At 36.9% G+C, this 72,089-nt stretch overlaps 1 protein-coding gene across 8 annotated transcripts; it reads right to left on the bottom strand.

Annotated features, from left to right (window-relative positions):
- Positions 1–35,463: 35,463 nt before the first annotated feature.
- On the bottom strand, positions 35,464–62,573 carry Manea (mannosidase endo-alpha). 8 transcript variants are annotated; one of them, XM_048420200.3, is made up of 5 exons: positions 62,433–62,573; positions 54,951–55,532; positions 51,490–51,599; positions 41,810–41,886; positions 35,464–41,088 (listed from the first exon to the last, which is right to left on the bottom strand). In XM_048420200.3, exons 2-5 carry the CDS (start codon positions 55,492–55,494, stop codon positions 40,431–40,433), a joined length of 1,389 nt encoding a protein of 462 aa, XP_048276157.1. In that variant the 5' UTR covers positions 55,495–55,532; positions 62,433–62,573; the 3' UTR covers positions 35,464–40,430. The 8 variants fall into 8 exon arrangements, with proteins under 8 accessions (XP_048276157.1, XP_085533400.1, XP_048276162.1 ...); XM_085677274.2 differs by having other exon boundaries at positions 54,951–55,168; positions 62,433–62,572; XM_048420205.3 differs by having other exon boundaries at positions 54,951–55,413; positions 62,433–62,550.
- Positions 62,574–72,089: the final 9,516 nt, after the last annotated feature.

Below are 72,089 nucleotides of genomic sequence, written 5' to 3'. Positions count from 1 at the left end.
GAATATTAAAAGTAATTTTCATTGAAAGTGTAAACCATATGTTCCCTCTTTTTCAACATTTATTTCTTTTTTTCTTTTTTCTATGTATGAGTGTGTCTGAATTCTCATGCATTCAGTGTCAGCAGAGGAGAGGTAAGGTATTGGATCCCTTTGAAGTGGAGATAAAGACAGCTGTGAGGCCACACATGAGTGCTCAGAATTGAACCACAGACCTTCTGGAAGAGTCACCGATGTTCTTAACCACTGAGCCTCTTTTTAGCTCATCATCCTTTGCTTTTTTTCTATTTTTTCTTAATGTTGATGGAAATAGTTCATAAAATTCATGGTTATTTGAATTTGTTGTCAAGAGACATAATTCCTAACTGGCATTCTGATCATGAACAGTCTATTTATTTCTTTTAAATTCAGTTCAAAATATGAGAATTCAGTGAAATAACTTCCAGGATGTGGTATTATCTTAAACTTCTGAAATTCTTGGAAATGAAATTTCAGTATCACAATGCTATTATCTAAATCCCAAACACATTCAGATTAGTACTCTCAAATAACCAATTACATCTTTAGAGTTAAATTTTTCATGTATGAAATAAAAGATTATTTGAACCTTTATCAGTCTTTCTAGTATAACCCAGAGGAATTATAAGTTGTAAGATTTGTAAATAGCCCTGAACAAAATGAAGAATAACACCTACAGTGATTATGTAGTGAAAAATAACTATACATGTGTGCATGTATGTATGCATAATGGTTTGAAATCTTCTAGAAGCTCAATAAATAATGCATAATATGACATTACGAGGGTGAAGGATGAAAGTAGCAGATAAAATAAAATTTGAAAGCTGAAAAGTGAAAGTACAGGTGTTACTAATTTGGTACATTAAAAGAAAAAAAACTCTAATCAATAATAGGTAAAGCAGAGAAACACTTTATACAACAAGCCTTGCCAGATTGTCTGTTAACAGCTATTCTTGGAGATGTAGATCAACATCAAATTGCATGGTTCTAGTAAAAGTCATAGGTGGCTTCCTGTACATATACTTCTTCTACTTATGCAGCTGGTTGAAAGTTCTATCTCCAGCCAGACAATGAATAAGATTCTAAATTTGTGGATTAACTAAAACTATAGTGTATGCTCTAGGGTAAAACAGGCCGAGGTCAAAGACAGATGAAAAGTCAATAATAAAAGCATTCGCACTGATTGACAACACACCAAACCTTCTCACCTGGCATTAAGGAATTCTTAGTTCTTTCCATGCTACCCTGATTTCTGAAAGATGTGTTTAAAATGAGAAACAGAGTAAGAATTAACTTATAGGAAATTGATGAGAAAAATTCAAAATGGCTAGGATGAACTTTGTCAACTTTGTCAAAACTCTCTGGAGACAGAGAGAGAGAGAGAGAGAGAGAGAGAGAGAGAGAGAGAGAGAGAGAGAGAGAGAATAAGAGAATAAAGCGAAGAAACAATAGAGCAAGACATCCAATGTCCTCCTGTGACCTCTGGGCATATGTACAGCACACACCAGAGCAAAGTGACTAAGCTACCAAAAAGATTAAAAATATGAGAGGAAATGGAGCGATTGAGGAGTGTGAAGGGTGAAAAATAATAAAGTATCACTGCAAGGGAAGGAGCTTGTGGCCATCCTTCTGGTAAATAATAAATAATCTGGGGCCCATTTCCGGCAATTAATGGCCTCAAAAGAAAATTGTTCTATATTTTCTTGAGTTCTGGAAACTATTTCATTTGTTTCATGTGGAGAAATCAATTGATACATGTAATGCAAGTGGTAAATTTCAGATGGAAGGGAGATGTAGTGAAACCCTAACCAAAGACTTTGCCTTTTACTGGAAAGACCCTTTTTGACTCTACAGCCTCATTTGGTTGCTCAAAATTCCAATTACAGTGACTCAAATATACTGAAATCTTTCATCTTTTCTTGTTTGTTGACTAATGCCAATAAAATTCTTTCTAATGTTATTATTTTGTTTTTCTTTTATATTTTTTATTTTATGTGCATGATTATCTTGTCTGCATGTATGTGTGTCTTCTTGTGTCATGCCAATAGAGGCCAGAAGAGGGAGTCAAATTCCACACATAAAGTTACAGGGAGTCATGTCATGAGCTGGTGTGGTGTGGTGTGTGTGTGTGTGTGTGTGTGTGTGTGTTGGGAGTGAATCAAGGTGTTTGGAAGAGTAGCCAATACTGCTCACTACTGGGCCATCTCCCCAACCCCTTGCAAAAAAATTAAGCAACTTTGCATCAAGAATATTCCAGAAGGCTTTGCAGACTGTTTCCCAAGAGACCCCACATCTGTATTTAAGGACACCTTATTTTTTCTTTGTCATTCACTAATGCTATGGTGAGGAGAAAACCTGAAAGTTGGAAATGTGAAGTTAGTAGTGATCATACTACATGAGTGGTAATACCACAACTCTCAGTTGGCAACACTGAGGGCAGCCACATTCTGTCTGTGCTCTGGTACCCAAGCAAAAAGCAACTAACGGAGCTCATGAAAAGGAGCACATACATACACATAGCATGGAAGGCTCTCTTCCAGGCTTTACAAAACAGCCCTATGCTTGATCTCATGTACCATGGAGTGTAGAGCCATGAAAACAAGGCACAGGTCTAGCTTATTACTTTCGATCCTACCTCCAACAGAAGCCCTGTACAAGTTAAGACATGTAGGCACATATCTGTGGCCAATTTATTTACATAATGCTACTTCCCAACTTGACATAAGGTCTTATGGAAGTGCTAGAATATACCTCCCTGGCCATGGTGAGAGAGGCTAACAGAAGAGGAAGGTGACACATATTAAAATATTCTAAAGAACATTGTGAAAAGGGAATCACTTTGTGTTCTTCATAAGTCTCCCTGACACTGCATTTTTATTCACATGCAGGAGGGTGATGAATCTACTGTAATCAATGGGCTTCTTGTTTCAGAGTTTTAAAGGGAGAAATGTGATTTAACCATACAGTTAGCTATGATGATGTTTCTCCTTGCTCTAACATTTTCTACTTTGCAGTGGTTGAGATGATTGTCACAGTTCAGTGAAGGATCCTTCAAAAATTGCAAGAGCTCGTTTGAGAAAGCTGACATTTGAGGATCCATGCTGCGTTTCCATGGAAACCACTTGCAGTTATAAGAACAAATCTTAGTGCCAGATTTTAATCTGAGATGCAGGAAGCACAGAACTTCACTTTCTAAATGAAGACTAGGAATGGGGTACTGGAGCACATGCTAAGAGGTAGGCAGAGAGTGGGTTTCTAAAGTTCTGTGCATTTTCATTTACAGGTGTGCACAACTTAGGCATAACATTCATGATTGATCTTGTTATGTGCCCAGGTGTTTTGGAAAAGCTGTTTATAATGACTTACTGACTTTTATTTCTTAGAGGGAATCCAACAAAGCCATTTACAAGCAGGACAATTTTATTTTCAGTACAAATTGTGAGGCTATGATAGATTGAATTAGACTCAAAGACTCATTCTTTTGAAAGCATGACAGCATTTCCAAGACAAAATGAAGTACTGGCTGTGTTTACGATTATGTGCAAGCTGCAGGTATTTGAGAAATATGTTAAAGACTCAGAGTAAATACATAGACTTATTCTGTAATAATTGTATGTTAATGTATGTAACATATAGTTAATATGTAATTAATTATATGTTAAATATAAAAAACAATGGAAGACAAAGAAAAACTTTTGTGATTGTCTTAAAATCATTTATGGTAAGGTCAAAGGAAGTAGAAGGCATTGCCATTTCAACAAAGTCAAGTGCTTTTAAAAAGGTATGAAAAATCTTTTCTATGTATCTCTATCTTGTAAATATTAAGGCTAATCAAAGGATTACTGATGAGGTAACAAATTTTGCAAAATTTTCTAACAAATTATTTTTTCTTATTGAAAGTCCTGGAATACAAAAGAATCATTTGATAATTTGAGACAGATATAGAGTGGGGGAGGGGGAGGAATCCAGGGCATAGACCATTGTGATAGATCCAAGAGATAGAGGATAAATTATTTTAAGCAAGTCATGGCAATTAGAAATAAACTATTTGAATAGAAAAAAAAGCACTAAAATTCTATTTTTAAATTTTATAATTTTAGGTGCTATAGATAGAGCTGGAGGCCTTGTGTATGATGGACAAGTGCTATATCATTGTACCATTACAATGTTCAGCTCACTCAATTCCAAGACAGGGTCCCCTAATTGTCTGGAATGGCCTTGAACTCACTTAGAAGTCAAGGCAAGTTTTACTCATAAGTTTTCTGCCTCAACTGCATGAGACGTGTTGGCTGTAGTCAAAATTATTCTAAATAATGATGTGAGGAAGTTTCACATTTTGAGCACAATTGGGAAGTAGAATTACAAAATTTTAAACATAAGAATGGAAGAGGGATGTGGAATCAAGATGAATTATAAAGATTTTGCCACGAGGAACAGAAAATATACTGATCTACTCCTTAGTGGGGAGGTAGTGAAGAAATGTAGCTGATTATTTTTCTCCTATTAACAGGTTCTCAAAATAACCACTCTGAGGCTTAATATTAATTACAAGCTGTTTGGACTCTTAGCTTGGGCTTATTATTAACTGGTTCTTACAATTGAAATTTAGCTCATTCCTATTATTCTATATTTTACTAGGAGGGTCCTGATTTCTTCCCCACATCTTACTTTCATGGCAGCTGCTAGTATCTCCCAGACTCTGCCTTCTTTTTCCCTGTATCTTTGCTTTGATTATCCGATTGGCTCTATTCTGCCCAGTTATTGGTGAAATCAGCCTCTTTGTTAACCAATGGTGATAAAATATATTCACAACATTCAGATGGGCATCCCACATCATCTTTCCTTTTCTATCTAAATAAAAAGGAAAATTTTAACTACAACATAGCAAAATTACATATAACAAAACAGTCATCAAATAAGAAATACATTTACAAATATTAGTCTACTTGCATTTGTCAAAATTAAAGGAAATAGTCTATCATCTATTTTATCTTTGTGAGTCTAAGGTTTCATATCTAATTTATTGATTTTTCATCACTAAGGAAAACTATAACTAACTATTCTTCAACTCTATCAAAGACCACAGAGGATATATTATTACCTAATTAACTGGGAGGTCCATTGTAAGCAACTTCCAAGACTCTAGAGATCACAGAGATATTTAGTTGCCTAGATAGTCTCCCCATGTTCTTCTGTAATGTTGGAGCATCCATCTTCAGCCTACAGGCCCACAATATCTAACAGATATTTCAGTGAAGCAGGAAATTTGAAGGATTTTCCCACCCTTTTTAGCAAAATTCATCAGTTCCTTTTTTTTCTGTGTACTGAAAAATGTCTGGCAGGCTCTTTCATGAAGTAGGAACCTAAAGGATGGTCTCACCTCGTTATATAAAGTTCAGCAGTCATTTCCCTGTCAGTCTTGCATGTCCAGTTCAAACAGCATACTGTCAAAAAGCAAGAGTAGCTTCTTACTCAAATGGCTAGCCTTGCCACACTAAAAGCAAACTCTATAAGGAACTTCTTTGATACCCATAATTCTCTTGAAGAAATTGGTACTGCCAGGAGCAGACAAGTCTCACTGTTGAGAAATGTCTAAGTTCTTAAAACATTTTAGATGCCATATTCTTTAGGTCTTAGAAGTGTTTGAAGATTACCTATCCATCTGAAATGTATCTTTGCAGTTCCATAAAACCTAACATGTCTATAAGTTTGACTATTATAAATAACTATTAATTTGTATTTCTTAACTACACATTACATTACATTTTTAAATGAGCTGCATAAACATAATACCTTAAACAAGAGTAGAAGTATTAAAAAACTCGACCTTAAATTTGTATCAATATACAAAAGTTCTTTAAACAAGAATAGAAAAATATAAAGTGTAACAAAATTAAATTTGTATCACCATATCAAAATTCATGTAATGTGAAATATCTGAGATTAATAATTGCCTTTTATCCTATATTCCTATATTTTTCTAAATATAACAAACATTCATAACCTACCAAATACCCAAAGACCATCTATATCCCCCAAAACTCTTGGAAATATGGATGTCATTTTCTTCATTCTGCTTCCTGATGTCTGTGGGCTAAGTATCTTTAGAGTCACTGATAAAATTTTTATATAATGACCACATCCTGGGAGGGCCAATGGTAACCTTTATTGATAGATATCACCTGTCAAGTTTCAGGAATTGTCCCTTAATCAATGCTTGGTTCATATTAACCTGGAATGAATCTCTATAAAGAAGAACACTTAAAAGAAATCCCACATGAGCTCAGAATTGAGTATAATAAAGGGTTATGTATTTAGGTATAGACTCACAGATCACAATCTTCTGCTAGAATGTCAAACAGCAACCATATTCCACAGCAGGAAAAGAAAGACCGTATGTGCACTTTATATTAGCATATATAGTATAAGAGGCCACACCAAAGTGGGCAGGTAACTAAAAGGTTACTGGCAGTAGGAATTCCTATAGCAACTCCACCTTTTGTTTCAATAGGAAAGATCTTTTTTTTGTTGTTGTTTTGTTTTTTTTTTAAAGTAAATTTTATTAAATTATAAAAGTTTCCATTTCTGCTTATGAGTGAATACATACTGTGTTCCTCTTTTTGGGTCTGGCTTACCTCACTCAGTAAAGCGTTTTCTATGTCCATCCATTTGCATGCAAAATTCAAGATGTCATTATTTTTTACCGCTGAGTAAAACTCTAATGTGTATATGTTCCACACCTTTTTTAACCATTCTTCTATTGAGGGGCACCTAGGCTGTTTCCAGGTTCTGGCTATTACAAATAGTGCTGCTATGAACATAGTTGAACAAACGCTTTTGTAGTATGTTCATGAATCTCTAGGGTATATTCCCAAGAGAGGAATTGCTGGGTCCTGAGGGAGGTTGACTCCCAGTTTCCTGAGAAACCGCCACACTGATTTCCACAGTGGCTGCACGAGTTTGCATTCCCACCAACAATGGATGAGTGTTCCCCTCACCCCACATTCTCTCCAGCATAGGCTATCATTGGTGTTTTTGACTTTAGCTATTCTGACAGGTGTAAGATGGTATCTCAAAGTGGTTTTGATTTGCATTTCCCTGATCGCTAAGGAGGTTGAGCATGGCCTTGAGTGTCTTCTGGCCATTCGAAGTTCATCTGTTGTGAATTCTCTGTTAAGTTCAGTACCCCATTTTTTAATTGGGTTAATTAGAGTTTTAGTGCCTAGTTTCTTGAGTTCTTTGTATATTTTGGAGATCAGACCTTTGTCTGATGAGGGGTTGGTGAAGATCTTCTCCCAGTCAGAAGGCAGCCTTTTTGTCCTACTGACAGTGTCCTTTGCTTTACAGAAGCTTCTCAGTTTCAGTAGATCCCATTTTTTCATTGTTTCTCTTATTGTCTGTGCTGCTGGGGTCCTACTTAGGAAGAGGCCTCCTGTGCCTATATCTTGTAGACTACTTCCCACTTTCTCTTCTATCAGGTTCAAAGTGGACGGATTAATGTTGATGTCTTTAATCCATTTGGACTTGATTTTTGTGCATGGTGATAGATATGGATCTACTTTCATTTTTTTACAGGTTGACATCCAGTTATGCCAGCACCATTTGTTAAAGATGCTTTCCTTCTTCCATTGTATACCTTTAGCTCCCTTGTCGAAAATTTGGTGTTCATAAGTTTGTGGGTTAATATCTGGGTCTTCTATTCGATTCCATAGGTCGACTTCTCTGTTCTTATGCCAATACCAAGCTGTTTTCAATACTGTAGCTCTATAATAGAGTTTGAAGTCAGGGATGGTAATGCCTCCAGATGTTCTTTTATTGTATAAGATTGTTTTGGCTATCCTGGGTTTTTTGTTTTGCCATATAAACTTGATTATTGTTCTCTCAAGGTCTGTGAAGAAGTTTGATGGGATTTTGATGGGGATTGCATTGAATCTATAGATTGCTTTTGGTAGAATTGCCATTTTTACTATGTTGATTCTCCCAATCCAAGAGCAGGGGAGGTCTTTCCATTTTCTGGTATCCTTCTCAATTTCTTTCTTCAAAGACTTAAAGTTTTTGTCAAATAGGTCTTTCACTTCCTTGGTTAGAGTAACCCCAAGATATTTTATGCTATTTGTGGCTATGGTGAAAGGTGATGTTTCTCTGATTTCCCTCTCTGCTTCTTTATCCTTTGTGTATAGGAGGGCCACTGATTTTTTTGAGTTGATCTTGTATCCTGCCACGTTACTAAAGGTGTTTATCAGCTGTAGGAGATCTTTGGTAGAGTTTTTGGGGTCACTTATGTAAACTATCATATCGTCAGCAAATAATGAAAGTTTAACTTCATCCTTTCCAATACAAATCCCCTTGATCTCCTTATGTTGTCTTATTGCTATTGCTAGAACTTCAAGCACTATATTGAAGAGGTATGGAGAGAGTGGACAGCCTTGTCGCGTTCCTGATTTTAGTGGAAAGGCTTTGAGTTTCTCTCCATTCAGTTTGATGTTAGCTGTCTGCTTGCTGTATATTGCTTTTATTATATTTAGGTATGATCCTTGTATCCCCAGTCTCTCCAACACCTTTATCATAAATGGGTGTTGAATTTTGTCAAATGCTTTTTCAGCATCTAGTGAGATGATCATATGGTTTTTTTTCTTTCAGTTTATTTATATGATGGATTACATTGATAGATTTGTGTATGTTGAACCAGCCCTGCATCTCTGGAATGAAGCCGACTTGATCATAATGGATAATTTTTCTAATGTGCTCTTGGATTCGGTTTGCCAGTATTTTATTGAGAATTTTCGCGTCGATGTTCATGAGTGAGATTGGCCTGTAATTCTCTTTCTTGGTTGTGTCCTTGTGTGGTTTTGGTATTAGGGCAACTGTAGCTTCATAAAAGGAGTTTGGCAATGACTCTTCTGTTTCTATATTGTGGAATACGTTAAGGAGTATAGGTATTAGGTCTTCCTGGAAGTTCTGGTAGAATTCTGCATTGAAACCATCTGGTCCTGGGATTTTTTTGGTAGGGGGATTTTTGATAACAGCTTCTAATTCTTCGCGACTAACAGGTCTATTTAGATTGTTCACCTGTTCTTGGTTAAACTTTGGTATATGGTACTTATCTAAAAAAATGTCCATTTCTTTTACATTTTCCAACTTTGTGGCATATAACCTTTCATAGTAAGATCTAATGATTCTCTGAATTTCTTCTGTGTCTGTGGTTATGTCCCCCTTTTTATTTCTGATCTTATTAATTTGCATGTTCTCTCTCTGCCGTTTGATTAATTTGGATAGGGGTTTGTCAATCTTGTTGATTTTCTCCAAGAACCAGCTTTTTGATTCATTGATTCTTTGGATTGTTTCTCTATTTCTATTTTGTTGATATCAGCCCTCAGTTTGATTATTTCCAGTCTTCTAGACCTCCTGGGTGAATCAGCTTCATTTTTTTCTAGATCTTTCAAGTGTGCTGTTAAGTCTCCAATGTGTGCTTTCTCTGCTTTCTTTAATTGGGCACTTAGTGCTATGAACTTTCCTCTTAGCACTGCTTTCATAGTGTCCCATAGGTTTGAGTATGTTGTGTCTTTGTTTTCATTAAATTCAAGGAAGACTTTAATTTCTTTCTTTATTTCTTCCTTGACCCAGGGGTGATTTAGTAGTTGACTGTTCAGTTTCCATTAGTTTGTTGGCTTCCTGGGGGGAACATTGTTGTTGAATTCTAATTTTAGTCCATGGTGATCTGACAAGACACAGGTAGTTACTAATATTTTTTTGTATCTGTGGAAGTTTGCTTTGTTACCGAGTATGTGGTCAATTTTCGAGAAGGTTCCATGAGCTGCAGAGAAAAAGGTATATTCTTTCCTATTTGGGTGGAGTGTTCTATAGATGTCTGTTAAGTCCATTTGATTCAATACCTCCAATAAATCTCTCAATTCTCTGTTTGGTTTCTGTCTGATTGACCTGTCCATTGGTGAGAGAGGAGTGTTGAAGTCTCCTACTATTAGTGTGTGTGGTTTGATGACCGCCTTGAGTTCTAGAAGAGTTTCTTTTACATATGTGGGTGCCTTTATATTAGGAGCATAGATATTCAGGATTGAGACTTCCTCCTGATGAATTGTTCCAGTTATGAGTATGAAACGTCCATCTCCATTTCTTCTGATTGATTTTAGTTTGAAGTCGATTTTGTTAGATATTAGAATGGCCACGCCCGCTTGTTTCTTAGGTCCATTTGCTTGGAAAACCCTTTCCCAACCCTTTACTCTGAGTAGGTGTCTGTCTTTGTGGTTGAGGTGTGTTTCTTGTAAACAGCAGAATCTTGGGTCCTGTTTTCGTATCCAATCTCTAAGTCTGTGCCTCTTTATAGGTGAATTGAGTCCATTGATATTAAGTGATATTAATGACCAGTGGTTGTTGACTCCGGTCATTTTTTTTTTTTAGGTAGTAGAGTGTATGTGTTTTTCTTCTTTGATTTGTGCTTGTGAATGGTCGCTAGATGTTCGAGTTATTGTAGGCCGTGTTGGGAATGTTGGATTCCTTCGGTAGTGATTTTCCTTCTAATATTCTCTGTAAGGCTGGATTAGTAGCTACGTATTGTTTAAATTTGTTTTTATCCTGGAATATTTTGTTTTCTCCGTTGATAGTGAACAATAGCTTGGCTGGGTATAGTAGTCTGGGTTTGCATCCATGGTCTCTTAGTTTCTGCAGTACCTCTATCCAGGATCTTCTGGCTTTCATGGTTTCCATAGAGAAATCCGGTGTAAGCCTGATAAGTTTACCTTTATAAGTTACTTGACCTTTTTCCTTTGCAGCTCTTAAAATTTTTTCTTTAATATTTATGTTTTGTGTTTTGATTATTATATGGCGAGGGGATGTTTTTTTCTGATCCAGTCTATTCGGTGTTCTGTATGCTTCTTGAACCTTCATAGGAATATCGTTCTTTAGGTTGGGAAAGTTTTCTTCTATAATTTTGTTGAATATATTTTCTGGGCCTTTGATCTGCAGTTCTTCTCCTTCTTCAATCCCTATTATTCTTAGATTTGGTTTTTTTTATTGTGTCCCAGATTTCCTGAATGTTTTGTGAAGAGAATTTGTTGGATTTGCGTTTTCTTTGACCAGAGCATTTATTTTCTCTATGGTATCTTCAGATTCTGAGATTCGTTCTTCTATCTCTTGTATTCTATTGGTTATGCTTGATTCTGTAGTCTCCGCTCGTTTACCTAGGTTTTCCATATCCAGCCGGTTCTCCGTTTGTGTTTTCTTCATTGCCTCCATTTCAGTTTTCAATTCTTGCACTGTTTCCTTTACTTGTTTGATTGTTTTTTCTTGGTTTCTCAGGGCCTCATTCACGGATTTACTTATTTCTTCAAACTTTTTGTTATATTTCTCATCTATTTCTATACTCATTTCTTCAAACTTTTTGTTATATTTCTCATCCAATTCTTTAAGGGAGTTATTCATATCCTGTTTAAGGGACTCTATTGCTTTCATAATGGCACTTTTTTCCACTTCTTCTGGGTTAAGGTGTTCAAGCCCTTCTGTTGTAGGGTCCTTGTGATCTGGTGTTTTCATGTTGTTTTTCAGATTGTTGGATGAGGTCTTGCCTTGGCGTCTGCCCATCTCTTACTTCAAATGTTCTCTATTGGAACTTCTGTTACCGGGTCAGGTTCCCTTCTTGGGCAGGGACTTCACTGACAGAATGCCCACCTTTCCTCAGGCAGGCTATTGAAGCACAGGCACTCCCTCTTTCCTGGATGCGCTTACAATGCAGGCTCAGCTTGCAAGGCAGCTGAGCTGGGGAAAATTTTATGGCCCCAGGGGGAAGGGAGAAATATAGGAATTCGTACCTGGATGGGAGCTGGGATGGCAGGCGGGAGGGGGTAGCCAGCACTGCAGGGCGACCTGGGCGACTGTGGGGTCGGGGAACGCCCAAGCTCCTCCTCGCTGGGACCCTGCCAGGGTCCGAAGCAAACTCACCCCTCCGATGGCCCTCTGCTAGAAGTCAGGGCCCCTGCTGGTCAGGAATGTGGCTGAGCTGGCACCTGGTCCACCTGTCCTCAGGGAGGCATTTAAGACCCATGAACTGCCTCAAGCTGGGCTGCACCTACAGCCCAGGCCCAGCTTGCAAGGCAGCTGAGCTGGGGAAATTTTATGGCCCCAGGGGGAAGGGAGAAATATAGGAATTCGTACCTGGATGGGAGCTGGGATGGCAGGCGGGAGGGGGTAGCCAGCACTGCAGGGTGACCTGGGCGTCTATGGGGTCGGGGAACACCCAAGATCCTCCTCACTGGGACCCTGCCACGGCCCGAAGCAAACTCACCCCACCGATGGTCCTCTGCTAGAAGTCAGGGCCCCTGCTGGGTGGGAGCCGGGATGGCAGGCGGGAGGGGGTAGCCAGCACTGCAGGGCGACCTGGGCATCTATGGGGTCGGGGAACACCCAAGCTCCTCCTCACCGGGACCCAGCCACGGCCCGAAGCAAACTCACCCCACCGATGGTCCTCTGCTCAATAGGAAAGTTCTAAGCCTAATACAAAGTTATATACAATAGGAACAAATATATCAAGCAAGAAACGTAATAAATGTTTCAAGAATTATCCTATCTTAACAAGTTTACGTCTTGTATAATAAATAACTTGGCCAAGTCATGAAAGGAAATTAACTACAACAATCTAGTCTTCAACCCCATCAAAGGTCCGAGGTTCCTTGCTGCCAACGAACTTAGACCTGAAATAATCACACAGAAACTGTTTTAATTAAATCACTACTTAGCCCATTAGCTCTAGCTTCTAACTGGCTAACACTTATATTAATTTAACTCATTTCTGTTAATCTTTACATTGCTACATGACTGTGGCTTACCAGGTAAAGTTCCCAGCATCTGTATCCAATGACTCTATGGCTTCTCTCTGATTCTTCCCTTTTTTCTACCAGCATTCAGGTTAGTTTTAGCCACCTACCTAAGTTCTGCCCTGCTATAGGTCCATAGCAGTTTCTTTAATCATTAACAGTAACCATAGCATACAGAGGGAAATCCCACATCACTTCCTCTTTTCTGTTTAAATAAAAGGAATGTTTTAATTTAGCATAGTAAAATTACATATAACAAAACAGTTATCAAGCAAGAACTACAGTTACAACATTTATAGCTACTTTATCTTTTATCATAACTAAGAAAAACTATAATAATGACTATCCATTCTTCAACTCCATCAAAGACTCCAGAAGGATATAATATTACCTAAGTAAACAGGAAGTGCATTATGAGCAACTTCCAAAACTCTAGAATTGACAGAGACATCTCACTGCCTGAACAGTCACCCAAAGCTCTTCTGTACCCATCTTCAGCCTATGGGCCCATAGTATCCTGCAGACTTTTCCATGAAGCAGGAAATTTCAAAGAGAGTTCTGCCTATATTGGCAATTTGTCAGTCACACTTTACTGTGTCATGCAGAATTTCTGGCATCTCTTTCATGAAGCAGGAACCCTGAAGGATCATCTAAATTTTAGACAAGTTCAGCAGTCATTTCTCTGTGGGTTCTGCATGTCCAATTCATCAAGCTGTCCAGGCAAGAACAGTTTCTTATTCAAACAGTTAACCAACTCCTAAGTGGCCTCTTCAAGGCCCATTTTCTTCTTGAAGTAGATTGGTGCTGCGAAGAGCAGATGTATCTCACTGTCATGAAAAGTCGTAAGTTCTTAAAATATTTTAAATGCCAAATTCTGTAGTCTTTGAAAGGTTTGAAAAATGCATATTCACCTGAGATATATCTCTGTATATCTACAAAATCTAACTAACATGACTACAAACTTGACTAATATAGATGACTATTTATTAAAATATATTTTTATCCAGGTCTTCTATTCAATTCCATAGGTCGACTTCTCTGTAACCAGCCATGTTACTAAGTTCATGGCAGCTGGTGACTGACTCCATCTTGCAGGCAGCTGCTGAGAGTCATGTCTCTGTGCTATGATAATTTGAGACTAGGAAGCCCAGGATGTTTCATTTCTGTGTGCTCAGACTCTTTCTTAAGCTTTTTCAGGTTTTATGTGGATTCATGCCAGACACTGCGTGCCACTTGTAGCTTGATGTTTCTGACCCACACACCAGTTCCAGAACAACCACTCTGAGGCTTAATAATAATTACAATATATTTGGTCTTTTAGCTCAAGTTTATTATTAGCCAGCTCTTACAATTTAAATTAACCCATTTCTATTATTAACTATTTTACCAGGAGACTCTTGGCTTGTTGCCTCACATCTTGCTTCCCTGACAACTGCTGGCATTTCCCAGACTCTACCTTCTTTTTACCTGTATCTTTGCTTATTTTCCTCCCCTGGTATTATGCTCCCTGACTATTGGCCAAATCATCTTCTTTATTAATCAAATGTAATAAATCATATTCATAGCATAGAGAAGGGCCTCCTGCATCAGTAAATGTTTATGAGTTAGTGAAATTGATAGCTCAATTTTAAATACTTAAATTTGAGCTTATGGTTCAAGATTCAAGTGCTGATTAGACATATGAATCTGGAATACTGGAGAAAAGTCACAGTGAGGAAATAGTTTGGAAGTGATGGGCATATTTGTGATTGTTAAAGCCATGGGGCTAGAAAAGGCAGTGATGAAAAGAATCTTGCTATATATGAGAAGATGCACAGGAAGAGAGCCCAGAAGCATTGCCAGTGTCAGTGACTAAGATAGGAAAGAGTGTGCCTAAGAGAGAGAACAATAGTGGTTACTGTTAGAAGGAAAACATGGCATGGTTCATTTCAACAATACTGCAGAGAAGACTGCTTCAAGGTGCATCAGATCAGCTTTTTGCCTGCTGGGAATTTGAATACAACAAGAATTGAAATACCTGTTGAATTCAGTAGTTCACTGGTCATTAGGAGTGGCTCTGTATCTATAGCCTCTGCATTACATAGAATGAGGAAGGAATGTATTATCTAGAGTACAAGTTCAGTCTGGGCCACAGAAGGCAATTCTGTTTCCAAATAAACAATCAAACAACTCAAGGGCTAAATATTTTAGCAAAAGAAATGTTATGAAGTTAATTTTTATAATCATAAAGGTGACAAGCATCTACTTTCTCAGCATTATATTGGAAACAGGTCATGGGTTTCACTACCCCTGAACCCACAGAAAGGTAAGTGATTATAGAACTTTAATTCACAGGGTTGAAGAGATAGGCCTTCAATACAGGGCAGAACATAAGATCTAGGGAGGTATGTATGTAGCACCATGCCTATAATCTCATCATTATGCAATGTCAGTCAGGAGAATCTAGAGTATGAGAACATCTTGGATTACTTATCAAAAGTCTTTTACAAGACAAATCAAAACAAAATGAAAGGGGGAATGGGTTGTTCAATATCCTTAAAGACAGTTGAGGAAAGCAGTAGGAGTTCAGGTATCATTTAAGGGGACAGAGACAAACAAGATTATAAGAGCTCTTCCCATCAGCACCTGACTTTTATTACATCATCACCCACAGCAGATAATATCAACATTCAAGCAAAGCATATATGGAGATCCTGAGTTAGCTAGCTCTGCAGCCTTAAATGGGTTACCATAGAGGTTTTAGTTCAATAAATATCACATAATCCCATTTATTTCCCCTTAACAGATAAAAGAATGAAAATAATCTTAAAGATTATTCCCCAGCTCTGCAAGGAGAGTTTGAAGGCATAGTTGGCAGGCAGTGAAAATATACTAGCAATACATTCATCTTCATCCATGGTTAGTAACCAATCCACGTGTAACCAAAGTCAAATGAGCTCTTATTTCATTGATGTTTTCTAATTTGTGAGAACAGGGTAATGCATTTCAGCTCAAGTCACTTTTCAAAATTCACAGCTCAGGATAGACTAAATCCTATATAGTAAAATATAGTTTGATAGTGTATATAAGAATTGAGCAGAAAATTTGAAAGATATGACATGTTTCTTGTATTTCACTTGTTCCCCCTGTAACATATATTTTGTCTGGAGAAAGATTGTTTGTAGCAATGAATTCTTTTTGGGAAAAGAGGAAAGAACTTAAAAGAAAGAAATATAGGTAAAGGGAAGAATGAGAAAGTAAAGTCCATGAATGAGGGGGAAATAAAGAAAGCGTATAAGAAAAATAATAGAATTTATAATGAAAAATTTAAAACCTGATACAAACAAAAATACATACTAAATTCTTAGCAAATTGCTACTCAAGAATGATAAACTCTCATGCAGCTAGTTGTATCTATAAGTTTATCCAATTTATGGTTGGAAAGATTCTAGCCTTGAACATCAATTACCTGTCAGGGTACACAATGTTTCCAAATGGTAAATGCAAACTCTATAATTCTCAGAAAGCAGGGTGCAGTAAAGAAGAAATGTTTAAGTTGATATATGATTGGATTTGTGGTTATACAAGTAAAGGTTGGTAAAAGTAAAAAATTTTGCAGGGCATCATTAGAGATGATCAAGGATTTCTGTGTTATGTTAATAATGTATGATGTCAGAATGCTGAACACAAAGGAGAATCTTCCAATTAATGAGAGATGCCTTAAATAAAGAAAATAGACCGCCAGGCATTTCTCTAATGATAAAAAGATGACCGAGCAACCTATGGAATTATAACCACAGTGCAGAAATCAGATATTTAAATAAAAGTAATGACTTACTCTATAGGCAGGATATTTATTGCAGTAAAAGATATTTAGCACATTGGAAAAATCTGCATCAACTGGTATGAAGTGCTATCAGTGTTTGGAAGCAAGAAAACATGTTCTAAAATTCTCTCAGTGTTGTTAGCTTTTACAGAAGTACATCAACATTTGCTGTATGATCTTATAAACATTAACATAGCATTTGTAAAATAAACTCCTTATTACTCAAAACCAAACTACTGAAGAAACATCACTTAAAATGTTTCTCTATTATTTTTTCCTTGTTTAAGCTGAAATTCTGGAAATATCCCAGTTTTGACTTCATATTTCAGAAACTACAGAAGAAATACTAATTTCCATAAGTATTTGTACATTCTTGTACTGCTCCATTCAGGAGTTACAGCCCACTGAATCTGGTTAGAGTTTTCAAGACATGTTTATATCTGACCTCTTGGGATTGGATAACAAGCCAGGTGTTTTGTCAATGGAGAAAGCTAATTCTTCCTTTTGGCAGCTATTGACAAATTCCTATTTAGTACTGACTGTCTCTTAAGTGTGTATCCTAGTCTCCATACACAGGGTCTATAATAAAATCCAAGACATCATATTATTTCTCTTTACCCACTATAAAAAATCAATAATTTCATATTACCTACATTATTGCCTAACTCAAAGAGATCTCTAACTCAGAATCAATGTCAATATCCTTTAGTGACCTACAGAATAAAGCAAGTAGCTTCAGAAGATATGATATTACATATGGTAGTACACATATGTCAATCTTCTTCCTTTTCAACATTTACACAACAATAGTATCTGATTCTGCATGATTCACCCATGTTCATGTCACAACACTATGAAGATGTCATGTGTAGCCTCACTGTATCTTTCCCACTGCTTGCTGCCTTATTTCTGTTACAAAGATAAAATCTGTGAGATATGAGTGAAGGGAAAAGATGAAATAAGAATTTTAACACATACAGTTCATACATATCCAACAGTCCATTAGGTGTCATGCATATTGTTTCACTATGGAGGCCTTTTTGTTTGTTGTACAGCCAAGGAAATCATACATAGTTACATCAAAGTACCATGGCTCAGACAGGAAGTATTCAAACAAACTATCTTTTTTTCCACCACAGGATTAGTTTATTAAGAACTGCGTTTCTACAGGTACCCTCGTCTGATGCCCTTACAGACATGCAGAGTAAACCATGTTCTAAAGCTCAGTACTTTGCCGAGATAGGCATTATTTATGGGCATAGCTATCTCAACTCTAAACAATAAGATCATTCATTTTGGTCCACACTTTTTGTGTTAGAAGAGGGTTAAAGTGTGTGTGTGTGTGTGTGTGTGTGTGTGTGTGTGTGTGTGTGTGTGAAGACACAAAGGTGTGGCAGTGCTCTTGTGGAAATCAGAAAACAACTTGTGGAAGTTAGTTCTCTTCTTTCTACCATATGGGTCCCAGTAATCAAACTCAGGTCATTTGGTTTGTAAGCAAGTGGTTTTACCCATACCCATGGCACCATCTTCTGAGCCTATACATTTATAAAAAGATGTGTACCCAACAACAATTTTAATGGACTACACTTTGAAAACCTGTCTCCAACTAGTGACTGTCTTCTCCACCTGGTATTCTCAGTGCATGAGGCAAAAGAAATTACAGATTAAATGAAGCTGAACTGAAGGAGTCATAAAATACTTTACCTATATAAAAATACGCAATACAAAAGATTATCAATACTTTTCTGTTATCTACTTAAAATTTTAAGCTAATTTTAAGTGTATTCTGTATGTATTCCATGATGTAATATTTCTAGTCAGCTATTACACTGTCTAGACATTTTATTTTTATATCTGTTTAGTAAAATATTAAAAATAAAACAGTCCTATTTCATGAATTTTCTTAATGAGCCTCTTACATAAAGTCAATACCAAGAAAGTAAAGTTCTGTAAATGAAATAAACAGACAAATGCAAAGCACAAATGTCATTGCATACTTAAAAATAAGTCAATTATGTGAATTTAGGATAAAGTAATGTAAATTCTGGAAGCAGTCCATTATTTAAGCTACTTTCATCAGTCATATATTCTGAGTTACTTACATAGCTCCTGTGTTCTCTGGACACACTCTTTTGGTAACTTTAATAAAGCTATTAAAATAGCATGTGCCAGAAACTTTTTTTAAAAAGACTATTACAGTTATTTTATATGTATGGGTGTTTTTCCTGCATATATTCTATGTGCCATGTATGTGTCTGGTGTTCAGGGAGTACAAAAGAGGGGATCAGATCTCCTGGAATTGAAGTTATAGACAGCTATTCGCTGCCATGTAGGTGCTGGTAATGAAGTTGGGCCCTTTGGAAGCATAGCCAGGGCTCTTTACTGCTGAGCCATCTCTCCAGTCAACCAGAAACTTTAAAAAGTCAATATATGTGTTTTAGTCAACCATGTGTTGAATATTAGCTTCACTTCTCCATAATTACCATTTGAATAGAAGAGAAAATCCTCTCTTGTTGATGACAGACTCCATAAACACCACTCAGAATATCTATAATTGACAAAAAGATGGCAATGGGTTGGCTAAGCCAATTTTAAGAACTTACTTAATGTAAAAATGTGTACTTTTTTCTCATCTGTCTGGAACCTTTTCCCATTTGCTGAAATCTGAACACCTTTGTTCCTCCATCCTCTCGTTCCGCTGGTAATCTCGCTGCCTACTTAACTGAGAAAGGTGCAATCACGGAAGTGGGCACACTTCAAGCCAGACCTTTATATACTCCTATCACATGCTAGGCAAGATAATCTTTAAAAAGGAGTTAAGTTGAAAAAAAAAATTGAGTATGTCATTGAAAACTCTAAGCAAAAGGTGAGTAAGTCAGGAAGGTGAGCTCTGTAAAAGCCTCGTAGGCATTAAAGTCTGAAAATAAATCTATCCTTCTGGCTTTAAAGGAGTGGGTTACCAATACTTCTGAAGGTTTAGGGGAAAGAGTTCTATGAGCACCCGCATAGGCTTGGAAGAGGACTGCACCAGTCACTATGAGCCAAAAACTACTGAGAAAAGCAATTCAGAAAGTAGAAAATTAGTAATGTGGTTCATTGTTTTCGAGCGACTGGTTTTACAAATTGTAAAAAAGGGTATCACGAAAGAATTATGTGATATAGCCAGGAAGCAGAAAGGGGCTACAGACAAAATACGTCTTTTCAGGACCTTACCTCAGTGACCTACTTCCTCCATCCAGGCTTGACCTACTAATTTCTAACACTTCTTAATAATTACATTAAGTCACAAATGCATATATGGATAAATTTGTTGTTTAAATAAGACCTCTTCTCACATGATCTAATCCCTTCCCTCAAACTCTGCCTATCGCTTATGAATATTGCTCCATTGGGAACTCGCGCCTTCAATGTATATAATCTTTGGGGGGAGAATTCATATGGAAACTATGCACTTCTCAGAAGTTCTTAGCACTTGCTGACATCAAGAAGAATTGACATGTAAGATCCCCGCAGAAGATTCCGTTAAGCCATACCTGGCTACATGAAAACTCGGAAAAGATAAACATACATTACTTAAAGCTGTTTAAACTGTAATAAAGCTAAAATAAGAAAAACAACTCTCCTTATTCTTTCTTCCACACTGTGTATTCACATGCTCTGACAGCCTTCCTTCTCTGTGAATGAACAGTCTATTTTCCTCCAGAAGCAAGATTTCCCCCTGGGTTCTAAATCCCATTTCCTCTTTTCTGCTTGAAAGCATTCTGTTCTCTCTTGCTCCATCATTAATTTACCCTTTCTCTGGTGAACAGTTATTACCTGAAAACAAGATTTGTTTTCTCCTGACTTCATATAACCTAGCCAAGTTTCCTTTTCTTTCCCTGTTCTTAATCATCTATCATGATAAATCTTCACTTTCCCCACATATTTATTCAATTTCCTATAACCTTTCGTGGTCACTGGATTTGCATTAGTTAGTTAGTTAGCTAGTTAGTTAGTTAGTTAGTTAGTGTTTCTGTTTCTGGGAATAAAACATCATTGGCCAATGAAACCTGGGAAGGAAATGGCTTATTATATCTACTATAGTTTGTACTCCGTCATCCAAGGGAGTCAGGGCAGGGTATAAGACAGGAATCTGAAGACAATGGATAAGAAGAGTGCTATTTACTGGTTTGTAACCTATGGCTTAATAAGCCTGCTTTCTTATACTGTCCAGTACTATCATTACCCTTGGTCGGCTGGGCCCACCCACATCAGTCATTAATTAAGAAAATTCCCTGAGGGGTTGCCCACTTGGAAGTCTAGCAGGAGTATTTTCCCAATTAACATTTTCTCTTCCCAAGTGACTATACTTGTCCTGTGTTTACTTGAAACTAAGAAGCGCAACTGATGCCTTGTCAACTTGACACACAAACGCATTACTATTCAATTATAACTTTTCTTTTCTCAGTTGTTCCCACTGTGATATGTTTATATTTTTATCACAATAAAAAAGCATTCCAATGTTCACAAGTTATGGATTTCTAAAAATTCAAGTATATATAAAGTTCAGTCTTTTTAAAATATTCAAATTCTCTTTAAAGGTTAAAATTCTCTCTAAAATATACAAATTCTCTCTAAAATCAAAAAATTACCTAAAATTTCAAGGTCTTTTTTTAAAGTTCAAAGTCACTCAACTGTGGGCATTTATAAAATACAAATAAAGAAATTAGATACTTTCTTATTTCAAGAAGGAATAACTAGGGCACAGTCACAATCAAATCAAAGAAGTAACAAAGTTCAGTGGTGTAAATAACTCAGTGTACAGCATTCATGAAAGGACTTGGGAATCTCAGTTCTCCGACTCTGCCATTTATAGAGTAAAAACATGGTTTATTCCATAGACTCAGGCCAGCTCCACTCCACAGTGGCTTCTGTACTTGAAGGTCATTTTACCATACTGGCATCTCCAAAGTGCTTGAGGTCTCTACTGTAACTGAGTGGAAACTTCACCAATGGCCTCTCCTGGGCTCCCTCTGAAACTCTAATCCTGCCACATGGTGCCAGGTTTCAATATCTTTCCATCATCTCTTCAATGTGGGGCTTGCACTGCAACCGAAGCTTCCCCTTCACCAATGAACTCTCCTGGTCTCTCATGCCGCCAGGCCTCATCTGGTTTCCAAGTTGGGCTGCTAGTATGATGTACAATCTTAGCCACTTGTGGAAGAAAGTTGGGTGTTGATCCGCAAGAAATTCTTGCCAAAAATATTTCCCTCAATGCTGCTCTCAACCTACTCACAGCTGATTATTCAGTCCCAGCTGTCAAGAAATGCAGATTACTCAAAATATTAAATGATCCCCACAGAACCTTTATGGAAATCTCATAATTTCCCCTGAAGTTGTGTTCAAGCCATGTCTCAATCTTTGTTGCTCCTGTTATTAACTTTTAAGTTCCCACAAAAGCTCATTAATCTCTGACCACTCAATAGCTTTTCTGGCCAATAGTTCCAAATTCCTTCCACAATCACCCCCCTCCCCAAATAACATGGCACCTTTATTTTCATTTAACAAATAAATTAAACACAATGTGTTCATTTCTAAGAGTTTTAAGTTTAAACACATTATTATTTTCTGGAAGTTATCTGTTGGTGGTGTTTACCAAATGTTTCCTAAAACTTTCACACACACACACACACACACACACACACATCTCTTTTAATTCTTAAGGATTCACATTTCCCAATTCAGTGAGATAGTTAGGTTTGTTCAATCTGTGTCCTTGGGCTTGGTGCACAACTCTGGCAAATTGACCCACTTCCTTTGCTGTGAAATGGAATCATGGTTCAGCCTTTAAATCAAGCTTCACTTGAAGCATTTCGCAAACACATTCATCTGACATAGAGAACAAAACACAGAGGTAGACAAAAGCGTGATGAGAAGAGGTAAAGCTTTGATAACATATTTTGAACACTCAAATTCTTCCCTGAATGTATGTATCTTTGGGAATTTCTATTCAACTAGGGAACTTTTCTTTTGTTGAAACTAATAGGAGTTGGATTTGTGTCCTGGAACTCAGACAGATGTGATTAATTGTCTGTGAGGACACATGACAAGCAAAGGAACCTAACAGAGTTACAGAAATATTCTGACTGCCAGACACTATCTTAATTCTACATACATTGTAGAACAGACTGTAGTAATTGCTTCCAGTGTCCTACTTGAGAGGAAGCGGTTAAGATTCAGGCCAAGTCAACCCCTGAGAATTCCAGCCTTGTCAACTTTACCCATTAAGCATTTCCCAGAGAAGCTCATTTTCTGATTTATCATTTGTGAACTGCTTGCCATTGTGTTCTAAAATCTCATTACACTAGTATGCAAATTTTTACCACAGACTGAGAGTTCTTACAAATGAATGTAATTGAGACCTGACACCTTCTCACTCAGGTCTAATTAAGATAAAGAATGTTATGAAAATGAAAGAATAAAACAGAAGTATGACATGGGTTGGACTAGAAGGAAATATCTAATTTACCAGCATTCTACTCTCTGAAGGTTTCTAAATCCCAAGTGGAGCAGTCGTGCCGCATGTCCACAGACATGTACCAAGAGTAAGGGAAGTCAAGTGCTTCTTCTGGTATTTCTGAAATATGGAGTCAGAATTGGGATACTGACTATAATCTCAACTGAAACATAAGAAGTAAAATGCAGAAACATTTGAGTAAGGCATTTTTAGTAGTTTGGTTTTGATTTATAAAGAAAATTTTACAATGTATTAATTTTTTAAGGACAAGTAGCAAATGTTGAAGTATGAGTCCTCTTACAAAGGCTGAAAGATCTGAGAGACTTTTAGGACATTTTTGTTTGCTTCCAGAAACTAACTGTACCTCATATCAGTTTATATAGAATTTTTCCTTTTCCCCCTTTTACTGAAAATATTCTTTCCTCATACAATGTTTTCTGATTATATTTTCCCTCACTCTATTCCTTCAGTTCCTCTTCAACTCCCCTTGCTTCTAGATTAGCTCCCTTTCTATCTCTCATTTCAGAAGAATGGGCTTCTAAAAGATCACAACCAAACATGACAAAATAAAACATAATAAAGATGAAGCAAAGACTATCCTATTGAAGTTGGACACGGCTACCCAACAGGAAGAAAAAAGTCCCAATAATAGGTTCAAGAGTCAGAGACCCACTCCTTCTCACACTCAAGAGTCCCTTAAAAAGACTGTGTTGGAATACTGATGGGAAGTACTTTGAATCTGTGGGTTGCCTTTGGTAGGCTGGTCATTCTTACTATATTAATCCTATCTATCCACAAGCATGGGAGATCTTTCCATCTTTTGCTATCTTTCTTAATTTCTTTCTTCAGTGATGTGAAGTTTTATCATATGTGTCTTTCACTTGCTTAGTACAAAAAGATATTTGTACTATTTGAGGCTATTATGAAGGGTGTTATTTCTCTGATTTTTTTTACACAGTCTGTTTGTTGTTGATATATAGGAGGAATAGAGAGTTTTTACATAAATCTTCTATTCTGCTATTTTGTTAAAATTGGTTATTAGCTCTATAACATCCCTGGTGGAACATTTAGAGTCACTTTTGCATATCATCACTTCATCTACAATAATGATACTGAGAAAGTTCAGTAGATTGCTCCACTTTTAATTTTTATCTCTTTGATCACCTTCAATTGCCTTGTTTCTCTATGTAATACTTCAGTTACTAAAACCCAATGTGCACTTATGTTTATATGCATTTTATTTCAGGTTTTAAACTTTTTCTTTAAAAATTATATTTTTATTTCATTTTAATGTTTTTTTCTTTTTTGTCATTCAGGGAATTTTCTTTCTCATTCATCTCTTTCCCCATATTTCTTTCTTCTAACATCTTTCATTTCTTTCATAAAAGTAGACTATTGTTACAAATCATTTTTCTCCAGACTAAATTTGATTTATAGTTAGAACAGATGAAATAAAACAGCAAGTCATGTCGGGTCCATGAAATGAACAATTGGTTCATTGAAAGGTATTTGAGATTTGCAAATTATTAGTCAATTTTATCAAAGTTAATGGAATTAAAATTAATTAAAGTGGAATGAACAAGGGAAACATTAAAATAGACAACTGAGAAAATTCAGAGAAGCATAAGAACATGCTTTAAATATGCAAATTTACTCCAATTGGAAAGTCCAGAATAAATGGATGGATTTCTAGGTTTATATAATCTGCAAAAGGAGAATCTAAACGGGAGGTCTCCATCTGATGTTTCCCCTCAGATTGGGGAACCCCACAGAAGAGAGGAAGAAAAGATTGTAGGAGTAAGAGGAGAGAAAGGACACCAGGAGAACATGGCCCACCGAATCAATTAAGCAGGGTTTACATGGGCTCATGGAGACTAAAATGGCAATCACAGGGTCTGCATGGGTTTGTACCAGGCTCTCTGCTGTTCACTCGCTGTTTTTATGGGATTCCTCACAGAGAACAGATCTGGCTTTGACCCCTTTGCCTGCTCTTGAGACTCCTTTCCTTCTTTGGGGTTAACTTGTATAGCCTTCATATGACGCCTTTTGCTTTGTCTTATTTTATCTCATTTTGTCTTGCTTTCTGTGGTCTCTGGGATGACTGCTCTTGTCTGGAGAGTAGTGGATCTAGGGGAGAATGGAGGTGGAGGGAGCTTGGAAGGAGTCGAGGGAGGAAAAACTGTGGCTATGATTTATTATTATATGAGAAAAGAATCTACTTTTTATTTATTTTATTGAACTATATATTTTTTCCATTCCCCTCCCTTCCTCGCTCTCACCTTGTACCCTCTCCCATGATCCCCACACTCTCAAATTACTCAGGAAATCTGGCCTTTTTCTTCTTTCTATGCAGTTCCATATATGTCTCTTTTAAGGTTCTCTTTGTTGTTTAGGCTCCATAGGGTTGTGGACTGTAGGATAGTTTTTCTTTGCTCTATGTCTAGAAGCCACTTTTGTGTGAGTACATGTTATATTTGTATTTTTGGGTCTAGGTTACCTCATTCAATATATATTTTTTCTGGATCCATCCATTTGCCTACAGATTTCAAGATGCCATTATTTTTTACCACTGAGTAGTACTCCATTGTGTAAATGTACCACATTTTCTTTCTTTATCAATTCTTCAATTCAGGGGCATCTAGGCTTTTTTCAGGTTCTAACTATTGTGAATAATGCTGCTATGAACATAGTTGAGTCCATGTTCCTGTGGCATGACTGAACATCTTCTGGGCATACATCTTTCAATAAAAGTAAAAAAAACTTAAATAAATGAATAATATATTACTCACCATGATCACATCAATTTGAAGCCAGTGATGCAGGGACAGTTTAACATTCATACATGAATAAATATCATCCACCATATAAATAGACCAATAGGCAAAAACTACATGATCAACTCATTCATTAGTCACAGAAAATCTTTGAAATATCTAACACCATCTGGCAGTCGGTGGTGGATCCATGCCTTTAATTCCAGCACTCAGGAGTCAAGGACAGATGGATCTCTGTGTTTCTTGTGAGTTTAAGGCCAGCATGGTTTACAGAGAGAGTTCTAGGAGAGTCAGGACTACACAGAGAAACCCTATCTTGACGAAGAATTTTTTTTAAAAAAAGAAAAAATCCTCATTTGGACTTTGGGAGCTCAGCCCAGTGCTCCAATGTGGGTCTCTGTCTCTATCTCCATCCATCGCCAGATGAAGGTTCTATGGTGATATGCAAGATAATCATCAGTGTGGCTATGGGACAAGGCCAGTTCAAGCACCCTCTCCTCTGCTGCCCAAGGAACAATCTGGGGACCTTTCCTTGAACCTGGGAACCCCTCTAGAGTTAAGTCTCTTGCAAATACTAAAATCGCTCCCTTAATTAAGATATTTACTTCCCTGCTCCCATATCCACTCTTCCTCCATCCCACCCATCCCATTTCCCGAAGATCACCCAAATCCTCCCCTTTTCCCTTCTCTCTACCCATCTCCCCTTACCTTCACCCCCCCACCCCCACGCACCCAACTTTTGCCTGGCAATCTTGTCTACTTCCAATATCCAGGAGGATAACTATATGATTTTCTTTGGGTTCACCTTCTTATTGAGCTTCTCTATGATCACGAATTATAAGCTCCAAATGAGGAGCAGAAGGAGGGAAAACATGAGCAAGGCAGTCAGGATCACGAGGGGTGCATTCACTCACTGAGATGGTGGGACTGATCTAATGGGAGCTCACCAAGGCCAGCTGGACTGGGACTGATGGAGCATGTGATTAAAATGGACACTCTGAATGTGGCTGGCAATGAAGGCTGAATGAGAAGCCAAGGACAATGGCACTGGGTTTTGATTCTACTACATGGACTGACTTTGTGGGAGTCTGATTTGTTTGGATGCTCACCTTTATAGACCTGGATGGAGGGGGGAGGACCTTGGACTTCCCACGGGCAGGGGAACCCTGACTGCTCTTAGGACTAGAGAGAGAGGGGTAGGTGAGGGGGAGGGAAAAGGGAGGTGGGGAGGAGGTGTTAATTTTTAATAAATAAATAAATTTTAAAAATTAAGAAAAGGAAAAATCTAACAACCATGCATGATAAAAAAGTTTTGAAAACAGGAGTTGTATCTCAACATAATAAAACAACGGAAAAGAATTCACAGCCAACATCATCCTAAATGCAGAAAACTTGTATGCATCTCCACTAAAATCAGGAACAAAACAAAAATGTTCACCCCACTCTTGTCTTGTTCAACTTAGTACTTGAAGTCTCTGCTAGAGCAATAAGCGAAGTAAGGAGCTAGAGGGGATAAAATAGGAAAGGAAAAAGTCAAAATATTTATTTGCAGATGATGTGATTTCCCACTAAAGTACCCTAAAAAACACCACCAGGAATTCTGGTAGCCAATAAAAGCACTCAGCATATTCGTAGGATGCAAAGTTAGAACACAATATCATAGCCTCACTATATATCAGTGATGCATATAACAATGAAGAAATCAAGGAAACAATACCAGTACAAGGATCTCAAAAGATATCATGGAATAGATACAACCAAAGAAGTGAACGACCTGTACAATAAAAAGTGCAAGATAATGAAGAGCTAGATTGAAGGAGATACGAGAAGATGGAAAAATCTCCCATGCTATGCTCATGGATGGATGGTGGGACTAATATCATGGAAATGGCCATTCTACCAAAATCGATCTACACATTAACTATACTCTTCATCAAAATTTTAATGCAATTCTTCACAGAAGCTCATAAAAGAGAATGTAGAGAATTCAATTGAATTTATTGACAAAGTAAAGGACTTTATAAATAGGATCCCCAAAATTGCAGATATTTAGACCAAAAACCAGTAAGTAGAAACTTATGAAACTACAAAGTATTGTACAGCAAGTAACACCATCACTCAAGATAGTATTAAACCCTCAGAAAGGAAAATAATCTTTACAAGCAATACAACTAATAGAGGATTAGTATCTAGAATATGACAAAAATTAAAACAATTAAACATTAAGAAAAAGTAACCCAAGTAAAAAAATGGGGCATGGAACTAAAAAGACATTTCTCAAAAGAAATACAGATGGCCAATGATCAATTTTCTTAAATGCTAAGCATTCTGAGACATACAAAATTAAAATTAAATCTCTTTTAAGGACTAAACTTAAATCAAATGTAACTTAAGGCTTAAAGCCAGATTTTCTAAGATAAAAGTCAAAGTTAAAGCAAAGCAAAGTAAAACCAGGAGCCCAAATGACACAAATGTTGACAAGGATTTGGGACAAAGAAAACACTCACTAACTTCTGGTGGGTGTGCAAACTTGTAGCTATTATGGAAGTCATTGTACCGAGACCTTAGAAAAATATGTAAATATATCTACCACGGAATTCAACTATACCATGTTGGAAACATACTCAAATTGCACTATTTATGGGAACAGCCTGCATGTTCTTCAACTGATGAGTGGCTTTCACACAATAGTAATACTATTTAACTTTTAAGAAAGACAAAATTATTAAATCCCCAGTTCAACCTGAACTGGAAACAAACATTCTGTGTAAGGTAATCCAGACCCAGAAAGACAAACACTGTATGTTTCTCTCATTTGTTGATGTCAGCTTTCATCCTCAGTAATACAAAATGTAAAAGATGAAGAATGGAACAGAGAAGGGAAGATGTGGGTGATGGGAAGAAGAGAGGGAATAGTAAAACAGATAGATAACACTAACAACTTTATCAAAATGTCATATAGTGCCAGGTAGTGGTCCCATACGCCATTAACCCCAGCACTCAGGAGGCAGAGGCAGGTGGATCTCTGTTAGTCTGAGGCCAACTTGGTCTACAGAATGAGTTTCAGGAAGGCACCAATTTACACAGAGAAACCCTGCCTCAAAAGAAAATGTCACAGGGAAATCTATTACATTGCAAGTTTCCTAAAATGCTTTTATGTGTACATATAAAAAGGAACTAAACCTGAGTTAACTTATAATAGGGCAGCAGTGACAGTACCGGTCATGAGAGATTAACACATAAAAGACTTAGCGCAAGTAATAAGTAATATCTCTTTTGAAGCTTCTGACTGGTGAAGTACCATAAGCCCTGAAACAACAAACTATTGCCAATACTGTTGGCTATTCCTATAACTTGATGGTAAATCCTAGGGATTAGGACACTACATACTTGACTTGTAGAACATCGGGAATTCAAGATGATAGTGACCTGGCAGATTCATCACTACTGGTTAGTTTTCATAATGGAGGAAGGTCTCTGCATGTTATCACAAGGGAAAAGTAATGATCAGCCCAGATATCAACCCCGTGATCTATGATGTTGACCTGTCTGCAAGGCATGTTGGTGCAATAGTGGCATAAGCATTGTGGGAGTAAGTAATGACTCTCTGATTGGATATAAAACCCACCCCGGGGAATATAACACACGTCTGATCCTGCTGGCATGACCAAGGATCTGAGACCACATAGGCAGAACCTAGGGAGAAAACTAAGTACTATTGTTCTACTTTTTTTCCTGGGAATCCTACAGCATTAATAATTTCAGGCTTATTTCAGAGTAAAGTAATTCTTATTACAATTGTCTATTTCTTTGCATGTGTTTGTATGCAAGAATGCAGATGTACACATATGAATGGCCATTGAACATGTTGAAGTCCTATTGTTCTATTAAAGAAACACAATACAAGGTGTCATTCTGACACATACCCAAATATTAGTGTCTTACAGAGCCATCATTATAGAAACTTCATTTTACAGTTAGTGGGAACTAACAGAGAGACCCACAACTCGGCAGTGTTCAGAGAATATGAGATTTTGGAACTCAATTCTAAATGGGATGTCTCCATCAAACCCTCCCCTCAGGGCTCAGGAAACTATTACAAAGAGGAGGAAGAGAGACTGTAGGAGCCAGAGGGGATGGATGATCTGAAGGAAACAGTTTCTTTCCGATGTAAAAGGACTGATGCACGTATGAACTCGCAGACAGTAGAGCATGCACAGTTCAAGCTAGAGTGTTCCTAGTGCTGGGAGTGGAGAGTAGACAAGAGCTCACGTTCCTAACTCAGAAGCTACCTGCAATTGGTATCAGTTTGGAAAGGAACAGTTAGATTTCTCCAAAGGAGTGTCACTGGGTATATTAGCCACACTTTAGGGTAGGCCTCATATCCAATAGTTGTTGGCAAACACAAAGCAAACTCAATGGTATTTTTGTATACTTTGTGTGTCATTTTTGTTTTACTTACGCATGTTTTGTCTTACTGGTATTTTGTTCATTTATTTTGATCCCCCCTTTTTAAGATTATTTTTTCTTTTTTTTTTGTCTGTGTGCACCTCGATTTCTATTTTGTTTTGTGTATGTTTAAAGAGAGAGAAGGAAAAGAGTATGGAATGAGGTTTATGCAGAGGAGGAGAGGACATGGGAGGGGGTGGTAGAGGGGGAAAAAGCATGATCAGAGCATACTTTATGAAAAATAAAATTTTTAGCAAAAATAAAATGATATAAAGAACTTTAGTAATAATTGACACATTAAGAAATCTTCCATCCCAATAGCCTTTGTGATTACCTACTGTGTTTCCACAATATTTAGTATTCTTAATGCACCTTGGAATTTTAAAGGTGATATACATAAAAACCTATGGCTAGCCTTTCTTTTATTTCGCAAACACCCAAGATTCATCCTTTTCTTGTCTTATTGACTTGATAATTTTTTGTAAAGTTCTTATATACCCCTTACAATACCCTTAATGATCTTGAACTTTTTATGTAGCTGAAGATAACCTGAACTCATGATCATTTTCCCAACCTTCCAGCTAACTGCTGGAATTACATACATGTTCCCTCATGTTCATTTAGGCTTAGTTTTTGTTGCTATGAAGTTTTCCACTGCATTTCAGAGGTCATTCATCTTCCCATCCATTGAAGAACATATGCTTTGTTCTCTTTTTAAAATGATAATAGCATGATTTGTTGAAGAATGTTGGGCAATTCTATTGCTTGCATATTTAGTAATCACAGCAATGGCAATTGAGAGCTAGAGAGGAGATGAACAAATTCTGGGGGGAATAGACATGTGAATCTCACTTGGTACGATATTATTGAATTTATTATTAATTTATTAAAATTTCTTTATAAACACATGTGGGGGAGAGCACATTTGTGTAAGTGTCCTTTTGAGTGTGTACATGTTCACGTGATTTCATGTGGAGGTCCGAGGACAACCTCACCTGTCATTCTTCTTATGCCTTCTACATAGCTTGAAATTTTTCAAGTACCTACTGATGCGGGATTCCCCTCTGTATGCTGGGAATGTGCTTTATTCCCATTGGTTAATAAAGAAGCTACTCTAGCCTACCGGCAAGGCAGAATAAAACAAGACAAGAATTCCAAGCAAGGATATAGGAGAAAGAAAGTGGGCAGAGTCAGTGAGAAGCAATGCAGCTGCTGGAGGAGAAAGATGTGAACCACCAACTAGAACCTTGCCAGTAGGCCACTACCTCATGGTGATGCACAGATTAGTAGAGATGGGTTAATTTAAGATATAAGAGTTAGCTAGCAATATGCCTAAGTGATTACTAAGCAGTGTTGTAATTAAAAGTTTCAGTGTGGTTATTTTGGATCTGGGCAGCCTGGAAACAAATGAGCAGTATCCGACTACACCCTACCTCTCTGGCCCTGGGAATTCAAATGTGTCTCATCATGCCCAGTTTCTTTTTACTGGGGTTCTAATGTTCTAACTCGAATCCTCATGCCTGTAAGGCCACAAATGCTTAACCATCTGTGCTGTCACTGAAGTCAGTAGTAGATTTTAGGGCAGTTCATAGAAATGAATGTTGCCCTACTAGTCCTACTTCCTGCCCTATTAGAATTTAGGGCAGTTTATAGGAATAATGTCCTCCCATTCCACTTTTTGTATCACTAGCAATAAAACTGATTTAACTTTAAATAACAACATCAGAAAACATCCAATTCAGTCTCCTCTCTTTATATTGTTAGAAAAGTATTAAGTTCGGAGCCCATGGTGTGGCTTCCCTGTAAATGGTGAGTTCCAGCTAACAGGTCCCTTCAGCAACTGTAAACTGCTTGAAGTATAAAGGTCACAGCAGTACATCTAACTCCATGTTCCTAAAGGTCTAAGAACTACTTCCAACTTCATTTTGCTTTGTGGAATTAGTATATACTTGTCCTGCCTGCTGTTCATCTTGATTATTTATGTATATTCTTATACAATCAGATCTAGTTAGGTAAAAGGAATTTAATGAAGTCTGCATTTTCTAGAACATAATACTTTCTGATCAAAATTTATAATCACATTGAAAGCAGAGAGGTAGTGTTGGACACTAAATCCCATCCACCACTCAACTCTCTGGCATTAAGACTTCCTCTATTAATAAATGCTCAAAATCCCAGGAAAAAATGTTTGAGTTGTCAGTGTGCACACCACCACTTACCACCATCATGTGATCTACATCTTCTCCATACCTATACACATTCTATCCTCTGTCTTTAATGCAGTATGCATTATTGTGAAGAATACATTCTTAAGAGTTTTCTTTGAAACAAATACTATGTCACAGTATCATCAGGAAGATCCTCAGAGGCCTAGGTAGATGGATTAATTGGCAAAGTGCTTGTTCAGTTCCCCAGAACCATGTAAAAGCTAGGTGTTAGTAATTATAGGTGCTGGTAAGGTGGATAAGGGGAAGATCCCTAGTGTTTGCCATCCACCTAGTCGTAAGGAGTTAGTGAGCTGTGGGTTGACTGAGCAGTCTTCTCTCTGACCAGTACGGTATGGGGGAACAACACTTGACATTGACCTCTGGCCAAAACATGAACACCTACAACTGTATGTGCCTTGATCTGTACATCAGCACGCACACAGCACACACACACTGACACACACGCAGATACACAAATACATATACACACAAAGACATGCACATTAGAAATTCTCTATTAACAAGGAACCCACATGATTCTTTATAATTTCTCTTAGACGTGAAAACTGTTCAATGCATGAATCATATTTTTTCGAACTGGCAATTCAAGTTTGAAAGAAATTTTTGTGACCATCAATTAGAAGTGAGTTTTACCACAGTAGAGTTGACTTTTTAATATTAGATTTGAAATGCATCTCTGTATTATTTTTCTGTTTCTGAGACCAGAGTGCCATGTGCTATGCATGCTAATAAATCTTTGACATATTTCTGAAACAAAGGGTATTGAAAAAAATCAGTAGACTAAGACTAAGGAAGATAGACAGGTAAATTTGTGGGCAAGAAGTACTGGGGATAAAAAGACTTAAAGAAGGTTGCAAGAGTGGGGCTAAAATGAAATGCATTTGTCTTGTTTATTTCCTTGCAAGACATCAAAAATAGGCGTATATTAGATTGCATTCTGTATATAAACACCATGTAACAAAAGTATGCCATGACTCTTAGTTGAATAAAAGCTTAAAACTAGCTCCCCAAATGCAAAAGTATGAGGAATATTAAGGAACACTGATGAGATATATACACCTAGCTAATCTGTTTTTCATTTCTGAAAGTACATCAGGTTAGCATTGGGGTAGGCTATAACAAATGCAGAACCCTTCTTGAATTATGGATTTGTCTCCTATTATGGCTAAATTGTCACTTTTGTGAACTAGCGAGTACTATATTGACAAGGGACTTTTTTAAAAAGAAAATTGCACAATAACTGTAAGCATGCATTAGTGGCACACATACCTAGGTAGTAGCCAACAGCTTTCTAACTGAATTTAAAGACCCACACAACAAGAGGACCATGTCAGATCCTGGAAATCTAGCCTGGTGCTAGTGAAGTCACTGCCACTGAAGAATCTACAACCAGTATGATCTTTGCCTAGTTTTTACTTAATCCACTTTCAAAGCAACATACACACCATGATGCATTACAGAATACATAAAATACACTGAGATATGAGGAGTATAGTTTCATGGCAATCCTTGCTTTGAATCATGAAGTATTTGTTTAAAAGTATTTTATAAAATCATTTAACTTTAGAGTTGAATTTATAGCTAGTTTTATGTAAATTGTGCAACTCAAAATTTATATTTTAAAATAAAATCAAGGATATGCACTTGGAAAATGCCATTATATTTTAATTTTGCTAAATTTTAGACTCATGATTTGCTTTTGATTATTTTTATATCATAACTTCCATAGTAACTGCATGACAACAAAACCCTCAGTTCTGTTGAAAAATGCTTCTCCCTTCATTGACAGATTAGAATGGCAATAATACTTAGCTCAGTGATGTGACTAGAGTGGAGGCTCTATAAAGTGGTAAATGATAATAGAGCCTGCATTCTTAAGGATTAAAAAAATAGACTAAGTTCAAAAATAATAAATAAGTTTTAAGTAGCTATACAGCAAAGTGGGTTTACATTTAATGTGGAGTGCATTTTTCTTTCAAATGAATGCTCCAAACAATAAAGACCTTTGCCTCTACCCAAGCAATCTTTTTTTTTCTAAAATGATAAATATTTATATAAATTTATTTTGGCAGTATTTAAGTAAAATGTTGCTTTTCCCCATAGTGGATTCTCAAGCACTTGACTTAACATCAAAATTCCCCAACATCTATATTTATTAAACATAGTAAAGTAGTCCTATCTAGCACATGAGTCAAGAGAAAGAGAAAAACACAAATTGGGAATTAAACTGCCATTTGGGCACATGAAATGATCTTATGTACAGAGGCGACTCCTTTCCTCCGAATTCTACCCAGAACTGCTTGAATACAAAAATCCAGCACAGCTGTGAGTCAGGATAATAACATACACGGCAGTAATATGTTATTATCATAACTTATTTCTACATGACGGTAATAAAGTATCTGAAAGAGAAATGAAGAAAGCTAGCTGGTTTACTACAGCTATGATATTGTGACAGTTTTAAAGGTCTGTTGCTGCAGCTCCATAAGCTTGGGAAGTCACCATTATTAAACTAAGTAACTGTTACCAGTTTACAAAGCCCATAGCTATGGGTGTGGCCATTCAATTGAGGCTTGTTATTTCACTATTTTAGATTAGTTTCCATCAGAAGTAATGTATAATTGTACTGAAGCAAAAATTACAAAAAGAAGTTCAAAATTTTTATTAAATTATTTTTTACATTTGTAAAAAAATTTAAAAAATTTTAACTTAAAAAGTCACATCTCCAGAATTAAACAAAAATTGGCATTTATGTGAATACAAAAAGGTTAAATATACTTAACTTGTAAATGCTCCATCTCATACTGACTAAATAAGACATTTCCTATAAGAATAAGAAATTAAATAAAAGATATCACAAGTTAACAATAAATAGATTTTCAATTGAGAACATCATTTATTTTTATGTTTTTATTAAACAAAATTAACATATTACAAAATAAATCATTTTCCAAATTACACACATAAATAAAAGAAAATAAACAAGTTAATAAACAATGCAGATAAACATTACATTATTATTTCTTAAAAGCAGAAAAAGACCTGGTTATTCTCTACAATCTAAACAATTAGATGGGTTAATCCTGCAAAACAAATACCTTACAAAATAATTGATTATAATCTAAGCATTGCACGTATTATACCTTTTTTAAGTTTACTGAATACAAACATTCAGATTTTTAAAAATAGGAACTGGATCACTGGATTAAATTTACTTGTGATCATTGAAATCCCAGCTGTGTTTCCAGGCAGACAGCAGAGGGAGCCATAAGGAACACTCGGGGTAGGGGTTCTGAAGGTATTTCTCTAACAATCATTAGCAATAATTGCTAATATAGCCATCCCTTGGGACTAGTGTGGAACTGGCTCCAGGACCCAGAGCTAAAAATGGCTGAAAATTCTCAGGTCCTTTGAAAAAGTCAAACAGTATATTTGAACTAGCCTACAATGATCCTCAGGTACACTTGAAATCTTCTCCACGTATAACAGTCTTACTTATAACAGCTAGAAAAATGTAAACTGTGGTTATATTGTATGGCTTCCAGGATAGAAATACCCTGAACATACTCGTTATGCACAAATAGATCCTCCACCCCACAGAGCATTTCTGGTCCAAGTTTGTTGAATATTTGGTTGTGGAAACCAAAACGGGGTAACTGGTTATTTATATAATGATCAGCTAGTAAGTTTTATGAAAAGATACTTCAGTCATTTTGTTAGAGAGTGATTCAGTAAGAATAAAGACAGAATTTGCCTTTAATTTTCCATCCTGACTGACCGCCATTGACGGGTGGAGATGAACTGGCAAAAGCAGGTGATAGAGTGCGCTGCTGGAAGCTGCAGCTGAACTGACAGTTGTGTGGCCTTATTTTCACAGACTTTCCCTTAATCACAGAATGTTTCATAAAATTCAATTTTTGTCATGGGAGACTCAAATATAAAATGCAACATAAGGAATGGAGAAAGCAATATATGCTATGAAATACTATGTATTGATAATTCATTTTTAACATAGTAGCAATGAAAAATCTACGGGTTATATTTCTGCTTATTCCAATGAAGATGCTTGGTAATATTAAATATTATATTATTATTCTTAGAATTTATCCTGAAAAATACAAGATTATTATTCTAACTTTCTATGGCCCAATAATTCTCTGATCAAAAGGAAATTTAAATTTTACAAGGTTAGTATTTCTCTTCAAAAAGATTTTATTCCAAAAGCATTGCTTGGAAAATAAGTTAAACTTCTCTGTGTGTGTGTCTGCAAATATTCATAAGTAACTGTGAGAGTAAATGTGACATGGGGTGGGTGTCCATGTCAGGGAACCACCCTGTATGTTGATCCTTGCCTTCCACCGTTTTTGAGTCAGAATCTTGCTTGCTGCTGTGCACAGCAGGCTAGCTGGCTCCCACACTCTTGGGCTCTATCTTGTCTACACTGCTCAGCTCTGCAGGAGGGGTGGAGTAGAACATGGATGCTAGCGAGCTCACCTCTATGTGAGTTATGGGTGTTTACATCCCAGCCCTCAGGCTTGCACTCATCAGTCTCCCTTGCCCTAAAAGATGTTTCCTCTCTGCTGGGTTTTAAGGTCAATTCCAGAACTCATCTGTTTCTGAATGTCTTTATGCTCTGGAGATTGGCATGTGTTATTTGTTAAAATGACTCAACTGACTCTCTCAGTAGAGCTAATAAATAGCATCTGTGTAAAACTAGCTAGACTAGCTGGTTTTTCTATTATAATTATAAATATTGAAACCAATCAGAAGAGATGGAGATGGACATTTCATACTCATAACAGGAACAATTCATCAGGAAGAAATCTCAATCCTTAATATCTATGCCCCTAATATAAAGGCACCCACATATGTAAAAGAAACACTTCTAGAACTCAAGGCAGTCATCAAACCACACACACTAGTAGTAGGAGACTTCAACACTCCTCTCTCACCAATGGACAGGTCAGTCAGACAGAAATCTAACAGAGAAAAAAGAGAATTATTGGAGGTAATGAATCAAATGGACTTAACAGACATCTATAGAACACTCCACCCAAATAGGAAAGAATATACCTTCTCCTCTGCAGCTCATGGAACCTTCTCGAAAACTGATCACATACTTGGTAACAAAGCAAACTTCCACAGATACAAAAAAATATTAGTAACCACCTGTGTCTTGTCAGATCACCATGGATTAAAGTTAGAATTCAACAACAATGCTACCCCCAGGAAGCCAACAAACTCATGGAAGTTGAACAGTCAACTACTGAATCATCCCTGGGTCAAGGAAGAAATAAAGAAAGAAATTAAACTCTTCCTTGAATTTAATGAAAATAAAGACACAACATACTCAAACCTATGGGACACTATGAAAGCAGTGCTAAGAGGAAAGTTCATAGCACTAAGTGCCCAATTAAAGAAAACGGAGAAAGCACACATTGGAGACTTAACAGCACACTTGAAAGCTCTAGAAAAAAAAGAAGCTGATTCACCCAGGAGGAGTAGAAGCCTGGAAATAATCAAACTGAGGGCTGAAATCAACAAAATAGAAACACAGAAAACAATTCAAAGAATCAATGAAGCAAAAAGCTGGTTCTTGGAGAAAATCAACAAGATCGACAAACCCCTATCCAAACTAATCAAACGGCAGAGAGAGAACATGCAAATTAATAAGATCAGAAATGAAAAGGGGGACATAACCACAGACACAGAGGAAATTCAGAGAATCATTAGCTCTTACTACGAAAGTTTATATGCCACAAAGTTGGAAAATTTAAAAGAAATGGACATTTTTTTAGATAAGTACCATATACCAAAGTTGAACCAAGAACAGGTGAACAATCTAAAAAGACCTGTTAGTCGTGAAGAATTAGAAGCTGTTATCAAAAATCTCCCTACCAAAAAAAGCCCAGGACCAGATGGTTTCAATGCAGAATTCTACCAGAACTTCCAGGAAGAACTAATACCTATACTCCTTAATGTATCCCACAATATAGAAACAGAAGAGTCATTGCCAAACTCCTTTTATGAAGCTACAGTTACACTGATACCAAAACCACACAAAGACACAACCAAGAAAGAGAATTACAGGCCAATCTCATTCATGAACATCGACGCAAAAATTCTCAATAAAATACTGGCAAACCGAATCCAAGAACACATTAGAAAAATTATCCATTATGATCAAGTAGGTTTCATCCCAGAGATGCAGGGCTGGTTCAACATACGCAATTCAGTAGATTTTTTAAAATTATTTTTCATTTTTATAATAATTTCTTTTAAGCATAAGGTATCAATTTGTAACCATATGACAGCTATGGATCACTGATATTTTCTTTTTAACTTTAATAGACACTGTAAAAGACTTTTTCAAAAAATATGGTGTTACCTTAAAAATCATTTTTATCTATCTTGACTTTTGCAGTTATAAGTAAATTTTCTATATTATTTATAGTAAAATAGAAGTAAAAGGAATAAAATTTTAATTTAACATTATACTTTCATAGTCAATTCAGTAGTCTCTGGTGAACATTTAATTTTAACATATGAATAATAAAATGAGACCTAGAAAGACTGACAAGATGCCCTAAAAATAGAGTACCTGAATGTCAGAAACCTTATGATGACTGAGAAACAATGTTTTTTTTTGTTTTTGTTTTTTTTATAACATAGAAGCAGTTGCTACCATTTACTAAGCTACATCCTAATGTTTCTAGTCTTTTATACAGCAGAGCAAACCAGGAGCATTAAACAGACAAATGCACTCCACACTGTCTCCCGAGTCTTCAAGTGATGACCCCATGAATGCTCTGAACAAAGCCTGTCTTGTCCCTGAACCAAAGAATGAACAAAGAAAATGTGTGCATTTACACACTGGAGTGCTACACAGCAGAAAAGTAATAATGACATCTTGAAATTTGCAGGCAAATGGGTGGACCTAGAAACATAACCTTGAGTGAGGTAACCCAGACCCAGATATACAAATAAATAGGTACTCAGTCATAAATGGCTTTTAGACATAAAATAAAGAAAAATCAGCCTACAATCACAATCCCAGAGAACTTAAACAACAAAGAGAACCCTAAGAGAGACATACATGGATCTAATCTACATGGGAAGTAGAAAAAGACAAGATTTCCTGAGTAAATCGGGAGCATGGGGATCATGGGAGAGGGTAGGGGAGGGGAGGAAGAAAGTGAAGTGGAGAAAAATATATAGCTCAATAAAATCAATTTTAAAAAAGAACATGGCTAACAGTCAGAATAGAAAATATAATAAAATAAAGTAGCCTGTAATTTAAACAAGTTTTTGCTCACAAGAAACTTGACAAGTGTATTTGATCACTAGGGGAAGCCAGTCAGAAACTGAATATGAACAAATCTCAGAACCAGCAAAGAGTTCAGAAATGATGCATATCCATCTACTGTCTTTTTGTTCTGTAGTTCTGTGGTTAGATGTACCTAACATGTCCATACTACTGTCTTTGGACTAAGAATACAAGTACAGCTTACCTGCATGTTAGCTAGTTTATAAATGCAAGCATTTTCTCTACTGTGAAACAGAAACCTAAAGGGCCATCCCATTTAAACTTCAACTGAAGTTGGGAATTCAGAAAAACATGCCATAAAGAATGTTACCACATGACATCTCTCATGGGAAGTATTCTTTGTATGGTACTGTCCATTGTAGGACAAGTAATATCTTCTTTTAAAAATAAAAATGAAGTAACTGATAAAGGGAACAGTAGTCAAATGCACATTGAGTTTGACAGTTTTCTTTTCATAAACAAAACATAGGATGTTTACTGAAGCTAGGCAATTTGAAAAACTATAATATACATTACGAAGCAGGCAACTGTTGATCTAACACGTATGTCATTCTTTCCTTACTGTATTTTTCTGACCATTTCCGAGTTAGTTCTAGGTAATAACTTGGCTTATGAGGTCGGTAATCCAAGTATACTGTGTTAGTGGTTCTCTTGGGGACAGCATTTTCAATCTGCGTTCCTTCATGCCACTCATTGAAAGAGGTGACGGAGATTACACTGGGGTGGGTCTGGAGTGCAGTGCTTAGACCGACTTCATAATACTTCCCGTTGATGCGGTTCCTAGTGTTCTGAGAGTTCCACGGACGAATGTTTGTATCGATGTATCCTGGGCCAACACTTGGGATAAACATCAAATTGTTCTCATCGCAAAATGACTTCAGGTTAGCCCAGTTCTGATGTGATGAGCCATACGTAAAGCCATTGGTGGCAAAATAGGTGTAAATTCCATCAAAACCACTTTGAAGAATATCGTTTTTATGCTTTTCTTCTACGAGAAGTGCAATAAACAATCCATCATAAGGAGTACTGCGGACACTCTGAGATCCTGAAGGTGTTAACAGATTGGCCCACATTTTAGGTTTTGTAATATAGGAATCATAGACATAAAACATAGGCAAAGATTGCCCCGTCCTTGTCTTGTACCTATAAAAGGCTGGATGGTTTCCATATCTACAATAAAGAAACATTGATAGGTGAGAATATGTCACAATAAAATTATGCACTGAACTGACAATGATTAGAGGAGCTTGAGCACATTGTTCCCAATCTTCAGTGAGTCAGTTATGAAACCATAATAATGCTAATGTAATCATACTTTTAATTTCATACATTATGAGACACTGGTATACTATCAAACAGGAGGTTAATTATCTCATGCCAATGTTAACAAATGGTGATTAAAGCTATAAAAGTCCATTATGAACTGCACAAAAGGAAAACCCATTTATCTTATCAATGACAGGTGTCCATTTGTTGCTGAGATAATTCTTTGTAAAATGAAACACCTCAGAGAATCTTACCAGAAAAATACTTTATAAGAATGAAAATAATCATGAAATTCTTTGTTAGTTATTCTAGATACAAATGAAGGCAGATATGCAAACACTGCTATGAAATTAGTTCACATTTCATCTAAACCTTCCTTTAAAAGACAAATGTATATTCATAAGATTTTAAAAACAGAAATGTAAAATGAGCACAAAAGGAAAACATACATAGCTTTTTAAGTATATAAAAATAGCTAAAGTAGCAACTTTTATTCATGCAAAAAGTGAACTGTAAGAAACCTGAGAATGTTCTTTAGCTTACTTGTGGTAAAATTACCAAAAATGACAGATTATAAACCAACTCTCATTACCAGATCATAGAGCATAACATTGAAAAAACTCACTTGTCTATAATATACTTGACATTTTTATGCATGCTTTGATCATCTCGATTGCTATACGGTTCTATATGAAAGGTGACCTAAAAACAAGAAAAAAAATCAATTAAAGAAAGCATTATCTATGAAAGTATAGTTTGCATTGCTAATAAGGGGCCAATTCAACAACATTAAAGAGAGTATTTAGTGAGTTCAATGGTTACTAAATAAATCTTGGTAGATAATACTGACCGAGAGTTTTCACTACTAACCTAAGTGAAGCATCTCATATGCCAGCCTCTGTTACTGTATAAGGTGGCCGTTGACTCAAGTTTTGAAATAAAGAAGTTGGCATGGGTCTAGTAAACTGCCAATAGGCCCCAGTATGTTGGATACAATGTGTGGTAGCTACCTACACATATCAGTTTACATAATCAAGCTGAACAAATTATGCCTAATAAACAGGTTGGCTCTGTATACTATCTCTAACTAGTAAGATTAACAGCATAGGGAATAATGTAACATAAAAGATAATCATAAAAAGTATTCTTAAATTCACTGAGTTATCCATATCAAGTTCATTTTATTGGTAATCTAATAAAATTATTGTTTGAATCTTATATTTTAAGTGAGACTGCCTGTTTGACAAGACTTTTAGAGTACTGCAGCTTAATTCTTTTTTTAATTACCCAATTAAAGCACAATGTATTTTCATTAGTTAATTTTCATAGAATTATTTTTAAAGTCAGGTCATTTAGCAAATCAATCATTCTCTACTTATAAGAGTGTAATGATGTAAGGTGTTGACAATAACAAACTCAAGTCAAGACATCCTTACAATCTGCTTTCAAAGCTGCAGCCATAACTGATCAGCTTCTTCCATCAAGTGGAGATCTACATATTGCAAACTCAAAGTTATAACTTCTCAACTAATTAACTAATTTTATATTTTATTTTAATTAATAACAGAATTTTTCACTATTTCTAACTCTTCAGAAAAATATTACACTAACATTAAAATTAATTTTAAATGACAGAATAAGATACATAAAATTAAATTTGTGTGCATGACTTTTAGAGAATGTGAATCATGTAAGAATTCCATTTCACACTTCTAATTTTGTATTTACCTAAACTCTCTGAACCCCGTAGCCAAACCACTTTTTCTTTAATTCCCCCATCCCTTGACTTCACTGGGTACCCTTTATGTCATACGCAAGTGAGGCATTCCTCCTATATAACCGGTAATGTCAAGTATTAGTAATTTTCTCTTTTTATAACTTGTGCAGACTGCAAATTTGCTATATAGGAGACAAATTCTGTTTCTTTCTTTTCAGTTTTGATATGGTTGGTTTTGTAGTCCCCAATCCTTTTGCCTCTACCTTCCACCTAACATTACAGGTTTGTACAAACATATCCAGTTCTCTTTCTTAATACTGCTCATACGTAGAACAGAATCTGCTGTGGAGTAGACACTGCATGAGTATCTGCAAGCATGAATTAATGACTTCAATGGATACTAAATAGTCAAATTAAACTCTAGGTGGTCTACTTACACACCATTAGGTAAGATTTGCCACGTTCTCACTGTGAATGTATACGACTCATTTAAGAAACAACTGATTAAAAGCCATTATTATTAGACAAATGATTTACACAAAGGTTAAAGAACTTGTTACTTCAAAATAAAATGTTAAATGTATAGAAATACAAAGTACTCAACAACTGGGGTGTGTCTTTGGTTTCCTTGGGATCTGATGTGATGATGGTGTATAACAAACACTCACAATTTTATTGATGCACATAAACTCTATTGGTTACTATAATGGATGTGTTCTAGGCTGTGGATCAAGTTTAAATAAGTTCCACAGTTTTAGTCATTTGGATTCTAGGGAAGGGTGGAGTTTCTTCTTATACTAAAACAAACAAGGAAACAAACACATAGAAGTACAACCATGAAGCATGTGGCATACATTGTATTTTCTGACAATTCATTAGCCCAAGCAGGCCAGGCAGAAAACCTATCATCTACTGGACAGGAAATATTCACACTTTCTAAGAAGGACAAGGGAATGGCCTGTGCTCAACAGTGGCAGTGTCTACCAATCAGCTCCTCCACATCTATAAATGCTGTTTCAATGGTTGTTTTCTCAGGATGTTACCCAGAGAAGACATGGTAAACTGAAAGCATCCAGCTGTGATCCTTATAACTGTGGCTTCAGTACTCTCTGGTACTGAATTACAGTTACAAGGCTTCAAGGGTCTGCTCCAAAGAATGACACAAGCATACACAAAAAATTACCTTTGAAAAAAGTAGTCACCATTTAGATTTAGATTTTACTGATTTATATTTGGGAAAACTGTCAACACGTGCAAACTTATGCAAAAGAAGTCACTAATTCTTCAAATATGTTTTATTAACTGTGTTTCTTCAATTATAATTAAAAACATGACTTTTAGTTTAAAATAATCAAAACTGCAGATACAAAGTATTTAGTGACTAAAGCTATTATGTACTCAAACTAATAGGCTATAACAAAAGCTTAACTGTAAGGCAAAGCTAGAACCTAGAACCTCTATTTCTAAACAAGTAATAACAAAAGTGAAACTAAATACTTTTTAAATTCTAAACAGAGAGAACCGTAAAATCAAACCAACCAAAAATAAATAAATACATAAAACAGAAATGTATTTGTAGAAGGTAATGTCACATTAATATAGTATAATTATTAAACTATTTTCAAAATAATTCTGGTAATTTGAAGAGCTACTGAGAGTAAACAATCTGTATTCAGCTTTGGGGAAACATGAATACTTGCAAGAAAAAATGGAGAAGAGTATTTTATCAAATTCCATATCTTCTGGTCATTAAATGTTAAATCTAAAGAATGTATGTTGCTCATGTTTAGAGAGACAATGATTGGCCTAGGTCTTCCTTACTTTCCTCTTCCATATAAGAGCTTTCAGTAGAATTAAAAGCAGTCTATTTTTATGTATCATGATATTTTAACTACTTTATCTTTAAGAACCTCAAAAACTGAAAATGTCCAGTTTCATTACTGTCCACAACAGAACTGGGGCACAGACTGGACAGATCAGGGGCCTTGGATTTCTTTTGAGAAAAAAATAAATCAATGTCTCAATCAACCTCAGTTGCAGTTCCAGACTTGAATATGTGACAACTGCAGATTCCAAATGCCGATGAGAATTCACTGAATGGCACTGTGGAGAATGTCAGTGGTAGCTCCTGTCAATTCATTTGAGAGATACTATCAAGACTTTCTTTAGGGCTACGGAAATATTCAAGTTAGCTTTATATATATATATATATATATTAAAAATAGAAATTACAAAAGAAAATCCTTCCTCCCCCTAATTTTGATCCATAAAAGAAAAGAGAAAAGATAAATTTCCAGAAGCAAAGACAGAAAGAAAATTTTTTAAAGGTCAGACTAACAAGACTGCATAAAACAGGTGGTGGGAAGTCTCTGCCTCTACCCTAAGATATCACATAGTATGTTGGATCAAGAGGGAGAAGGTACAAGCAGTTAAATATATTGCTAGGAAGCATAGAAAACAGTACATACCCATGTCTCCAAACTCCAACCCCAAGAGAGGAGACCAAGAGAACCTCAGAACCCCTCATGGGAGTTCATCTGATCTAAAGCTCTGTGGAATAAACAAAGTCATATTAAGACCACTGACACAGACAGGCAGAGCCTCAGCAGGACGAAAATTATTCGCTGCAAAATGATACAGGAATAGGGCGGATAGGCAACCCTGAAATCTAGGCAAGGTTAGTGAGATCACCAATTACACTTGGAAAAAGGGAACTGCCTAGGCAGGAACACCCCACCCATGTCAAAGTTCAGAAATCATCTAAGGAAGGGTGAACTTTGCTTCTGAAACCAGGCAGAAATTCAACCCCACAGGCAAACTTGTGGGTCACCACTGAGACTCTGCATAGTCAGATCTGAACTGCACAGAAAAGTAAACACCTCTCTCAGCAGCAATGCTAATTTAATAAGACTTCTCAGGCAGGAGGGAACTTTTCCTGATGTACTAATCATGGAAGAAATTTAAACTGGTATTTTTATTTAATTTTAATTATTTGTAAATCTTCATTCTCACATAAGTATTTGTTTTTATTTCTTATACTGCTCTATTACATTTAACACTATTTCCATTGTGTCCTCTCAAGTATTTCTCTAACTTTCAGCCCATATACTTTGTCTCTCATTTCTATTTCATATCATCTTGATCTCTCTCCCAGCCCATCCTCTACAGACTCCTAAATCCAATTTTTTAATGTCAACAATCTTTAGGGTCTGATTTCCCTAACACTTTCCCAATTCTTCTCTTCTATTTACTATTTTATTTGAGTTCCTGGTGACACTCAATTTACTGTCTTCCCATACCTACAGTTAGTAGGTGATATATCAGCAAATATTAACTTCTTCCTTTATTTCTTAGTGGTCATTAGACTTAAGGGAGACAGCTGTTTTTAACTATTACTGAGTTTCCATAGTAGGTCTTCCCATCAGTGGTGTTTCTCCTCAAATACTCTATTGGAGTTGAGCTGGATATTATACTTGATGTCTCCCTGAGGAAGTGAGCTGTAAGTCTAATACATGACATAGAAGGTGAAGACATATTAACCCTGCTATAAGTGAATAGTGGTATAGTATTTGTGTTCTAATAAACAAAGCTTGCCTGATGATCGGTGCAAAGCAGCTGCACTACTCAGCCATATAGGCCAGGCAGTGATTGCACACACCTTTAATCCCATACTAGTTAGTCATTGAGGCAGGGTGGTGATGGTGTGCACTTTTAATCCCAGCCCTAGAGAGTGATATAAAACAGGAAGAGTCAGGTTTCAGTCTCAGTCTCAATCTGAGAATTCAGGGAGGCAGGATCACCCATTTTTGGTCTGAGGTAGATGTAAGAGACAGTGGCTGGCTACTTTGCTTTTCTGATCTTCAGGCTGAACCCCAATATCTGTCTCTGTGTTTATATTATTTGTGCTACACAAACTAGTCCCAGGAGAAAACTGCCAAAAGAATTTCTAATTTCAACACAAGAAATATAGGAAATATAATAAAAATCCACAATGACCAAATATTAGATATGCAAATATTAACAAAGAAATAATGATCAGGAAAGTAAAGGAAACAGGACTCCTCCCAAAATTACCAATTCAACAGTAATAAGTTTCCCAAAAATGATAACCAGACTGAAATACCAGACAAAGAATTTAAGAGGATGATACAAAAGAAGATTGAGCAAGTTCTAAAAGGACATGAATTCCCTATGGTAGGATACCTTGCTCAGCTTTAATATAAGGTGGCAGGGGCTTGGTCCTGACTCAACTTGATATACAGGACTTTGTTGCCACCTTAAGGAAGGCCTTAACTCCTCTAAGTTGTGGATGGGGACAGGATGGAGAAAACCAAGCAGGTGGAAGGAAAGGAGAGAGGGGGAACTGAGGTTAGTATGTAAAAATCAAAAAAAAATTTAAATAAAAAAGAATATAAATGAGCACCTAGATAAAAAAAGGTAATCAATGCATGAAATGAAACAAATTTAATACGGATAAAGAAATACTTAAAAAGTCAAATGAAAATCTGGGAAAAGCTAACTGAAAAATTCAGTGTTAAACTGTTGCTGAAGATAACACTTGCATAATTCACTGAACCTGGAAATGTTGACCTTGTGGCTCCTTCACCCTCAGTGTTCATGGGACTAGATGGTACTCTACACACTACCAGAGAAGAAAATTAAAAACCAACCCAGATACAAACCCTGAGATCTACAATGGTGACCACCTGCAAGATACACTAATGTAATAATGACACAAGCATTGTAGGAGTAACCAACCACTCTCATTTGAGGTCCACTCCAAGAGTTGGTAGCCATGCATAGCCCTGTTAGGTAGCCCAGAGCCTGAGACTGGATAGGCCAGAGGTCTAGAGGAAAACCACGGACTACTGTTGTGCTATAAGGAGTATAGGTTTCTAACAAGATTTTGCTATATTATCCACAGATCAGTAGATATCATCATCAAAGAAGTTTCCTCTTGTAGTAGATGGAAATATACAGAGATCCATAACTTGATAATGTACAAAGAGTAAGAAACTGTAACACTCAGTACTAAATGGAATATATCAAACCCCTCCTCTCAGAGTTCATAAAAGGAGATGAAAGACTGTAAGAACCAGAAAGGATGAATGACTCCAAGGAAACATTTCTAGACATAATAGGTAGGGTGTACATATGAATTCACAGAAAATATGGAAATCACTCACTGTTCCTGCACAGGTTCAAGTAGACTGGATCTCAGCGCTGAGTGGTGTAAGTGGATGTGAGCTATGTGAGTTCCTACACCTATCCAAGAAGTTATCTGCACTGACATCCACTTGCAAAGGAAGAAAGTATATCGCAATGGGTATATTGACCATGCTTCAGGATGGCCCAATGCCCTGCAGTAGATGGTCAATACAAAACAAACTCAAAGCTCCTTTTATAGGCTTTTCATCTCATCTCATACTGTTCTAAGTGGGCAATATTTGTCCCATTGGTCATCAGTGTGCATATTATGGTTTCTGTTTGTGTGTTTATGTATGCAGGCTTCTTGATTTTGTTTATTAGTTTTTCTTTTGTGCTTGATTTTTAAAAGAGAAAGGACACGGAGTTGGGGAGGTGAGTAGAATCTGGGAGGAGTGGGGAGGGAAAAGCATGATCAAAATATACTGCGTGAAAAATTTTTTTCAATTAAAAAATATAATAAAAGAAGATTTAAAAATATCTTTTAAAGATATCGTATAACCCAAAAAGCTTAAAATATTTTATATTTGGCTCATTTTAGAAAATATCTGTCCAACTATTATGTAGATTTTAACAGAAAAATAAAACACAAGAAAGAACTAAACAAAAGAAAAAACCAAATTAGTAGAAACCCTTACCAATGAACAGATCAAGGAAAACACAGAAGACCAAGGCTTGAAGAGAACATAAACAAGAACATTTATGCATCAATAAAGATAAAACAAGAAGAAAGTATAAGCAAAGCAAGTGAGATACACAGAATATAATTAAGTGAGATACATAGGATATAATTAAAAGATCAATTTGCAAATCAAGGACATAGACAAAAGTGAAAAATACTATAAGCTGTGCTCAATAAAACAAAAATGTCAAATTTCCTAAATCTAGGAAGAGATGCAGACATTTCACAATTCAAACAGACAAAACTAGGAAAGAATATGTCACTTAATATTAACCAATATATAGATCAAAGAAGGAGTGTGGAAATGACAAACAGAAAACTTTAGGGCAAACTTCTAAACATATGTTCCAATATTTTGTGTAATTTTGAAGTAATAGATACATTTCTAGGAACATATCCTCCTAAAATTAAAACAAGAAGATATAAATGTCATTAACAGAACTACACACACAATAAGATTGAAGGAATACCTAAAAATCTTCCAATTAAATTTTTTGAAAAGCCCAACCCCAGATGTATTCATGGTTGAAAACCATTAGACGTTACAGATCTAGCCCCAATCTTTCCCAAATTATTCCATAAGATAGAAAGGGAAAAAATGCTACAAAGCCCATTTTATGAATCCAGTATCACATTGATATTCAAGCAAAATGAAGACACAAGAGAAAAATATAAAAGCCCATTTTCTGTTGAATATGAATGCAAATATTCTCAATAAAATATGAACAAATCAAATTGTACAATACTCAAAAGATCACTCTCACGATGAAGTTGACTTCATTCCAAGAAGGCAAGGATGGTTCAAACCATTCAAATCAACGAAGGTTAGAAATTCAATAACTAAGTTCAAGGATCGAAATAAACAGATATAGAAAAAGCCCAACATTTTTTCATGACACAGGCAAATAAGAAAAAGAATCCCCCAAACCGTAGGAAGAAAAAGTACCCACTTCAACATAATATGGCATATTTATACTCAACAACCCACTAAATGGAAAAGATCCAAAGCATCACCATAAAAACCATGAATGAAACAAGGGTGTCAACTCTTTTTTTCCATGCTGAAGTCAATAGAGAACTTTAACTCTTAGTTATAGAAATAAGATAAAAGACAGATATAAGAGATACAAAAGTGAAAGATTTATACTATTTGAAGAGAAACTAGAGCTGGGCAGTGGTGTAACAAGCCTTTAATCCCAGTACTCAGGAGGTAGAGGCAGGGAGATCTTTATGAGTTCAAGGCCAGTCCTGTCTATGGAGTGAGTAAGGTTTAGGACAGCCAAGGTTACACAAAGAAAGCCTATATTGACAAACAAAACAAAGGAAGACAGACATAAACAACTGAGAACTAATTTTTAAAAATGTTGAACTATTGACAAATATTCTTCCACTCTTCCTTATTCTCCACCCCAAAACTTGACTATCCCATTTTACTTATGAAGACACCACAAACCTTAGTTGTAAAATATAAAGAAATCAAGTTGGTACTAATCTGGAAGCTTTGTTCTTACGAGAGAGCTTTAATGGTGCCGAGAGCTGCTATGCACACTACTGGTTGACACAAGAACCTCACCCCGCTATAAATCCTGTGAGTTACAATAACCAGCCTGAAAACACACAACCAATGGTGAAACAGTAGCATAAATGTCATGAGAGAAACTACTACCTTTTGATTTAAGGCCCACATTTAATTTAAGATTAACCCTATATCTAGAATGTTTATGTAGCCAAGAACCTATGGCTAAATAGGTTATAGGTCCTAGAGGAGAACTTACTACTATTATTCTGCTAAATGGACATAGTATTAAGCTAAACTAGTGATTTACTGTTATACCCATAGATTAGTTCATCACTCAACCCACAGAGATATTTGTTTCTGCAGTACAGAGTGAACCAAACTCCAGTGAAAGTCCAAATATCCAAGAATATATGGACAGCACAAACTGGACGTAATGGGAAGATGAGAGAGAGAGAGAGAGAGAGAGAGAGAGAGAGAGAGACAGAGAGAGAGACAGAGACAGAGAGGTAAGAGGGGGTGGATCTCACAGGAGATATTGTAACTATGAACAAAAAGCACCTGTATAAATTTCTCAAAGATTTAATTTAAAATTTCAAAACTAAAAATTATTTGGACAGAAATTTATTTTCTAACCATTTTTTAAAGACATAAAGTTATATAGTTAAACATAGTCGCTTTCGACATTTAGAGCATATTCAGATACAAACTTCACTAATTTCTAATAGTCTGTTTGCAAAGGAATCTGTAAAACCTCTCTCTTTCTAATAAACACAGATAAATGGGCGTATGTGTTTAATCACAGCACCTTAGAGGCAGAGACAGGAGGATTACTGTGAGTTCAACATCAATCTGGTCTACATAACAAACTCCAAGACACTCAGAGCTACATAGTGAGTCCCTGTTTAAAAGAAGATACAAAATGATACAGATGAATATAACACATAGTTAGAAAAAAAACAGCAAGGGGTATCTTATAATTGGAAAAGCCTTAGAATTTCAATTATTAAAACAAACTTTTTTTAGAATACCTCTGTTGCATAAAACAAACTTCTATGAAGTAATATTTTAAAACATTTCTACATGTATAAAATTTTAATTAAAATGAGTAATTAATATAGTATTTCTATCAAGAGGGTAAGAAGATTAACAATGATAAAAATAGTTTGAAAACAAATTAAATACCTTCAGGTTATATTTATGAGCTTTATCCATAATTGTTGGTACCAAGTGATCAGTAGCTTCTCCATTCTCATCACTTGAATCAGGTGGGTACCAAGAAAGGGCCAGTACTCCTAAAAGTAAAGCATAACAAAGAATAAAAAGCAACATGAGTGATTGCAGGTTTCAAAAGTGGCCATATGAGTTCCAAGCACATTCAAAGGGTATTACAGTAATTTGGTTACTTCATCCAATATTTATGAACTATTTTAAGTAACTGATATCTTTTCAAATTAACATACTATATATTTTAAAATAATTAAGTCTCTCAGCAAGAAAGCAGGTAGTCCTTCTAAACTGTCTCCTACAGGCCACAACCTTCTCCTCCAGTTATTCACATTCACATTATTATTTGCAGTATTTACTCTGTTTGATGGATAGTACCATCATATTATTGTTAACTAACGATCACAGTTTTTGCTAATGTCCAGCTGTCCTGTGGATTTTAACGAAACCGTAAGTTCAGAAAGACTGAATTACTATAAACATTAGGTCCCCACCTATGTAGCCCTCCTCCGGGTTTACTCCCAGCAGTAACTGATTTTTCACCCTCTATAATTTTGCCTTTGCCAGAAAGTCATAGAGCTGGAATCATAAAACATGTAGCGCTCTACAACTGGATCCATTTGCTTGATGACTTGTATTCTAGGTCTTTCATGATGTTTCGTGACAGTCATAGTTTTCTACTGCTGCACATCCACGGGGTGGATATTTATCTATGTTTCTATTAAAGGACATGTTAGCTGCTTTTATATTCTGGCAACTATGAATAAAACTTCTATAACCACCCATATGCTAGGTTTTTATTTTTAAATACATAAATATAATTTAACTGGAGATTTAATACAGGCAAACTGATTGGAATTGTTCTCTATAGTACTCATTTATTTCTGTACTAAGAAATTACACTTTAGGTATTAGAAACACCAGTCTACAGAGAAATTATTAACTACAGTGAACATATTTAAGATAAACACTTCAAACCTCCAAATATAAATAGAGAAATGCAGGACAGTAGAGACAGACAGCATGGATATCTCAACTAATCAATATTTTTTTTTTACAAAGGGAAAGAAATAATAATGTTACATAAAGGAAAGCTTGTAGAATTAAGAAATCAAAGCAGAAAAAATTCTACCATGGATGGGGGCAGGGCTAATCCAGTGTCACCATTAGCTGAGGAACTATTGACAACCTGAAGGTTGTTAGTGGAGCAAAATTCAGTTTTCTGCAGGGATGTGGTCCCTAAGAGGTGACCCATGTTTCAGGATATGGCCTTATCATGCACATAGAAGTTGCACTAATTGGACTCAGTAGGTTTATAAAAAGAGCACGTAAGTTTGAAAATGAAAAGTGATGGTGGCTGGGGGGCTGGGGAAGAACTGGAGGGGAGAGAATGGGGGACTAGATGTGATTAATACATAGTAAATGCATGGATGAAATTCTTAAACAGCAAAGAATAAGAAGCTGCCGGAGACCTAGATTTTAACACTTAATTTTTTTCATAGTTTTAATAGTAGAGAAGAATTGAAGCTGGAGGAAAAAAGTGGCCCCTTCATTAAAGCTAATGGGGGAAAAGGCTATCTTTGTCTGCTATCCACAGATAGCAAAAAAGCAAAACATTTAACAGAACAAAGAACTAATAGTGGATAGGGATCCAGGGATGTTATGACTATTGAAGAAGGGAGTTGCACCTAGATAATGATGTTGGTGAGAACAAAAGTTGGGAGAAAACTGGTCAACATTTAAGCAGCCTGCTAATTCAACTCGTAACAGCATCAAGAGCAATAAACATTTTCTGAGCATACAGCCCAGGAAACAAATTTCCTTCTCAGAAAAAGCAATGAAAATAAACACACATAAGGGAAACAACCCATATCAAAAAGCCACAACACACACAAAAATTATAAAGAATGAATTTTTCCATATAATTCAAACCATAATTCTATTTCTAATAATTTTTAACAGCTATTGATCTAATAGCATAGACCAACAAGCATGGGCAAGAAGAAATGCCATGAAAACAAAGACCTACTTAATAATAAGAAGGTACTAGCCAAGTGACTAAGCTAGTTATGACAGTGATCCCGGAAGTCAGTCTCCTCCAGTGTGCTAGGACAGAAGCAGCTCTAGGAAGCAGTAGCCTGCAGCCTGCCTTTCAGTGCTCACGTGTCTCTGCAGCACTTTCTGCAGATACTTAGGTGAGCCAGCATCAGCATTTCAATGGCAAAGACAAAGCAAAGTCACTCAGGAAGCTCTCTTCTTCTTGAGCTCAAAAGCATGTTTCAGAGAATAATGAATAAAATACAAGCAAACACAATAAAGAAATCTAAGGAAATAAAGCATCAGGCTTTACAAATGGAACTCCAAAGACAACAGACCTGGCTATGTAGAACCCTCAAATCCTGGCTCTAGAGACTCTACATTTCTCAGACAGCAGCAGATAATATACTGTCATTGGTAAGATTTTAGGACTAAAGATATATAATCTGAAATCATACAAAGAACAGAGAAAGATGAGGGGTATGGGTGACATAAGAATAACTGACCACTTTTCACCAGTTAAGTTAAATATATATACTGCAATGCTATAGCGATATTAAAAATAAATAAGAATAACTATATGTACTAGGTCAAAAGAGACTGCAAGATTGAAAAACTCACATTAGTGTCAGATAAGGCAAATAAAAAATGAAGAAACAGAACAAATGGAAACACAAAATGGAATATTTAAAACCTCATTACACTCAATAAAAATGAAATTGACACAGAAATTGAAAAGGAGTAGTTAAAGAAATAAAGCCAAACTGTATGCTATAGAAAGGAAAAACAGCTGAAATGCCCAACACATAACTAAAGAAGCAAACACCCTCAATCATATAATGAGATAGAATTATTAGTAACAATGACTAAAACAGACATCTTTAACAACAGGTGAATCACAAAATACTGTGCAGTGCACATTATGACAAGCAAACAGGGTAGCTAAATACATTTTGCTGTCATAGGAAGGAAACAATCACAACTTCACAGTGACAGAAATCAGATACAGTTGCTGTAGTGGGGTCAGGATCAGCAGGAAAGAGGGCAACTGTGATCACAATTTAGCTAGGCAGGGGGAAAGGTCCCGCTGCACAAAAACTCATGACCCTTTTCTTTCAGTTTTCCCAGGGCTACAAGTGCAGCCATGCTCCACCATGCATGGCTTACGTGGAGTGGAGCTGCCTAGCACAAGTCAAGTTCAATGATCAGTACTAGAAAAAACAGACAACAACCAAAAAAAAAAAAAAAAAAAAAACAAAGTACTGCTTAATTCAGGGATATGAATTAAGATTGTAATTAATAAAAGCATTAAAAACTGATAAATAACTTAATTGTCCACCCACATTATTTATCTATGTAAATAACATAAACTAATTACCAACCAATCGAGGCTGAGCTGATTTGTCTCATGTGTGTTTCTATGACAGAAGGGTCTCGAGAGCTGTAACTTCCTAACTCTGGATAAAAGTTGGAGCCAATGTCATCTGGTGGAACATGTCTCCCTTGTGGATAGTTCTTGGCTATTCTAGGGTCCCAGTGTTCCAAGACGGGATGATTCCAGTGTATGTATTTGCCATCAAATTGTGGATTTCCATACCAACTGTAATAAAATACGTGTAAAAAATAATTCAGAGGAGGCAGCTTTTCCAGGCTCACTTCAGAGGCTTTGGGTGGCCGCACAGGAATGTCAGTAGCTTTTGAATTCTTCGTATTTCTTTCCATGTTGATTCTATCAGTCTTTTGGAAATCAGCTTTGTTTCCCAAGGGGGCGTTTGGTAGACGAAGTTCTGGAAGAAGGTCAAGCCCAAAAGGAGTTCCAAAGGATGCTGTATTTGGCCGCAGCACCTTTAAGCCCATCATCAGAGAGAAAATAAATAGGATAAAAAGTGACAAAATGATGCAAGTCTTTCTTCGAAATTTTGCCATGTTGACATACTTTAAATTCCAAAATTGTGAATGCTTTGCTGCAATTCATTTTAAAAAAGATGATTAGTAAATAATATTAATGTTTTCTACAGTATTTAAAATGAAAACTAAAATCCATTGACTACATTAAAAAATAAAATATAATAAACCACCAGATACTATTAAAAAACATGCATGCACACATGCACGCCCACAAACACACACACATACACAAGAGATACTGATTTGGAAATAGCCCTATATGCACACCATTAACATTTAGTCAGGTGAAACTCAGGAATCTGCATAATAAAATAAAATACAGTTTTATCATGTGAATAAATTTTGTGTATACAGAATATACAAAGTCAATAATTCATATATCAGGACTATATTTTAAAATGGTAGTTAATGAGAGGAAATACTTAATTGTCCATACTTCTGAGCCTTTTCAGTAAAAACATAAAAACAGTGATAAAGTTTTAAAAAGGGTCCTGAACCTGAAAAAATAATAAAATATTACAAGAAGGGAATAATTATACATTTTCAGCTTTATTTGGGAATGGAATAGAAACAAAATTTTCTAATGACAGTATAAAAATATAAAAGTTAGATACTCTGACAACAACCATTCACCACTGAATGACATGCCCACCCCTCCACTCACAAGTCAGAAACTTAATTCCTAATACAACACTGTTGAGAGGCAGACTCAGTGAGAACTGATGGTTTCGTCTATCATGAATAATGTTATTTTCAAATTTTCATTAAAACTATTAAATTTTAGATTACTGTGTTAGGCTTCCTGATGGCACTTATAAGCGGATGTGTATTTAATGGCCATCCCCTTTTCTGTCCCCCAGACCCTGTTCAAACTCCTTGCATCTTTGCCTTGTATAGCCAGCTTCCTCTTCACTACCATGTGTGCTACTATCCTCGCCTCCTTCTTCAACACCTTTCCACCCTTGAACTTTTCTTTGAAGTTCCGTAACCTATACCACGCTTTCGTGCCTAACATACCCTATAGAGCTGCTTAGAAGAGAGAACATGCTAATTCTCACTTGAGTTATATCATTTGATATCACTTCCAGATACCTCAATTTTCCTGTAAATTTCCTCATTTAATTTTTCTAAAAGGCTTAACAACATTCAGCTGTACATATACATCACATCAGAAGTAAATTAATGCTGCTGCTTGGCGTTTTGCTCTCTTGAGCTCCTCCTATTCAGAGGATAAGCATCTAGACACCACAAGATAGCATCCCTCCCCAGACAGCTGATCCTGCCAAACCTTGATCTCAGACATCCCAGTGTCAGAGCTGTGAGAAACACATTTCCTTTCTATATAAATGATCTAGTGTTCTGAACCTTTTTATAGCAGCAAATAATCGATAACTACACAAAGCAACAGGCAAGAATCTTGTTAAAGTTTGATAGGAAACAAGATAGCCACTTACTGGTGAATATTTCCTCAAAATATACTTAATTCATAAAATGGAAAACATAACAGTAGACAAACTACCAAACACTGTTTTGAACACATAATCAAACTTAATTTAAGGCATTTGACAATGGTTTTCTAGAGAAGTTATACTGAGAATGAAATAATCAGTCTTGTGGAATACTGTTCAAAAGTTAACTTTCTAAAGAAACTCGTAAAAGTATATTAAGGACATACACAAGCAGAAGCATGCACATATATTTGTCCACAGATATATACATATATCCATCCACTATACAAAGTCTGCTCTCTATACCAGAGTTCTGCAACAAGGGTTTAAGTAACCACAGATGGCTACTGACAAATTTACACCTATACCAAACATATACAGAATTTTTTCTTGTCATTATTCTCTAAGCAACACAGAATACTGACTACTTAGACAATACTGATAGTGAGTTTTATCATCTTGAAGTGATTAGAAATATACGGAGGAGATGATTATGTTACATTCAATATCTCATATAAACAATCACCCATGGACTTTGCTTCCCAGGAAAGTCCCAGAACCAATCTCCTCAACCTACTTTATGAATATTGTATACACACACACACACACACACACACACACACACACACACACACATATATATATATATATAACACAGGGTAATTATATGCAATAGTATTAATATGATTAAAACTGCAGGAAAAATAAAAGAATTGAATTGTTTATACTATACTACTTTGGTAACATTTTTAATGTTGAAAACATTTTTTTTACAAAGGAAGAAAACAAAAATAAAGACTGCCACTAGGCAAGTATAGGGTAAGTATGAAATTTTAACATAACCTATGCTTACTTCTGGGAAGGAACAATTCAATACAGTTCTTAATGCCAGGAAGTGGAAGCACTGTTGTGAGAAAGTGACAGTCCTATTCACTGGACAGCAATAACGTACAACACGATCACTTTGGTTTGCTGCTATGACTTGCTGCCCTGAAACATCCAAGCTATTGATTTAATAACATATCCTTCCTTTCTTTTGATTAAAGAATGTCATCATTTTGACAGACAAGATGCATAAAAAATATTTTGGGATATGATCTTGACTATATTAACCAAGCACAAAATAAAAATATGTTTAAATCATGTACAATTTCTATCTCTAAGTGAGAAAAAACATAGCAAGCTCTTTTGTCTTCTAAAATTAGAACTCTTTGTTTTCGGTTAAGTATTTCATAAAGTATGAGTAGTACTGAATGTGGAACACACACACATACACACAGAGAACGAGAGAGAATGAATGAATAAGGAAGAGCTGTAAGATTTAGAAGTAACTAAAGAATTAACGTTAGAATTGTTGACTTAGGCTGGTGGAATACATTACTCAAGGTATATAACAGAAACACGGTTGAGTTTGGAATTCGAAAAACATATTAATGATGTGACCCTAGATAACTCACTGAGACTCTTTATCAAGTTTTATCATTTTGTTTTTTGATATAATTTGTTTTGTGAACAATGCAAGGTAATGTTGGCAAAAGAAAATAAAAAAGAAGTGTTTAATTACTGAATATTACTTAAGATTTGAAGTAAATGAGGAAAGAAACATAAAACGAACATTAAAGATTGTGTGTATGTATGTGTGGTTTCTCGTATATTCATTAGATAGATTCATCAATGCATAACCAAAATTTGCATTTATGGACACTGCCTTTGTATCCCTGCCCCCATACTTTTTTCTTATAAATCCAATTCCTTAATCTGTACCTTTATTTCTTGTATTACAGATTGCAAAACCAATTCCATCTTTAGCGATCAACCATGATAGGTACCCAAAGCTTCTTAACAAATCACTTTAATCACTGTGTTTAAAAGTCTGAGCTCTGCCCCTGCTAGGCCGTCTTTCATAGTGCTGGAAGGTGCTATGAAGGTGGCTGGGGTAGTAAAGTTATCAGTGGTCTTACCTGGTATTAATCCCTGCATGCTAGAATACTGATCTGCCAGATATGCCTACTGTGGGTAACCAACTCTAATCTCTCTGGATTAGATTTAAAGCATGCTCTACAGGAATAAGTTCATGTCTGCTATCTGTAAACATGGTCAAAATCCAAGCCTAGATAAGTCAAAGGTTCCAGGAAAGGTTTTGATGGTCAGACTAAATATTTATATATTCATAGATTTATGATGCTCTTGGCTGTACAGAGAAACTTCTTACTGTCATTGATCGTAGTTAATGAAGAGATTCATTACTGATCAAATTGCTGAGAATTATAGAAAGGAAGTGCTTAGTTGGAGCTATATCTCCTTGTCTCTATAACACTGGAACATGGAATGCTGCTAGAGAAGAGCAAAGAGAATGTAAAGCTAGAGGAAAGAGAGAAAAGCTTTGAAATGCTGTCCTCTGGACATAGCCTGGACGCTGCAGCTAGGAACTCAATAGCAGGCATGCTTAACTGCACAAGAACTAGAGAATTACAAACTCCAGCATGAAGCAGTTCACCCAAGGCCCTGAATCTAGCTGAGGACTACTGGGAGTTGATGACTGCATGGAGGAAGAGTCACATTTTCTTCGGGGTGTGGCCACCTCCACACTGCTCACACCACAGAGGATGACCTCACACCCATATGTTCTTGTGCAGCACTAAGTAAAATAATTAATTAGTTATGAGGTCATCAAGTTGGGAGATGGGACTCTGGGATTCTGGAAATCTGGATTGTGGAGGTTAAGATACATTGTAAACATACATAAAACTTTCAAACCATAGGTAAAAATTATTATTTAAAAAAAAATTTAGCTCTGTAGTTACAATAAGTGGGAATTCCGATCTTTGCTTCCCTAGCCCGATGTTTCTATACTTTTCTCCACTGCAGTTCTTTCACTCATGGGATTTTTGTCAGCGTGAAGACTTATTTCCCATCTGATAACGTACCACTAAGCAACTATGAAGCGTGAGCAATTACTTATGATGATAAGGATGAAAAGATGGGTGGCATGACAGCATCCCAGAAGTAGCACATGGTAGATGGATGTGGTGACACACACCTTTAATCCCAGAACCTGTGAAACAGAGGCTGGCAGAACTCTATGAGTTTCCAGGCCACCCTGGAAGTTCCATGCCAGCCAGGGCTATCTAGTGAGGCTCTGTTTCAAAATAAATAAACAAATAGGCTGTTTCAACATACATAATAATATTAATAATAACAACCAGCCCAGCATATGGAACTGAGCATGTCATTCAGGCGTTAGAACATATGCCTAGCATGAACAATTCCTTGGGTTCTAGGTTTGACCCTTAGCCCTGCCGAATACAAACAATAAAGCATATTCTTTATTACCTCTGAAATAATATTCAAGGTGCAAACCAAAGCAGAAATCTGCCTCCTCTTCCTGATTCTTCTCCTAAAGACTCCTGAGTAGAAAGCTCTATTGAGGCAGCAGCGTTTTCCTTTAATGCTGGCATTTCTAACACTGTACACTGTAGTAAACTGTATGTGTACAAGTTTTCTGTTCCATAGAAATGGAGGTTATTTGCACTCTAGCAGATCCCAACAAATATTATGATCACTGTTCACTATTAAGCTTACGTTTTTGGCCCTCCTGTTTCTGACATGGTCATGTGTTTGGGCAGTATGTCTGGTCTGCATATGTACAGTAGTCTATAATAAGCAATACTATAAAAGAAAATTCATGAAAATTCAACAGTTTTAAAGTCCATCTAAACAAATTACTGTCTTAATATCTGTGCCAACACAATGCCTCTGGGCTAAAACAAACACTAAAACACTAAGAGTGCTATAACACCCCCAAAACACTGCTCTCGCAGGAGACAGGCAAAGGAACAGCTTACCTGGTTTTAACTAAAGAAAGGTTTCAGAAGTTCCTTGTGAGAAAACCAAAAAAGACTCTACATTTCAACTGCAGGTGTAGAAGTTCTCAAAAGCAGGAAGCTCAAGGCCCTGGCCAATGACAATATGTCCTCATCAAAGAGAAGTTTGCATGTCCCGGGGTTCTACATCTGGGTCTCCTGAAACTACGTTGTTTTGATGTTTGGTGCTTTAATCTTTTAAAATGATACTTAATGTGGAAGTCTAGAGATTTCTAATAAAAAGTATTATATACTTAAACAGCTAAGAGATCTAAATGATTGTTTCATATTGGTAACTCAGCAACGCCAGTTTCCCTTTTAAAATAACCCAATTACAACGATTCCTCCTGCTTATTCTTCTGTGTTCATACTACGTTCTTCTAATTTTATGCTAGAAGTACCTAGAGACAGACAAAACTAGTGCTCAGAACACACAACGCATCTGAAACTTTTGGAGTCTTGCCCCGGTCAGATTTACTGCAAACTTCATTCAGAAGTCCAGTCAGGCAGAACCTCACTCGTCCCTTTTGATCCTCACAACCATCTAGCGATGGTTACAGGCGATGAACAAAGCAAATGAGGTTTTCCAAGCTTTTGAGCCAACTGGCAAACAGCCAAGAAACCTGCTAACTGAGCACCTAGCAAGGGCAAAACATAGGGCTGGAACTGGGCTCCTGCCTCGGGCCTATGTGGCCTCAATTATATACTACAATGATTTTTGCACCTTGGAAGCTGACGTAGACGAAATGATCAATGGTTCCCTCCCTGAACTGTGGTCCACACTTAGGAAGGCACCTCGTGATCACATACTAGTTACTGAGGAGCAAGAGTCTCAGCTTTCTGTATTTCATAGACTAAAAGTCATAAAACTGAGGTTTCCGTGTCTTACAAACTGCTCTTAAGAGTGCAAGAAAGCATTGCATAGAAGTGATTTAGAAATCTGAATGAGTTTTACCAAAACTTACATTAAATTTGCAATTTTCTTTCAAGGTGCCGCCTAGAGAGTACCGTCCAGTTTCATTTTTTTATTTGTCTTTCTAAGCTCGCACAAACAGATGCACACGAGTGCTCATGTTAGTTAAGTTTTTAGGACTTCTCCATCTTCCCCTCTATTATCCATAGGTCCTTGGCACAAGAAAACGAAAGTTTTAACCGCTTGTACACTCAACTTGTTCCTCCGCAAATGGAAAAGAAACCGGGCACCTTAGTCCAGCGAAGGGAAGTCTAAAGTACCGAGCCAAGCATGTTAAAAGGGAACAGAACAAAGACCTCGGAGAGCGGACTTGTCCCGGCCGCCTTCGGGGCTCCAACTCGGCTGGGAGACGGGCGCCGCGACCGCCCGGGCCCTCCAGACGCACTAGAAAGTTCGGAGCTCTAGGCGGAGGGGTAGGGAACCGCCTGGGGGCAAACTTGCAGCTTGTGGGGTGCCGGGCAGCTGGCCCAGGCCGGGCTCGCACGCGCTGCGGACATTAACCTAGCAGGAAGCTGGCGTCCGGGCCGAGCGGGCTTAGATTCCGAGACGCCGGGGGCGCAGGGTCAAAGGGCGCAGCGGGAAGGAGGCCTGCGATTGGCTGGCGGGCAAACGCGCAGGCGCTAGCTGTGGAGTCCGTGTGGGCCTTAGCTTAGGTGTCCCGCAGCTACTCACCTGGAGCTGGGGTCTGCCACCAGCGGGGACTCACCGACCAAGAGATGGAGTCCTGGTTTCTGCCAGGGAAGACAGCAGAAGCCACCGCCTCCGCCTCGTCCCGCCTCCCAGAAGACAGCGCGGGGCGCGACTCGGGGGCGGGGTTATGCGGGGCGGGGCTCTTCTGGGCGGGGCCCTGCTGGGCGGGGCGGGGCTTTGCGGGGCGGGGCTTCGAGCCTTTAAACCTGCCCGGGAGTCAAGCAGGGGTCAGGGTGGAGGTAGCAGGAAGAGCTTTGGAAGGCTAGATTCCCATCAAGATCTCTCACTCTTTAGCCTTTAAGACTAAGCAGTGACACTAGTCAAGTCGTCATGTTGCTTGTATTTATATTTCATTAGATGTTTCCAAAATTTGAAAGCTAAAAATGTCTTTTAGTTTATAAAAGGGTCTTTATTTGCAAGCCCGAAGTGGATCGACAAAGACAGGTGGAAATTACAGGTCTACTAGGAATTGTATGTGTACAGAGACAGTAGAAATAGAGATTAAGTCTGGTGCAAAAATAGAAAAGAACTTTTGTAGCAGAGGCTACAGCTGGGATTTGCATCTTACATCAGCCTCAGACACCAAGAGGATTCTGTGTTTTGTTTTGGTTACATCATGGTAACCAGGAAACCTTGACTCAAAGACTGAAACTTGCAGGTGTGAGTATGGGAACAGTCTTGTTAAGTCACCTTTTAAAAAGCTGATACTTTTTAAAGATATATGAAATAATTTAAAGAATAATAATTAAAAAATATGCCCCAGTGCTTACTCCAAAAGCTTGAAACCAAAATTTCTTGTTTTCCTGTCACCATTAGGCAGTATTTTGCTTTTTATTTTCTTGTTCTTCTGAAAATAGGTTTTTTAAAAATCCTGTCTCCCTGGTTTTGCTTGTTATAGAAGTGACATTGCTCTGGGTTTCTATGCTAACATGTTTTGCTACATGTCTGTTTTGAAATTCCTACACATACAAATCATATTGCATCAACTAGTTGACATCTTCCTTGTATAAACTCTCTTTTAGGGGCTGATGAGATGGTTCAGCAGTTCAGAGCACTGACTGCTCTTCCAGAAGACCCGGGTCCAATTCCCAGCGCCCATGTGGCAGCTCATGACTGTCTGTACCCCCAGTTAAATAAAAAATTAATTTGTATGTGAATAACTAAATTTACTTTATGAGTTACAAATACGTTCATTTCATTGTATGCACTTTTGTGGTATCTTGATAACCCAAATCCATAAAGCTTAGTATACTGATTGTTGCACGTAAGAATATTGTTATCACATAATCTTTCATTTACATCAGATACAAAAATGTATAGCCAAATTTTAATAGTGATGTTTTAATGTTAAGTCAAGATAAGAATGTTGTTAGTAAGTCCATTCAACAGGCTACTGAAGGCCATCTTATTGTATCATTTTCAAAATGATCATGAACTATTTTCTTTTGCTTCTAGAACTTTAGTTATGTTTAAGTTTATTTATGAGATATATTAGACACAAATAACTGAACATGAAGAATATAGACAATACCTAATCAACGCTAAGCTTTATGTTCCTATAAATTTTTGCAACCTCATTTTCCTTATTGATGTTATTTGAATTATGTTAGCTAAGATTGGGTCTTTATTCATTTTTATAAGTTTTAGAATAAACCAGCCAAGATCCAGTAAAAAAATTCTGTTTGGATATTTATTGTGTTTTAATGAAATTGAGAATTGAATTTATAGATTTTTTTATATTTTATATTAAATATTTTATATTCTTCCGTGAACATGTTTTGTCTATAGATTTATGTATGGGTCCAGTATCTTCTGTAATGCTTTTTAATTCATGCTATTAAAGTTTTTCAGCTTTTTATTACAAGGATTTCTCATAATTATTGCAAAATTGGGCATAATTTTCTTTACAGTACATATTATGTGGTTTGATGCTGTGGTAATGGTAAAATGCATGAGACCCCGAGATAAGTTTCAAGCACTGCAAAACAAAATTCCAGCAGATTATTAGTATTATTAGCACAAGAGGATGATCATTTTCTATTTATCACGCTTATGTCCAGAAATGTGCTCACCTTGTGTGGTATGCTTTCCTCCCTGTTATATATCCAGTGTCTGGAGACAACTGTTTCATTTATAAAGGCATTTTTTTCACTTTTTAATTCATCTTGTCATCTTCAATATACATTAACTTGATCTTCAGTGCAATATCTCATAGTCCTAATAACAGCATTGGCATACTGCTCCAAGATTATTTCAATACCATTAAAATTTTATCATGAATTTTAGCTGTGATATGGGTTTTTCTTCACATAGTTAGTTGATCCCGATCATTCAGCTTACTAGGTATCCTATTTCCAATTGTTTAGCATGAATGCTTGCTTAGTTGATCAAATTAATTTTAGCATTTATTGAGATAGTCATAGTTTTCTAAAACATTTATAGTTATTAATATTTTCTCTGATGTTGAATGAAAACTATATTTACTTTATAAATATATATTTGTATGCCCACTCTAAAACAGTCATTTATTACTGCCAGGGCAAATCAATTAAAAAGGATTCGCGGGCTGGAGAAATGGCTCAGAGGTTAAGAGCAATGACTGCTCTTCCAAAGGTCCTGAGTTCAATTCCCAGCAACCACATGGTGGCTCACAGCCATCTATAATGAGATCCGGTGCCCTCTTATGGCATACAAGGATACATGGAAGGAATGTTGTATACATAATAATTAAATTTTTGAAAAAAAATAAAAAAATAAAACGGATTCGCATTGCATCACCTAGTGTTGCAAGAGTGTGCAGTAGTGTTTTAAAAGTGAGTTGAAATTGGAGGTAGTGCCGTATCCTGCAACTCTGACCACTCAGCTCCTCCCCTGCTGAGCCTAGCAAAGTTGAGATGGGTGGATAGAGCCAACATTGCCCATATTCTTTTGCTTCCATATCAGTTTTCAACATTTTTTTAAGATTATGTATTTACTTGTATTTCTGAATCCCTAGTTTCCCTTTTGTTATCATGGATGAAGCGTTCTTATACGGCATATTTTAGTATATTTCAAATATGTGGTGATCATAGTTTCTGTAAAATCTAATTTTCTGTTTCCTGTCACTTTAAGCAGTACAGGATTTTGTTGGTACATTTCTAAATATTAATTCTACAAATCTCTAAAATGAAAGAATAACTAGTGAAGTGATAGTTACTGAAAGTTCTTTTAAAGAAAATTTAAGTGCCTGTGTGCATGTAACCACATGCAGGATACCTGAATGTTTTCATTGTGATCTATTGGGATTTTTACGCATTTGTCTATCTTTCCTTCCGTCCAGTTTTCTTTTATCATCACATATTTTGTTAATTAAACCTATCGTATTGAAAAAAATATATCGTACATTTAATAGGTGAGTGACATCAAGAAAACAGAACTCTACATGCATTGATTTAAGTGTAATGTATCAACGGTGGTCAGTCATTGTGGAAGCCATAGAAATGCTATAGAGAGGGCAAGATGAAGGGAAACAGCCCATACATTTTTCTCATTGATTCTTTTCATGTATTAGCCTACCATAATAACCTGCTGGCCTAATACAGTAACCCACAAGCAGCCTTTGATTTCTGCTGTCATTTAATTACCATAATAGTTCCAACACCATAAAATGCCTGTGGTTTCACTTAACCCATCACTGAAACACCAGCAACAATTATTTTCCTGTGGGCATTAGGAATAAATAGCCTTTTTATTTTCTACACCTAGCCAAATTCTTGCATTTCAGGTATTGTTTTTCCTCCCTCTTTCAATGAGTCTTATCTATCACCTGAATATATCATGCCCCTCCCCACCTGCCTTTTCCAAGTTCGAGCCACAAAGTGTCATTTAAATAACTTGAAGCATTATTGCTCTTCTCATCTGGAAAGCAAACTCACAGATTGCAGGAGCACATGTAGACTAAAGTACAGTGTTCAGGGGAAGGCTAGAATTTTAGGCAGTTACAGCATCCTCTAAAAGGCTTCACGTAAGAGTACACTTAGACTCTTTCTCTTCTGTGGCTGAGTTTTCAATACAGTTGATCTGCTCTTAATAACTTCACACTCTCTGCATGCTATACCTTCTACCGAATTCTAGTTTGTTGTTGTTGTAGAGAAAATCATGATGACTACCTATGTTGAACTTGTTCACTAGTATTTTCTTGGTTTTCTCAGAGTGGAAGCCACTTAGGACTTTCTCCCTAATAAGTGGCAACAAAAACAAAACAAAGCAAAAAGGTAAATCACCAAGGAAAGCCTGAATTTTTTCTTTCAATCACAGTATGCTTCTTGATGCTCTTGTCTAGTCTTCTTTTGTCCATGTATCTCCTATTATATTTAATTCCTTCATTCACAGTTACATTTACCATTTTGCCACTAATTATGTTTTTGTTCTGTTCTTTGTGTCATATTTTGCTTCATAAATGTTTGATTAGATTTGATTGTCAGACCATAGAATTTGGCATATATTTTTCTAAGAAGTCCCAGAGTAAAGCTCCACACTTTCTACGGGGTGGCAGTGGGACTCTTTCTGCTATTTTAGTCCTTTGTTGTCTACACAGGCCATCTGGAGGATGACCAGATTTCTGGCCACAAGGGATGCAATTTAACTCCAGGAATATGTACTCACCAATGTTGATGGGATCAAAGAAGAATCTGGCCTTTGAAAGTCGTAACTTGAAGCTGTAAATGAGGTACATTTACAGATTTTATAGTGCTCACAATTAGGTAACTTTTTGACCAAATAATTGAGCTTTTCTAAGAATAGACTCAAACCCCACACTGATGAATGCCTGGAAAACAGGTGCTGATAGATGTGACCGTGCTAACGGACAGTCTGTGGCGATTTCTTCCAAGGGTGGTTGTTCCACTCAGAGATAGTGACTCCTGAGCAGGTGCCTAGCTACAGAAGGAAGCTGACCTAGCACGGAGATCCCACATGCTCTGAGAGGGTAAGTTACTGCAAGCATAGACACAGAACCTCTTAGCATTTGAAGGAATCATGTTTCATGTACCCTTTTCCTGCATCAGTGCCGTAACACATTCAACCAAGTTGCAGATATTACGCCACTTAAAATATAGATTTTTGCCTGCTTAAGGCCATATCATTGGTGCTTCTTTCTCCACAAGGGATCATGTATTATGGCGTCAATGGCCTTATCCTATCTTCTGTTATGAAAGAGATACATATATAAAGTCAGAAAAGCAAAACAAGCCCCATTATGTCTCAAAATAGATGATTTCCCTTATGCTCTGCTTCTATAGCAGAGACCATAGGCAGTTCATCTCACCACAAAGATGCTTCAACATGATCTTTCTGGGTCTGCTTACTCTAAGAGGTGGTTTATAATTCCTTATATTAAAATAGAAAGACAAATATAGATTTATTTGCGGATATTTCTTTAAGAATGTCCAAATACACATGCACTGTATACCGTTAAAAAAAATCTATAATGTCAAGTTCCATAAGTACGTGTATAGAAACATACTCCAACAACCATGTCTCAATAAGACCTTATTATAAGGTGATCAATGACTCCCAAATATAACCAGTTCATAATCTCTGGCATCTGTAAATGTTTGTTTTTCAAAGGAGACATTTCCCACATGATTGTTAGCCTTCAGATTCTCTGTCAGGAGGTCTTTATAGAGGGACATTTTGATGTGAATGAGAATTTTGCCTGCATATATGGCTGTCTATGCCGGGTGACCACAGAGGCCCGAGAAAGCATTAGAACTGGAATTACAGATGGTTGTTAGCAGTCATGTGTGTCCCGGAGCAATCACCGAGCCAGGCCTTTCTGGTTACAACAGAAGAATAATTTAAAGAGTAAACAAGGTCATTGCCACAGTAAAACATCATGACCCCTTGCTTTCTGGACTGGGAATGGGGCAAGGAATGTGAAAAATGCAGTCTGTCTTGCTGTAGGAGGTACATAAGCATCAGAGGCCATACAGCAAGCTTCCCTGGATGCTGAGGCTTCTCCATCAGAGAGCCCAGTCCGCTCAACCCCAACTATCTGCCCATGTGTCCATGTGTTTGTCATTTATTCATTCCCTCACATTCCTATTCAGGCCAAGCTGCTGGGAATGAGGTATGTAGCTGGTAAGTGGTGCCCAAGCAAGGAGAAATTTCTTGGGCAATAGCTATTTGGAACTCTTGTTGGTAGGATAAGGGAATGTGCTTTGGAGAAGCATATTTATATAGGCAAAGGAAGGAATGCAGATAATGGGAGAAATATAGGAAAAGGAATAAAGAAAAGCAGAAAAGTAAGAAGGAAAAGGGAACAAATAAAGGGATAGAGGGAGCACACTTTGAAGTGCTAGGTGTAAAATATAGTACAGTTAGAATCTATATATAGGTAGCTATATGTTGGTGCTTTGGGGAAAATTTGGGGAGACCTCAGAAGAGGACTGGAGGCACTGCAGCTTTCTAGGGTCCTGGGCTCTGCTCAGGCAGCATGCCCTTGATTTCAGAGAAGGCGGTGTGAATTTGGCTACTTGAAAACCAAATAAGTAATAGGAGAACAATTTGGAGATGCCTTGATTACTTTCAGTTTAGCTACTTTTGTGTCCCTCTTGGCAACAACCAAACAGTAAGCAGATGGCAGACGCTTGGTGGTGGAGCTCTGGTTTGGGAGGCTCTGTGGGCTGCAGGCCAGGTCCTCAAGCTGTCCCTCTTCAGAAGCTTGTAAGTAAGTGGTACCTCCAGATCCCAGGCCTGAAAACATGGAGATCGTGGTGATAAAGGCAGATAGGTGGCCCGAACTGGTACCGGTGCTGTCTCAGTATCACGGTGATTGCAATGCAGAAGTGACTGCCGATCAATGGCAAGAAGTACTGCTATTTCTCCATCTAGGAGCCTAGTTCACGCAACCCCAGCTTTTCTGTATGTGTCGTTCATGTGTCTGTCTACTACATTGCCTTGCTGCCCTAATGAGGTCTGTTCCTGAAGCTATGCAAGACATAGCAAATGCTGATGTGGCTGTGGGGAAAGTAGAACATTTCTTTACTGCTGGTAGAAGTGAAAACGGGTACAGCCACTATGGAAATCAACGTGGAAGTTCCTTAAAAAGCTAGAAATAGGATCCATCTATAGAATTCTTCAGAACTCAGCAAAAATACTTGCTCATTCATGTTCATTGCTGCTTATTTCACAAGAGCTGGAAAATTGAAACAATCTCAAAGTCCATAAGCTGGTGAATGGATAATAGAAATGTGGCATGTTTACATAATGTAATTTTTCATCTCTTCAGAAAAAAAAATGAATTGCAAATTTTCAGGTAAATGGAAAAAACGAAAATCAATCATTCTGAGTGACGAAACTCAGACCCACAAAGACAAATTCACGTTTTCTATAATTTATGGATGTTACCTTTGACTATATAAGTGAATATAATTGTTTGTATGTATGTATGTATGTATGTATGCATGCATGCATGTATGTATGTGTGTGTTCAATTAAAATAACAATATAGGTCAGGAAGTTTTTTTTTTGACAGTAATTTTATTAAATTATAAAAGTTTCCATTTACGCCCCTCTTCCCAACACCCTCCCACTCCCCCCCTCCCTGCCCCTAAGGGCAGTCAGGGTTTCCAGCCCTGTGGGAAGTTCAAGTTCGTCCCCCCTCCCTCCAGGTCCAGGAAGGTGAGTATCCAAACCGACTGGATCCCAAAAATCCAGTATATGCAGAGGAAACTAGTCCCAGTGTCATTGTCCATGGCTTCTCAGAAAGACTCCGGGCCAGCCACATTCAGAGAATCCGGCCACATTCAGAGAATCTGGTTGGATCACGTGCTCGTTCAGTCGCAGTCCAACTGCCCTTGGTAAACTCTCATTAGATCCGACCCCTTGTATCAGTGGGTGACAGCATCCCTCGCAGTCCTTCGTCATTTTCTTTGTCCTTCTGCTCCTCATTTGGATCTTGGGGGGCTCAGTCCGGTGCTCCACTGTGGATCTCCGTCTGTATCGCCATCCATCGCCAGATGAAGGATCTATGGTGATAAGCAAAATATTCATCAGTATGGTTATGGGCCAAGGCCGGTTCAGGCACCCTCTCCTCTGTCCAGAAAACAATCTGGGGATCTCTCCTTGGACCTGGGATCCCATATATAATCAAGTTTCCTATAAACCCAAAAATGACTCCCTTAGTTTAAATATATTCTTCCCTGATCCCTTATTTATCCTTCCTCCCTTCCCCCCATTCCGGTCAACCGAGCTTTCTCCATTCCTCCCCTACTCCCTTCTCTCTAACCCTCTCCCCTTCCATCAACCCTCCCACCCCCCCCCCATGCACCCAAGGTTACCTGGGACTCTTGACTATTTCCTACCTCCTGGCGGATAGCTAAATAATCTTCATCAGGATCGTCTTCTTATTTAGCTTCTCTAGGATCACGAAAAATAGGCTCAAAGACCTTTAAATTATGGTTAGAATCCACTTATGAGTGAATACATACCGTGTTCCTCTTTTTGGGTCTGGCTTACCTCACTCAGTAAAGCGTTTTCTATGTCCATCCATTTGCATGCAAAATTCAAGATGTCATTATTTTTTACCGCTGAGTAAAACTCTAATGTCTATATGTTCCACACCTTTTTTAACCATTCTTCTATTGAGGGGCACCTAGGCTGTTTCCAGGTTCTGGCTATTACAGATAGTGCTGCTATGAACATAGTAGAACAAATGCTTTTGTTGTATGCTAGGGAATCTCTAGGGTATATTCCCAAGAGTGGAATTGCTGGGTCCTGAGGGAGGTTGACTCCCAGTTTCCTGAGAAACCGCCACACTGATTTCCACAGTGGCTGCACAAGTTTGCATTCCCACCAACAATGGATGAGTGTTCCCCTCACCCCACATCCTCTCCAGCATAGGCTATCATTGGTGTTTTTGACTTTAGCTATTCTGACAGGTGTAAGATGGTATCTCAAAGTGGTTTTGATTTGCATTTCCCTGATCGCTAAGGAGGTTGAGCATGACCTTAAGTGTCTTCTGGCCATTCGAAGTTCATCTGTTGTGAATTCTCTGTTAAGTTCAGTACCCCATTTTTTAATTGGGTTATTTAGAGATTTAGTGCCTAGTTTCTTGAGTTCTTTGTATATTTTGGAGATCAGACCTTTGTCTGATGAGGGGTTGGTGAAGATCTTCTCCCAGTCAGAAGTCAGCCTTTTTGTCTTACTGACAGTGTCCTTTGCTTTACAGAAGCTTCTCAGTTTCAGTAGATCCCATTTATTCATTGTTTCTCTTATTGTCTGTGCTGCTGGGGTCCTACTTAGGAAGAGGCCTCCTGTGCCTATATCTTGTAGACTACTTCCCACTTTCTCTTCTATCAGGTTCAAAGTGGACGGATTAATGTTGATGTCTTTAATCCATTTGGACCTGAGTTTTGTGCATGGTGATAGGTATGGATCTACTTTCATCCTTCTACAGGTTGACATCCAGTTATGCCAGCACCATTTGTTAAAGATGCTTTCCTTCTTCCATTGTATACCTTTAGCTCCCTTGTCAAAAATTAGGTGCTCATAGGTTTGTGGGTTAATATCCGGGTCTTCTATTCGATTCCATAGGTCGACTTCTCTGTTCTTATGCCAATACCAAGCTGTTTTCAATACTGTAGCTCTGTAATAGAG

Source organism: Myodes glareolus, chromosome 16 (genome assembly GCF_982192425.1).
Source record: "Myodes glareolus chromosome 16, mMyoGla1.1, whole genome shotgun sequence".
Lineage (NCBI taxonomy): Eukaryota > Metazoa > Chordata > Mammalia > Rodentia > Cricetidae > Myodes > Myodes glareolus.
Note: the sequence above shows the minus strand (reverse complement) of the source record. Positions and strands in the feature narration are given on the sequence as shown.

Excerpts from the sequence above, each read along its gene's own strand:
- Manea (XM_048420200.3), bottom strand. The coding sequence starts at position 55,494 with ATGGCAAAATTTCGAAGAAAGACTTGCATCATTTTGTCACTTTTTATC. Across the intron at positions 51,600-54,950 it reads AATCAGCTCAGCCTCGATTG|GAGTACTGGCCCTTTCTTGG; the intron begins GTTGGTAATTAG and ends CTTTACTTTTAG. Across the intron at positions 41,089-41,809 it reads GTCAAGTATATTATAGACAA|ATATGGAAACCATCCAGCCT; the intron begins GTGAGTTTTTTC and ends TCTTTATTGTAG.